Here is a 72,089-nt window from a genome sequence, read left to right on the forward strand (position 1 = left end):
GTCTGTAAACAGAAAGAACAAATTAACTGCAAAAACTCGATCTTTGAAGGAAAAATTGGATGTACTGTTATAAGTAAGTGTAAATCTGAGTTTGTTGAAAAATATAAAACAGTAAAAAGTGTATACGATTTATCGATTGTATCTGATAGAAAGTTGTTGAATTCTTCTCGTATAAAAAATTCCGAAAACAAGTCCAGAACAGCCTGGAATATAGTCAGGGAGGCTACCAACAAAAATAAAAGATCAGAAATATCTTTTAATAAAAGTCTAAGTGGAGCTGAACTGGCGTATAAGTTTAATAATTTTTTCAGAAACATGTCAAATATTTTACTCGATAATAAGTTAAATACCGACCAAACTATTGATGTCCGCGAAAAACCTCGTATCACAAACTATTAATTCTAAATTTAAAATAAAGTTCACCCTAGAACATTCAATATCGAATACCATAAACTTCCTCGACCTGACGATTTCTCTTGACATAGGCAATAAGTTATCTTTTGAAATTTATAGAAAACCTACACAATCTGACAATATTATCCCATATCATTCTTATCATGCACCATCGATGAAAAGAGCCGCCTTCAATTTTTTGTTTCATAGAATTCTTAATGTTCCCTTATCCCCCGAAAATTACAAAAAAGAAATAAGTATAATATATCAACTAGGCACAAATAACCTATACACTAAAGAATACATCGACCAAGTATACAACACAATAAAAAGAAAAATAACAATGAAGAAAATCTACCCCCATATCACAAAAAGAAGACTCTATTTAACAGTACCATATTATAAAGGCTTACACGAAAATATACAGCGAAATATTACGAAATACGACTACACACTGATAAACAAACGACATAAAACAATCGATAACCTATTTGTCAACAACAAAACCAAAACTAAACGAGAGGAAGAAAGTGGAGTATATCAGATAAATTGTTCAAGCTGTCCTGCCTTTTACATCGGCATGACTACACGTAATATGAAAAAACGTTTCGACGAACACAGTAAAAATCACCCCAAGTCAGCATTAGGATGCCATATAAACGAATGTAAACATAACATAGAATTTGATAACTTGAAAATATTACATAAAGGTCATAATTTTTATGAACTAACAATGCCAGAACAATTGGAGATTTTAAAGAACAGAGATAATCGACATTTACTAAACGAACTATCAGATTTCAACCTTAGAGAGGGCAGCCTAATAAAGATAATTAATTTCCCTAACATACCCCCTAACATTAGAAACGTGACAGATGACAACTTAAATTAACTTACACTTTCGTTTAGGCTACGTATCGAATAATTTCACCACATACCGACCAGAAGAAATTCAACAACAACATTCTTCCACATTGTTTGTTGTCGAGAGTCTAATGATTTTTATGAAAGAGACTACCTCATTGACGGTAAGATTGCACATTCTTACTACAATGCCTACATGAATTTAAGTGATGAAATTTTGAGAAAACACATATATACTTTCCAGCTGGCCTGATGATGGTTTGACAACCGAAATCGATCGCCAAAGAGTAAAACTTTAAAAGAAGTGTGTTTTTTGTTTTTGTTTTATTATCCCTGTTGATACTCTTAACGCGCTATGGAAGCTTTCATCACCAAAAGTGTATATACAACACAATTTTTCCCCTTGTTAGAAACCTCATATCAGATAGGCAGCATGGCTTTATAAACAAAAGATCTACCACTACTAACTTGGCTATATTTACCCAATTTGTTTGTGAGGCTGTGGACAATCAGTTGCAGATGGATGCTGTGTACACTGATTTCTCAAAGGCTTTCGACCGGGTTGATCACAAAATTCTACTGCAGAAGCTGGAAAGCTTTGGCTTCGATCGTCAGTTGCTCCTACTGTTCCTTTCTTACCTCAGTGACCGCATTTTATATGTGGAATTTAGAGGTCACAGATCATGTTCCTTCCCGGCACCACTACATTTTTTTTATCTTTATTAACGATATTGGTGACCATCTGCTCTGCTACTTCTTATTGTTTGCTGACGACTTCAAGCTGTTCAGAATCATCTCTACCATCCATGACTGTTTGCTGCTACAACAGGATCTGGATAGACTGAGCGAATGGTGTAATATAAATAAGCTGCCACTAAATATTAATAAATGTAAAGCCATAACCTACACCCTGAAGAACACATCCTTTGAGTACGACTACACTATAGGAGACAAAGCATTGGAGCGAGTGCAACAAATTAAAGATTAAGGAATTGAATTTGACCACAAATTAACATTTGTTCCTCATTATAATAACATTACAACTGCTGCGAAGCGGATGCTTGGCTTTGTTTTCAGGGTATGTCGTGATTTCGAGGATCCTTACTGTTTTACTGCCCTCTTCAATTCCTTTGTTCGGTCCAGATTTGAGTACGGCAGTCTTGTCTGGGGTCCAATTTACAGCATTTATATAAACCAACTAGAGTCTGTACAGAGGCAGTTTTTGAAATATCTGTCATTTAAACTGGATGGTATCTACCCAGCCTGGGGGACCGATCATCGCATGCTGCTGAATAGATTCTCATACTTGTCACTGGAGAACAGGAGAATCTACTTTTCATGTCTCTTCCTTTACAAGCTGCTCAATTTCCGTGTGGGTTGTCCTGATATGCTGTCCAAGCTAAATTTTCGTATTCCACGCAATGGTAGTCGTCTTGAACAAGTACTATACCTCCCTAAACCCAGGACTAACATGATGATTAGATCACCTCTGTATGCGATGTGCCAACAATTCAATAGGATGTGTGCTGATGTTGATATCTTCAACGATATTTTACGATCATTTAAGCATAAACTGAAGGAACTGCTGAGTCTCATGCAGATTGATCATTAGCCTACACTTCTTTAAAATGAATTAGCGTTCAATATTATTCCATCAACTTAGTACAATAATATAATATGTTGTCTTGTAATTGGGATTTCCTGTTTAGACAATGAACGTTTTTTTCTTTTTTTTTAAAGTTGACAGCGGTTCAGCAGTTACGTTAGTAGGTAAGAGACTGTTCACCAAGTTTTTCCCCACACTTGCTATTTATCGTACAAATATTAGGTTAGCCACATATTGTGATACGACGTTAGTAATTCATTCATTCATTGCTGTATCCCGTTACCGGGAATAAATCTACAAAAAGAAGAAGAAAAAAAAAATTCGAACAGACTTGTAACTTCTTAGTGCTAGTTGCGACTGTGTGCCCTCCTGTGACTAAAGAGACCCAACCGTGACCTGCAGATCCTTCCACACTCAGGGCATGGATAGTCTCCAACCAGATCTGGCCGCCGCTGTATCCTTCTCGATTCTCCACTATAACTGTGGACCAAAGACCTCCACTGTGACCTGTCTAACGCTAGTTGTTCCCAGTTATGATTAGCATTAACTGATTTTAGGGATTGATGTAGTGTATCCTTAAACCGCTTATACTGGCCTCCTGGTTTCCGGGCTCCCTCAGTGAGTTCGCCGTATAGAGCTATTTTGGGGAGTCTTGTGTCTTGCATCCTCAGAATGTGGCCGCTCCATCTGAGTCGGGCCCTCGTTACTTGAGTCTCAATTGTTGTACAACTCGCGCGCTGCAAGACTTCTGCATTCGAAACTTTGTGGAACCATCTGATGTGCATTATCTGTCTTAGATGACGTTGCTGCGTCTGTTCAAGCTGTTTAATATGTCGCCTGTAGGGAGTCCAGCTTTCGCTTCCGTAAAGAAGCGTTGGGAGGACCACTGCTCTGTAAACAGCTGTCTTGGTCTTCAGATTGAGGTCGTGATTTTGGAACACTCTGTCCTTCAGCTTCCAGAATGCCCGTGATGCCGAATTGATACGGTTGTGTATTTCCGTGTCAAGGTTAGCCCTAGTATTTATGAAGCTTCCCAAGTATTTGAACTGCTCAACCTGTTCTAGAGTTTCATTGTCCAGGCTGATATCTGTTTGAAGGCTTTCTGGCGGACTTACCAGGATTTTGGTCTTGTCAATATTGAGTCTAAGGCCTAAAGCTTCGTATATATGTTTATAGGTGTCCATCATTATCTGTAGATCCTCTGAGCTGCTAGCGATGAGTGAACAGTCGTCTGCATATTGAAGTTCCGTGATAAACTTGGTACGGGTTTTTGCTCTGAGGCGCTTCAGGTTAAACAGGCCTCCATCAAATCTGAATCTTATCCCAACACCTCTTACGGGCATGCTCATGTCAGCAATTATCGATACAGCTATGGCGAAAATATAGAACAGTAAAGGCGCTAATACGCAGCCTTGTTTTATTCCAGAGTTGGTTGAGAAATGGTCGGTTGTAGAGCCATTATGCTGTATTCTAGCGGTGTTGTTGGTATGAAGGCTTTTACACACTGCTAGGAATTTTTCGGGTACTCCATGACGTGCCATGATTTTCCAGAGCGCTCTCCGATTCACCGAGTCGAATGCCTTGCTTAAATCGATGAAGGCTGTATAAATCCTTGATTGTTGTTCACGGGCCTTTTCTTGTAGCTGTCGCAGTGTAAAAATTAGGTCCACCGTACCTCGATTTGGTCGAAAGCCGCACTGGGATTCAGGTAAAAGCCTCTCTAAGAGTGGAACCAGACGATTAGCCATAATCTTCGAGAGAATTTTACCGGCCACATTAAGCAACGATATGCCCCTGTAATTGTTGCAATTCGACGTATCGCCTTTGTTCTTATAGAGGTTGATAACTAAAGCGTCTCTGAAGTCTTGTGGCACATCTCCCTGTTCCAAGATCTTGCGGAATAGTATTAGGAGACTATTGACAATGTCCTCATCCAAGGCTTTGAATATCTCCGCCGGAATGCCGTCTAGACCAGGGGACTTATCATTTTTCATATTTTTAATCGCGCTTATGATTTCCGACATTGAAATTTCGCCATCAAGCGATGTCATCGGACTATACGCGGGAAGCAGGTCTAAAATGGATAAATCCGAGTCGTTATTTTGATTCAAGACCTGTGAGTAATGCTCCTTCCATCTTTCGAGAATTTTTTTATCATCAGTTAGTATAGCTCCATGAGCATCTCTTATAGGAAAGCTAGCTTTTCTGCTTGGACCGTAAACAGTTTTAATAGCTTCGAAAAAACGCCTGTAGTCATGGTTATCGGCGTAAGCTTGTATTTCTCTAGCTTTTTCTTTCCACCAGCTGTCCTTGATTTTTCTTATTTCTTGACGGACCTCGCGTTTTATGTTTATGAAACCTATTTGGGCTGCAACATCGCCAGGCTTGTTAATTGCGGTTTTCATCGCTTTGTGTTTTTCCCCACACTTGCTATTTATCGTACAAATATTAGGTTAGCCACATATTGTGATACGACGTTAGTAATTCATTCATTCATTGCTGTATCCCGTTACCGGGAATAAATCTACAAAAAGAAGAAGAAAAAAAAAATTCGAACAGACTTGTAACTTCTTAGTGCTAGTTGCGACTGTGTGCCCTCCTGTGACTAAAGAGACCCAACCGTGACCTGCAGATCCTTCCACACTCAGGGCATGGATAGTCTCCAACCAGATCTGGCCGCCGCTGTATCCTTCTCGATTCTCCACTATAACTGTGGACCAAAGACCTCCACTGTGACCTGTCTAACGCTAGTTGTTCCCAGTTATGATTAGCATTAACTGATTTTAGGGATTGATGTAGTGTATCCTTAAACCGCTTATACTGGCCTCCTGGTTTCCGGGCTCCCTCAGTGAGTTCGCCGTATAGAGCTATTTTGGGGAGTCTTGTGTCTTGCATCCTCAGAATGTGGCCGCTCCATCTGAGTCGGGCCCTCGTTACTTGAGTCTCAATTGTTGTACAACTCGCGCGCTGCAAGACTTCTGCATTCGAAACTTTGTGGAACCATCTGATGTGCATTATCTGTCTTAGATGACGTTGCTGCGTCTGTTCAAGCTGTTTAATATGTCGCCTGTAGGGAGTCCAGCTTTCGCTTCCGTAAAGAAGCGTTGGGAGGACCACTGCTCTGTAAACAGCTGTCTTGGTCTTCAGATTGAGGTCGTGATTTTGGAACACTCTGTCCTTCAGCTTCCAGAATGCCCGTGATGCCGAATTGATACGGTTGTGTATTTCCGTGTCAAGGTTAGCCCTAGTATTTATGAAGCTTCCCAAGTATTTGAACTGCTCAACCTGTTCTAGAGTTTCATTGTCCAGGCTGATATCTGTTTGAAGGCTTTCTGGCGGACTTACCAGGATTTTGGTCTTGTCAATATTGAGTCTAAGGCCTAAAGCTTCGTATATATGTTTATAGGTGTCCATCATTATCTGTAGATCCTCTGAGCTGCTAGCGATGAGTGAACAGTCGTCTGCATATTGAAGTTCCGTGATAAACTTGGTACGGGTTTTTGCTCTGAGGCGCTTCAGGTTAAACAGGCCTCCATCAAATCTGAATCTTATCCCAACACCTCTTACGGGCATGCTCATGTCAGCAATTATCGATACAGCTATGGCGAAAATATAGAACAGTAAAGGCGCTAATACGCAGCCTTGTTTTATTCCAGAGTTGGTTGAGAAATGGTCGGTTGTAGAGCCATTATGCTGTATTCTAGCGGTGTTGTTGGTATGAAGGCTTTTACACACTGCTAGGAATTTTTCGGGTACTCCATGACGTGCCATGATTTTCCAGAGCGCTCTCCGATTCACCGAGTCGAATGCCTTGCTTAAATCGATGAAGGCTGTATAAATCCTTGATTGTTGTTCACGGGCCTTTTCTTGTAGCTGTCGCAGTGTAAAAATTAGGTCCACCGTACCTCGATTTGGTCGAAAGCCGCACTGGGATTCAGGTAAAAGCCTCTCTAAGAGTGGAACCAGACGATTAGCCATAATCTTCGAGAGAATTTTACCGGCCACATTAAGCAACGATATGCCCCTGTAATTGTTGCAATTCGACGTATCGCCTTTGTTCTTATAGAGGTTGATAACTAAAGCGTCTCTGAAGTCTTGTGGCACATCTCCCTGTTCCAAGATCTTGCGGAATAGTATTAGGAGACTATTGACAATGTCCTCATCCAAGGCTTTGAATATCTCCGCCGGAATGCCGTCTAGACCAGGGGACTTATCATTTTTCATATTTTTAATCGCGCTTATGATTTCCGACATTGAAATTTCGCCATCAAGCGATGTCATCGGACTATACGCGGGAAGCAGGTCTAAAATGGATAAATCCGAGTCGTTATTTTGATTCAAGACCTGTGAGTAATGCTCCTTCCATCTTTCGAGAATTTTTTTATCATCAGTTAGTATAGCTCCATGAGCATCTCTTATAGGAAAGCTAGCTTTTCTGCTTGGACCGTAAACAGTTTTAATAGCTTCGAAAAAACGCCTGTAGTCATGGTTATCGGCGTAAGCTTGTATTTCTCTAGCTTTTTCTTTCCACCAGCTGTCCTTGATTTTTCTTATTTCTTGACGGACCTCGCGTTTTATGTTTATGAAACCTATTTGGGCTGCAACATCGCCAGGCTTGTTAATTGCGGTTTTCATCGCTTTGTGTTTTGCGTCCAAAAGGGGTGCGATATGAGTTTCGCTGTCGGCAAACCAGTCTGGGGATTTTCGGGAGCGTTCCGTGCCCAGTATTTCCTTCGCTGTATTTGTAAGGGATGACTTGAAACGGAGCCAATGAGTCTCAATGTCGTCGTTATAATCCGGTGGTGTTAGGCTATCTTTGACGGCAGCTGTGAATCTGTCCTTTGTAGAAGGGTTTTGTAGTTTGGATATTTGGGCGCTCTCTTAGATACTTCGGCTTGCGTTGATATTTTGGGCGCATTGAGATTTTCATTTTCGAGATTACCAGCCTATGATCAGTCCAGCACTCCAGATCTGCTCTGGGTTTAGTGACCAACACCTCTTTCAGATCTTTCCTTCTCACGATCACATAGTCGAGGGTATGCCAATGCCCTGAGCGCGGGTGGCGCCAGGTCCCCCTTGAATTGGGTCTCGTAATAAAAAAGGTGTTCGTTATACACAGATTGTGTTCTGCACAAAGAGCCAGCAGACGTTCTCCATTCGAATTGATGCTGTCTGTGCCGTGTTTCCCTATTATTCCCGGCCATAGTTCTGAGTCTTGACCTCTGCCCACTCTAGCGTTGAAGTCTCCAAGGAGAATTATTCGTTCCCGTTTTGGGATTTTACTTAATGTTGCAACGAGTGTTTCGTAAAAAGTGTCCTTTAAGTTGTCAGAGGAGTTCAAAGTGGGTGCGTATACTGCAATGATGTTCACAAACGTGTTATTCGCTGCAGGGAAACGTAGGGTCATTAAACGTTCTGAGATACCAACTGGATTTTCGGTAAGTTTGGCAGCCAGGTCGTTTCTAATGGCAAAGCCTACGCCATGTTGTCTGATTTCGCCTTCCGGCAAGCCTTTCCAGAAAAATGTATACGCTTGTTCTACCAAGCTACCTTCGTCCGAAAAGCGTGTTTCGCTTAAAGCAACTATTGCAATGGATGTTCGTTGCAGTTCCTTATCGATTAGGGCAGTACGCCTCTCTGGTCGGTCGGCCTTGGGGTTGTCTAGCAAGGTTCTGACGTTCCATGCTGCAAAAGCTATGTGCTTTTCATTGGTGTTTGTTCGATGATTCACTTGCTCAGGCACCCTCCCCCGGAGATCCGAATGGGAGGGTATTTAACCTCCGGATACGAATTTTGTCCTGTTCGACTGATCCATCTTTTTGTAGGAGCTGCGTTAGAAGGTGTTCAAAAGCTGCACTGGTAACGCTGTCAGTGCAACTTTGGTTGCGGCTACGACTAGATTATCTTGTGGCACAGGTAACCTGAGACGACAAGGTCTGAGACGTAACTTGAGCAACGCAGAGAGCCATTTCCTGCTCAAGCCAATGTTTAGGCTACGTAATTGTGGGAAACAGAGTTATACCGCTCATGTTCGGTCGCCAGAGCCTCGTTCGTAAGAACAGGGTGCACCGCGAGTAGGTGAGGTTGGCATTTGAGAGGAGAGGCTATAAAACGCATCCTTCCCCCTTACACCCCGCGTTAGTAATTGTAGGGTACTCGACAGTCACAGTTCGATTCAAAGATAAATGTTTTAAGTTGAATTTGTATATTACAGAAATAGATAGACATCCACTGTTAGGTCGTGAATCGATTAGGCAATTGAATTCGATTCTGTCTTTAAAGTACAAGAAGGTACTCAGAATAAGTTGAAGATGCTTTTACAAAAATATAGTACAGATTTTGATAAAGAAATAACAAAGATTACAGGGGTACAAGCTTAACTTAAATTAAAACCAAATTCAAAGCAAGTTTTAGTAAGAGCACGTAGAGTTACTTTCAAGTTAGTTCCTCTTGTGGAAGATGAAATTGAAAATTTAGTCAATGCGGTTGTTTTAGAAAAAGTAGAAAGTTCGCAGTGAGCTACGCCAGTGGTACCGTTACTAAAGGGAAATAATAAAATAAGACTTTGCGGGGATTTTAAAGTTTCACTCAATCCTTTATCCAAGGAAATAAGCAAAACTAAGGACTCGCAAAAAGAAACTAACGAAGAATTATGGGAAAGACTGGAAAGGGAATCTATTGAAATAGGCAGCATTGTCAGGAGACAATCATTAGCCAGATCTCCAAATGAGAAAAAGCGGAAGACTTCTTGTGCAGGGGCAGTAGGAGTGTGCACGGAAGACGACCTGAATAGGTCGATTATAGAGCTGGCCGAGGAGGACCGCAAGGAACTCTTCAGAGTGAAAAAACGGAATGACAATATAAGAGTGCAAAACATAACCCTGAGAGAAAAAGCAAACACTGAGGAATCAAACAAGGAGCTAATACCGAAAATAATCGAAGCAAAAGATGCCATAGTAGAAGCAACTACTAGGTACTCCAGTGGCAAAATTCAGTTTAATAAAACTAAACAAGCAGCGGTTCAGAAACAGCTAGAAACGCTTACCAATATTATGATAAGTATGGCCTACGAGGTAGGCAAGAACGAGAGCATGAACACAAGGATAGGAAAGAAAACATTCAAAACATATGACTTCCAAAACACATGTTGGAACAAATTCAAAAAGGCTTTAATAAAACGAATACAAAGAGAAAATTGGAATATCACGGATAAACAAGACATTGAACAGAAAGCCAATATTATGCAACAGATATGCAGTGAAATCTGCATAAAATACATAAGAAGCAGAAAACTTAACGAACAAAACGACTGGTGGACAGATGAGCTGCAAATAGACCGACAGAATTTACGCCGACTAAGACGTACAGCCCAACAAGAACAAGAAACAAGTCAGAAAACACAATTATGGCATGAGTACAAGCAACAGAAAAACGAATATAAGAGGAAAATTAAACAAACAAAGTCAAGACATTTGCAAAATCAAATTAAAGAAATAAATGACCATAATCCTTGGGACAGATTATGGAAATTTGTCAACAAAAAACCCACCAAACCGAACACGAACATCAGGAAGAGGACTGTCTTCAAAAAGGAATTTTTCCCAAAGCATGGAAAAATGCAAAGGTGGTGTGGATACCAAAAAAGGGCGATCAATTACGACCAATTAGTCTACTACCTGCACTAGGCAGGATATTAGATAAAGTCTTGAACCAAAGACTACAGTACTGGCTCGAAACAAACAGAAGGCTTGACCCAAGACAGTTTGGCTTTAGAGAGGGATTATCGACAGTAGATGCTATAAACGAACTAATAGAAAAAATACAGGAAAATAAAAGCAAGAACCAACATCAACTACTTGTCGCGCTGGATCTTCAAAACGCCTTTAACACAGCATGGACTCCCTATATTAGATACGAGCTTGAAATGGCCAAAGTCCCCAGAACACTAGGGGAAATATGTGAAGAATTTATGAAGGAACGAATAATAACATGTGGCAAAATAATTAGACCCATGACAAAAGGATGCCCACAAGGATCAAGTCTGGGACCAACCCTATGGCTGCTGGTCATGCAGGGTTGGTTCCGAATAATGAACGAAACGAATGATAGGTGGAAAAAGGATCAATCTAGAAAAAAGAAAATAGAGCAACAATATATAACTGACCTTGCGACAATATTGGCTTTCGCGGACGATGAGTTCATCGTCATTGCGAGCAATTCGTCCAAAGAAATAGAACAAAAATGGGCCTACATATGGGAAGCGTGTAAGAGCTGGGAGGATCACACAGGAGTGAAATACAATGAAGAAAAAACGGAATCTATGTTCATACCCTTAAAATCTAAGATAAGACCACCAGCAATTAAGATTCGAGGTAAAAATATCGAGCACAAGGACACAATAAAATACCTAGGACTGACAATAGATAAACAACTGACATACATACAACATATGAAAAACATAAGACAGAAAATTAACAAACTGACGATGACACTAACAAACACAATAAGTAAAACATATGAACACGATAGGGAAATCATAAAACAAATTACGGACAGAGTGATGAAACCGGCTGCTCTGTACGCTTCTGAGATATGGGGCGGCAGAGCAGACCGAACCCATCAGAGAAGACAGATTGACGCCACACAAAGACCTCTACTATTATCGATTAACAGAGTATACGCCACAACAGGAACACTGACGTTACAGACCTTAGCAGGCTCACCACCATGGTGGCTAGAAGCAAAAACGATACATGACGACTGGCGAAATTTTTAGTGTGACACATCGGGACTTAAAATGTTTTTGGTGCGCCGGGACTTGAACTTAGACTTTTTTCTGATACGCCGGGACTTAGACTTTTTTTTTCTCTGATAAACCGGGACTTAGACTTTGTTTTTTTTTTGGGGTAACTTAAGTGAATAGGTTGGCAAACGATTAACTTACCGGGTTGGACTTAGAACTTGAAACGGATTGTGAAAGACATACCGAGTGTGAAATATTGGTGCGTTCTGAATTGGACTTAGTGTTGAATATAATATGTCGAACATGGATGTGAACCGGTTACTCAGTGATGAACTTACATACGAATTACAACTGAGAGGACAATCGATACCGGGTACTGTGATGACTAAACGGAGTCTGCTACGACAAGTGCTTCAGTCTAATGAACCTGTACTACCCCCAACATCATTGAATCCCGCCTCGGAGATTGAGAATGCGGCTAACGAATTTTCGCGAATTTACACCAGATTATTCCACATTCGAGGAAGGCTGGACTTTATTGTCACTGCAGACACAACACAGTTACAACTGATTGAACAAATGAAGGCAACTACAGATAAGGCGTTGGAAACACTGGAGTAGCTACGTAAGAAGAGTAATCGTGAACAGCCTCAGCCATCCAGGCGAGATCAGAGGTCTCTTTTAGATGTGGAGGTGCCCAGTTCACCTGGGGTGTCGCCGATGCAACCGGAGAGGATGTCAAGGGTTGAGACATCACTTATCGACTTGGGAGATGGTGTCGATCCTCCTGTAGTAGCCAATGTCTCACATACCGGTACACCTGTAAGGAATCCAACATTAGAAGAGGTCATGAATGAGACAAGACAGACATGTAGAGCATTACTGCGACAGTTACCAGCGATACCTCTCACACAGTCACAGGACTGTGGGACAACAACACCTGAGGGTCCGACACAGGGTAGATGGATTAATTCTACAGGGTGTCTTTCCCAAACTTACCTGCACCTTGGATGTGGTCGACTCCGTCTCCAATCTCCCCTTCAGTTTTCCGAACACGGGCAGTCTCGTGAGAGAATGTTCTCCCTTTGGCATCGAGAACAGAAAATTTTCGGTGGCCGGCGACATTCTCGACGCATGTGGCCATATCCACCACATAGGAAACACTGTGTCTGGAAGGACACTCTCCTCCTTGATGATGAGTCGGTCCGGTCAGCGTGGCTATTTTCGGCTCGACGGCGGGGTGGCGGCGTTGAAGTTCCGGATCGACCCTCGGACCTGTCTCCAGAAGTCGGACGGTGTGATTCTTGTTGCTGGACTATTGACTCCCTGGATCTGGGTGGCTTTGGACGGCTTTCCCCCGGCGGAGAAAGTCGTGTCTGGTTGGCTTTCGTCGGCGGGACTGATTCCCTGTGATCAGTTGTTTGGTGAACCTGTTCTCCGGTATCCATAGAAAAACTTGCTTTATATCGGTTCAATTGACGGGGAGTGTACGTCAGGTGAGGTTCCTCCACGAAACCTGGTTTTGAGGGTGGTCGGGTGTACTGGCTCATCTGCCACTGGACCAGTTCAAAAACTTTTCCCTTACGGAGAAGTTCATCATAAGTCTTGGTCTCCTGGAAGGCCAAGGCTTGTTGTAAGGGCGGGATCAACCTCTGTCGGATAAGTCGGATCTGCTCCACCTCGGATGGTTTTGTATAGGTGAGTTTCTGGAATAAGTTCTGCATCCGGGTAACATACAGAAGCAGCTTTTCTTCAGGTCCTTGTGTTCGTCTTTTTATTTCCTCCAACAGATTCTCCTCGTAGTTGACAGGCAGAAATGCTTCTTTCAGTTGGTTGCTGAAATCTTCCCAGTCGTTGAAAGTACCTCTCCTGGGAATAAACCAATCCTTTGCATCCTTTCGTAGTAATTCATAAACCGATTCAAAAACTTGTTCCAGGGATACTTTACGGGATTCAGCCAGCCTCTCCACTTCTTCAAGAAATCCGGTCACACTTCCAGTGCCATCAAAGGAAATGTTCCACTTGTGTACTGGGATAGTTGGTATTGTTGATCGGGACTCCGGTTCTGATCTGGCAGGTGTTGTGATAACTGGCCGGTCAGGATTTATCCAAGGTGTAGGTAAGTTTGGGAAAGACACCCTTCGTGTAGAATTAATCCATCTACCCTGTGTCGGACCCTCAGGTGTTGTGGTCCCACAGCAAACACTTCCGAGCACTGATAGATACAGAAGCGACCAGGAGTTTTTGCAGCCAGGCCGTATCCGATCAGTGTGAAAGTAAAGGAATCACAGGACAAATAATGCATAACAGTTTCGCAGTAATAGCAAACGGACAAACCACCGTCACCCCAAAACTGTACACCACCACCGTGCAAATTTCCGATTACACACTGTCTGATTTGAGATTCTTACTGGTACCAAGCTTACCGGTAGACATTATTCTGGGGATGGATGTTCTGTCGACTTTCAAGTTTTCCGTAAATCTCAGTACCGCCGAGTGCTTTCTGGAAGGCCGACTGATCTCGAAACCGATGACTCTCGTCGAAACCACCGCAGAAGTTCACACCGCCGAAGAACACCTATTGAAACTGACGGAATCTCAGAAACAAGAGCTGGAAGCATTTCTGACTGAGGAATTAAAGAAGTTCGAAGACCTATATGGTACAATCGCCCTGATTGAACACAAGATCAGACTGAAACCGGGCACCGAACCGATCAAACAACGATACCGACCCCTAAACCCGAAAATGCAGGAGATCTTCAATCAGGAAGTGGACCGTATGTTGGCTGAGGGAGTGATTGAACCCTCCAAGTCACAGTGGAGTTCACCGGTAGTATTGGTCAGGAAGAAAGACGGAAAATACCGTTTCTGCATCGACTTCCGTTCTGTTAACCAAGTGTCTGTGAAAGATGCATACCCGTTGCCGTACATTTCTGGGTTTCTGGATAAACTCCGAAAAGCGAAATACATCTCAACACTGGACCTGAAACAAGGATACTGGCAGATACCATTAGCAACGGAGAGCCGTCCGATTACTGCCTTCACAGTTCCAGGAAGGGGATTGTTCCAGTTCACCGTGATGCCATTCGGTTTGCATGCAAGCCCAGCCACCTTCCAGAGATTCCTAGACACCGTCTTTGGCCCAGAAATGGAACCGGAGGCGTTCGCTTACCTGGACGATATAGTTGTCCTGGGGAAAACTTTCGAGGAGCACCTCGAGAATTTAAGAGAAGTATTCCGACGGTTGAGAGAAGCCAACCTTCGTCTCAACTCCGACAAATGTGACTTTGTGCGAAAATCCCTGAAATACCTTGGACATGTCGTCACCTCCGATGGCATCTGTACCGATCCCGACAAAGTTTCTTCGATAGTGTCTTTGCCAACACCGAAAACCGTCCGAGAACTGCGTCGATTTCTTGGAGTTGCCAGCTGGTACCGTCGTTTCATAGAGAACTTCTCCGGTGTAGTCTCTCCGTTGACTCGGTTGCTGCAGAAGAAACACCGTTGGAAATGGGGAGAAGAACAGCAGAAGGCCTTCGAGCTTCTGAAACAAGAACTCACTGAATCTCCGATACTGGCTTGTCCAGACTTCACCCAACCGTTCGTTCTGCAAACCGACACCAGTGACATGGGCCTTGGAGGTGCCCTAACACAAGTGATCGATGGAGAGGAGAGAGTAATCGCCTATGTGAGCCGAACACTAAACCCCGCAGAGAAAAATTACTCCGTCTCAGAAAAGGAATGTCTCGCCATAGTATTTTCAATAGAGAAACTACGACCGTACCTAGAAAGATTCCATTTCACAGTAATTTCCGATCACATGAGTCTGAAATGGCTAAACTCCATCAAGTCACCGTCCGGAAGAATTGCCCGATGGGCCGTTTTCCTTCAGCAATTCGACTTTGAAGTCCAGTACCGTAAAGGATCGATGAACAAAGTAGCCGACAGCCTGTCCCGAAACCCGTTGCCGTCCCTGGATTCCGTATGTTTGTCCGAGATAGCAACAACCCAATGCAAATGGTACAACAAGAAGTTACAGGAGGTGGAAAAAGACCCAGCAAATTTTCCTGACTACGCCGTTCAAAATGGAAAACTGTTACAACATTTCTGGGACTCATCCGACTTCACAGAAGATGGAACCGGCCAACCCTGGAAACTCTGTGTACCGACCGAACAGCGAATAGAAGTACTGCAGGAAAACCACGACTCAGAACTAGCAGGTCACATGGGGATTGCCAAGACGATTGCACGGATAGCCAGAAACTACTACTGGCCAGGGATGTTTAGAGACATTGCGAAATACGTGAGGAACTGCACATCGTACCAAAAGTACAAAGTTTCGCAACAGAAAACCCCTGGTAAGATGCAACCACACCGAATGGCGGATGCGCCGTTCAAAGAAGTATCCACGGACATTGTAGGACCATTGCCACGGTCAAAAAAGGGAAACTCCTACAGCGTGATAATGCAAGACCGGTTCACAAAGTGGGTAGAGTGTCGTCCGTTGCGGAAAGCTACCGCCAAAACTGTTTATTCGGCCCTCTACGAACAAGTCATTTCGAAATACGGTTGCCCAAAACTAGTAATATCCGACAACGGAGTACAATTCGACAGCAGACTATTCAAGAACAGTCTCCGAGAGCTGAACATCGCTCACCGTTTCACGCCACCGTATACTCATGATCATAACCTTTCTGAGGTGCCACATATCCCTCATTTGTCTAGAGAGCATTTCGTACTTAGAGATCTTCTCAGCGTATGTGCTCTGTAAGTTGTAGTCCTGTGGTACTGCAAAATCCACAATGAGGGCCGTTTTTTCTTTCTTATACCACACTACCATATCTGGTCTGTTGTGGCCAACGCTTTGATCCGTCACGATGGTGAAGTCCCAGTAGATTTTTACATGATCGTTTTCTATTATTTCCTGTGGGACATATTGGTGATGTGGTGTGAAGTGGTGGAGCAGTTCTTCCTTTAGACACATCTGCTGGTGTACGACCTTCCCCATGTTGTTATGTCGACTAAGGTACTTGGTGCCCGCAATAGCCGAGCAACCGGATGCTAAGTGCTGAACTGATTCTTCTGCATTGTGACACAGTCTGCACTTTGTCGATTCTATCTCCTGCTTCATAATGTTCTTAATGTATGAGCGTGTTGGCACTACCTGATCTTGTATCGCAAACAGTGTTCCTTCTGTTTGCGGAAACAAGTAGCCCTGGGTGAGATACGAGTTCGAGCCTGTTAAATCGACTTCATCCTGCCTCAGGCTTGCGAAGAATCTTCCGTGGAGGGGTTTTTCTTGCCATCTTCGCTTTAGTTCATTGGATCGATTTCCTGTTGCAGGGTCTTCTTCCTCAGTGTCACCGGGTGTACGAGGCGAACCTTGGTATGCCGCAACCCACTGGTGCACAGGCAAGTTTTTGCTGAGAAAATAGCTGGTAATTTTCTTTTTTTCACTTTTGCAGGCATCCTCCAAGCTGCTCAGACCTCTTCCACCTTCTTTGCGAGGTAAGTATAGCCTTTCCACCGCCGAATTTGGATGCAGCATTCCGTACCTCGTCAAAGTGATCCTGATCGTCCTTTCGACTCGCTCTAAATCCGTTTTTGACCAGGATAGGATTCCAGCTGTATAGGTTAATGGGGGCATTGCCCAGATATTTAGGGCAACCATTTTGTTTTTAGCTGACAGCTGCGTTCCAAGTATCTTTCTTGTTCTTCTCATTAGTTCTTCCTCCGCTATTTTTTTGTTCTCTTGTTGCCTGAGTTCATTGGTTTGTTGGATTCCCAAATACCTATATCTATCCTCTATGTCCATAACCCGCATCTCCGTATCGTCCGCCAGTCTGATGGGATCTTGTTTGATCAGTTTTCCTCTTCTAACCTCGACTGCCGCGCACTTATCCAGTCCCAAAGTCATGCAGATATCGGCACTGAATTTTCGGACTAGTTCTAGTTCTCCTTCCAACTGTTTCCTCCCTCTCGCGTACAGTTTCAGATCATCCATGTAGAAAAGATGCGTGAGCTGGGTTTGGTCGTTCATAGAATATCCGTACGCGGATCTATTCAGCATGTTGCTTAGAAGGTTGAGGGCCAGACAAAACCACAAAGCGCTCAAACCATCTCCTTGGAATAAGCCCCTCTTGATCCTTATCTCTCCCGTTTCATAACAGGATATTTTGGTGTTAATTTTGAGTGTGGTGCGCCAAGTCGACATCAGAAAGGCTAATAATTCTATCACCTGTTTATTCACCTTATAGATCGAAAGAACCTCAATGAGCCACGAGTGAGGCACAGAGTCGAATGCTTTTTGGTAGTCGATCCAGGCCATTGATATATTTTTAAGCTTCTTTTTTGCCTGTTTTGTGATGTTATGATCGATTACCAGAAGTTCTTTACTACCGCGTCCTTTTCTTCTGCATCCGTTCTGTTCCCAGGCCATGATGTTGTTCTTGGTTAGGTGGTTGTTAATTTTGAAGCTTAGTGTTGAGGTGAGAATTTTGTAGGCAGAGGGGAGGCAGGTGATCGGCCTGTAATTCTGTGGCATGGCAAGGTTCCCTTTTTTTGGAAGCATGATCGTGATACCACGTGTTAGGTACTGTGGGATAGTCTGCGGGTTCCTGAGCACCTGCTGGAAAAGTCGTGCCAGTACTCCGTGGGTGGAAGTAAGTGATTTCCACCAAAAATTGTGGATACCATCGATTCCAGGAGTGGTCCAGTTTTTGAGCCTGTTGACCGTCGTCTTTATATCCCAGGTGCCCAGTTCACCTGGAGTGTCACCGATCCAACCGGAGAGGATGTCAAGGGTCGAAACATCACTTATCGACTTGGGAGATGGTGTCGATCCTCCTGTAGCAGTGGATGTCTCACGTACTGGTACACCTGTAAGGAATCCAACATTAGAACAGGTCATGAATGAGACAAGACAGACATGTACAGCATTACTGCGACAGTTACCAGCGATACCTCTCACGCAGTCACAGGACTGTAGAACAACAACACCTGAGGGTCTGACACAGGGTAGATGGATTAATTCTACCCGAAGGGTGTCTTTTCCACACTTACCTGCACCGTGGATAAGTCCTGACCGACCAATTGTCGCTACACCTGCCAGATCAGAACCGGAGTCCCGATCAACAATACCAACTATCCCGGTACGCAAATGGAACATTTCCTTTGATGGCACTGGAAGTGTGACCGGATTTCTTGAGGAAGTGGAGAGGCTGGCTTAATCCCGTAAAGTGTCCCTGGAACAAGTTTTCGAATCAGTTTACGAATTACTACGAAAAGATGCAAGGGATTGGTTTATTCCCAGGAGGGGTACTTTCGAGGACTGGGAGGATTTCAGCAACCAACTGAAAGAAGCGTTTCTGCCTGTTAACTATGAGGAGAATCTGTTGGAGGAAATAAAAAGACGAACACAAGGTCCTGAAGAAAAGCTGCTTCTGTATGTTACCCGGATGCAGAACTTATTCCAGAAACTCACCTACACAAAACCATCCGAGGTGGAGCAGATCCGACTCATCCGACAGAGGTTGATCCCGCCCTTACAGCAGGCCTTGACCTTCCAGGAGACCAAGACGTATGATGAACTTCTCCGTAAGGGAAAAGTTTTTGAACTCGTCCAATGGCAGATGAACCAGTACACCCGGCCACCCTCAAAACCAGGTTTCGTGGAAGAACCTCACCTGACGTACACTCCCCGCCAACTGAACCGATATCAGGCAAATTTTTCGGTAGATACCGGAGAACAGGTTCACCAAACAACTGATCACAGGGAATCAGTCCCGACGACACCAGCCAACCAGACACGACTTTCTCCGCCGAGGGGGGGCCGTCCAGAGCCGCCCAGGTCCAGAGAGTCAGCAGTCCGGCAACAGGAATCACACCGTCCGACTTCTGGAGATAGGTCCGAGGGTGGATCCGGAACTTCAACACCGCCACCCCGCCGTCGAGCCGAGGGTAGCCACGCTGACCGGATCCAAACATCATCAGGGAGGAGAGTGTCCTTCCAGACACAGTGTTTTCGATGTGGTGGATGTGGCCACATGCGTCGAGAATGTCGCAGGCCACCGAAAGTTTTCTGTTCTCGATGCCAGAGAGAGAACATTCTCTCACGAGATTGTCCCTGCCGTCCGGAAAACTAGACGGAGGTATGGAGAAGGAGTCGACCATATCTCCCGACACACTGACTCCCATGACATCGACTGCCTGGAATGATAACCGACCGCTTGTCGAAGTTAAGATAGCCGGAGAGCACTACAAAGCATTAATTGACACGGGAGCCACGAAGAGTTTCGTAAGTCGGAAAGTGGCAAAACAGTGTGAAAGCAAGGGAATCACCGGACAACATGTTGAGAATGGTTTCGTAGTGGTTGCAAATGGTCAACCCACGACAACACCCAAACTCTACACTACCGCTGTTCACCTGGCTGATTATTCCTTGACCGACGTAAAATTTTTGTTGGTGCCTGATTTACCAGTTGACCTCATTCTAGGAATGGACGTATTAGGAAGGTTCAATTTTTCCATTAACCTCAGTACCGCGGACTGTTACCTGGAAGGTCGACTGATTGCCAAACCAACACCGAAAATTCAAAAAGCTGTTGAGGTGCAGGACCGGAGAAAATACCTGAATACACCTGCGGAAAACCCATCACCTAAACCGTTACCGTCCGTAGATTCCGTATACCTGGCCGAAATAGAAACAACCCAGTGCAAATGGTACAACAAAAAGTTACAGGAGGTGGAAAAAGACCCAGCAAATTTTCCGGACTACGCAGTTAAAAATGGAAAACTGTTACGACATTTCTGGGACTCATCCGACTTCACAGAAGAGGGAACCGGCCAACCCTGGAAACTCTGTGTACCGACCGAACAGCGAACCGAAGTACTGAAGGAAAACCACGACTCAGAACTAGCAGGACACATGGGGATTGCTAAAACGATTGCACGGATAGCCAGAAACTATTACTGGCCGTGATGTTTAGAGACATTGCGAAATACGTGAGGAACTGCACATCGTGCCAAAAGTACAAAGTTTCGCAACAGAAAACCCCTGGTAAGATGCAACCACACCGAATGGCGGATGCGCCGTTCCAAGAAGTATCCACAGACATTGTAGGACCATTGCCACGGTCAAAGAAGGGAAACTCCTACATCGTGGTAATGCAAGACCGGTTCACAAAGTGGGTAGAGTGTCGTCCGTTGCGGAAAGCCACCGCCAAAACTGTTTATTCGGCCCTCTACGAACAAGTCATACTGAAATACGGTTGCCCAAAACTAGTAATATCCGACAATGGAGTACAATTTGACAGCAGACTATTCAAGAACAGTCTCCGAGAGCTGAACATCGCTCACCGTTTCACACCACCGTATACTCCTCAGTGCAACCCTGTAGAAAGAGCTAACCGTACCCTGAAGACCATGATATCACAGTTTTGTGAAGCCGATCAACGAACCTGGGATGAAAAGATAGGAGAGTTAACGTTTGCCATCAATACCGCTAAACAGGAGTCTACTGGGTTCACACCGGCATTTTTGAATTATGGAAGGGAACTAGAAGTCCCGAGGGCGATTTATTCGACAAACCCCCACAATAATAAAATGAACGGAGAATCCAACCGTACAGAAGAAGAAAACAGAGACATGACTTACCGTACTCAACAGATCAAACATCTCCAGGAGGCTTATGAGTTCGTCCGTACTAAACTGTACCGTGCCTTCCAGCAACAGGCTCACCACTACAATCTTCGACGAAGAGAAGTCCGATACAATGTGGGAGATAAAGTTCTACGCCGAGACCGTCCTTTATCCTCGGCCGTTGACAGTTTCGCCGCCAAGTTGGCTCCGAAGTTTTCCGTACCGTTTACCGTTGTTAAAGTTGTTTCACCTGTCGTCTACGACCTGAAAGATACAGAGGGTAGAAAAATCACTAATATACATATTAAAGATTTAAAACCATTTCATGCATAATATATATTATTGTCATGATCCGTTAACCGTTCTATAGAAATAACCTCTGAAAGGAGGAAATCCGTTAATTTTTTCTGTTACCGACTATATTATTATTTTCCGTTTACCTGTTTATCCGAATAACTGTAGGTACACTGACTAGAAATTGTCCTTGTCATTCTCATCACTGTCAAAGAGAGGCTGCCGTCCAGTGTGATATCCCTAGTGCCTCCACCCAATCTGAACCACCCGGAAGGAGGTTGGACAGGTTACGCATGTCAGCCAGTAGGGAGCACCTGCAAGGAGAAATCTCGTACAACTGAAGCCCGTTACTAAACATAGTTATAACCGATTACACCGTAACAATTCCGTTCAAATTCTGTACATGTACCACCGTTGACCGAAATATTGTATCTACAGATTTTCATCTGTTCAGCATGCAATTAAATATATATCAAACCGATCAAAACCGTCTGAAAAACCTGCTCCTTATGTAAGGAATACCAATAAAGGATACTGTTTCACATTACAACTGAGTATATCCGTCTATTAATCCAATAGATCTAACCAATTTCTGTCCTGAACCGAACCGAAATTATTGTACCGTCAATTTAACACTGTCTACCTGAAGAAAACACCGTTTACCTGAAAACAGAAAGCAGAGGAAAACCGCTCCAGGAAGAAAAGTGGACCACGAGGAACGATGAAGATCGGAGAATTTATTGTTAGAAATTACCCACCTGCAAGTCTAATACCGGCTCCGAGAGTCCCAACGTCCGTGTAACCAGGTCGAAAGGGGCAGACCAGTCCATTGCGCCCCACGTACCGGAGGTTTTCCACCTGTTGCAGCTCCCACGAATCCGGGGTAACCTACAAAACCACGATGGAATTCAAACACCCGCCAAACACAGTTAAATTAGGTACTCACCGGGAGGATGAAGCATGGCACGTTTCCGACCAGCGATAAAGATGGATTTCCACATGGAGAAAGAAGATTTTCCACCATAATAATTGAACATCCACGCACGGAACGCTGAACAAAATTCTTTGACAAGATGGCGGAGACCTGCGCCGAACGGACGCTGACGTTTCTGCGTGCCCATTGGAACTACCATTGCCAACCATAGAGAGGAATAGGTACTTCACTTCACTTGTAATAAGTTCTACTCTATAATCTGTACTTGTGATCTGGTCACGTGCATTTATAGGTGGCGCGCGCGAAAGTAAGGTCATTATTTCTAGGGGTAGATAGAGTCGTGAAATTGAACTCACTATTTCATCGTAAGTTAATTTCTTCCTAGCTGAAGAGGGTGTAATGAAGTCCAGTTTTCTGAGGAAAATTGGAGTTCATTTTGGTGCATTTCTTTCGTTTTAGGTTTCCGTCTTTGAAAATATTTTAATTCTCGAATATTCTGTACGTTCATTCCGACAGGCAGAGTAAATGTAAAAAACCGCTTATCTGTATTTCACGTTGTTTTTCTTACATGCCGCTGAAGATTTCGACGTTTTTCATTTGTTGATATGCGATAAACCGGAGCTGACGACGTTTTTCATTCTTGTCGCGTTCTGGAGTTTTCGGATTTTTGCCGTGAGAGGGGATATGCCTATAAAGGCAAATTTTCCCCCCGCGACGGTCACTTTTGACTTTTACTTCAGTTCTTTCACTTCGCTTCAGTATTTTCGATTTTTCGCTTTCTAACGTGGTGACTTCTGTTATAGATTCAGTTAATTTTCGGTATTTCTTTCGCCGTTGCAGAATAATCATTTTGTGTTTGCATCAGTGCTTAGAGTTAATTTTTTTTAGTTTTTCTTTTAAATCCTTTGAGTTTCGAGTGCTTGAAACAAAGGAGGTAGGTCCCCGTCTGTACCGTTCAATTTCTTTGTTAGACCTACGCCGTTACTTCCTTAACTTTGACACTGCTGTACTGTATCGTTTTCTGTTGTATTTTATCGTTCTTTACCCTGTTTCGCGAGTCTGACTTTTCCCTTCGCTATCAGTCATGGCGTGTTAACCCTTGGGGTACTGAAGGGAAAGTTCCGTCAACCCCCCTGTCCGCGTTCCGCGTCATAAGTGTTAAATCCGAAATCTCTTCTTTTCTGTCAGTCATGGCGTGCTATAACCCTTGGGGCAGAGAATAAGAGATACCGCACGTAGTCAGTGAAATCCCGTAGTTGCGTTAAAAATAGACATTTTCGTCGCTGTCAGTCATGGCGTGTTATAACCCTTGGGGCAGCGAATAAAAGTCTCGAACAGATCCGCCCTTATTGTGTTTCATTTCCGGAGAAATACAACTACATACCGATACCGTATAGCAAGTCCTTAGCATTCGTCAGTTCTGGTTGGCGCATTTTTATTGAACTGTTAATTTTTCACTACACCCGGTATAAATTTCATAAAGTGCTCGTGACCGGATAAGATTTCCCGAATGTATTTTCACTTATAGAATCACTCATATCTCCCTTGTACATATAACTAGTTTCCGAAGGTGTGAATAAACTTTTACATAATTCGATTTTGACTTCTTCGTTGTCGCTACTACCCTAGACAACACCGAGCTCTGTCTCCGGCTAGCAGCTACTCTGGTAGGTTTGCTATTCTTCCTATTGAAAAGAATAGCTGGCGCTCGAGATTAAGTTTCCTCCGAGTAAACCACGTTACAAGGTGTAGTTTTAAAATTATGAAAAACTTTACAAATTACCCAAATAATTGTTAAAATTATTATAAGAATCAAAATAATCATAAATGTTGATATTGATGAATTCCATTTCCAGTCTTCAATTTCTTCTAGCTGGATATCTGGAATCTCTTCATCCTTGACGTTGAAGTCTTCTTTCTCTTCTTCTTTGGAGTGATTAGTAAAAAATTTAGGTTTTGGTAAAACGATGTATTTTTCCTCGTTTTTAACTTGGATGGGGTAAATTTCCTTTTGATTGTTACTTATGATACACTTGGACTGGATTATAGCCATTGGCGGGGTAAAATGATACTTTGTCTGCTGTGGGCATTTTTCTTGAATTTCCAAATTATTAATGGATAAAATATTTCCATCTTCCAATGTTTTTAAATTTGGTGCTGAGGGTGATTCTCTTCTGGGACAGCTTTCCAAATGAGTTTTCAAAACATTTTTCATGCATTCTGGAGGCCTGTCGAGGGAATCTTGATCACAGAGGTAGTCTTCCTCTACTTGATGACATTGTTTCGTGGACCATCTTAGTTCTTCGTCTCGAGTGAGCATATAGGGGTTTGTGAAAGGAAGGGACAAATTCCGTTGAGGGATATAGTAAAACTTGTATAGATTATATTTTTCCTCATAAACCGTTGGAATTGAAATTAGAAATAACAATGTTTTTTCTTTAAAAATGACTTTGGTATGACATATCTGAAAATAATCTTTTAAATGATGCATTGTAATGATAGTATCGTTTTTGACAATTCCCGCAAATTTTGTGTAAGGGAGAATAGATTCATGCAGGATGTGCAATCTTGCAAAGCTCACTGCTGTCTGAATCTCATCCAAAATATTTTTGATGTCTTTAATTTCAAAAGTCATGAGATGCATTTGTTCAATACGTTCTAATTGAGGTACACCATGAAGCAATTTGAAATTTTCAGTTAATTTTTGGAAATTTATTAATGTACTTATTTTTGAAGTCATTTACAATAGTAGCAATTTGTTTTTGATTCCTCATAAGTGTCTCTTCGTTTTTCTTTATACTTTCAAAATAACTTTGGTAAAGCTCTTTGTCATCAGAATCTAATGTTCCAAATAATATCTTTGATATTTTGCCTCCAACATTAATCAATCCTCTTTTTTCTCTAATTCTCTGAGTTAAAAGTTCTTCTAATGTTTTTACATTTATTAAATTTGAATGCTGTAAATACTGTTAATGTGCTGTCTGAGAAAACCCTAGTTGTTTATTTTTAAAATGATCAATCTCTTTTTGATATTTGAGTATTAAATCTTCAATTTGACTCAAATCAATATGATAAATCAATTGTATATGCCTTTTTGTAATATAGGCTTTTCCTAATAGAATTGGAAGAATATTATTTTCTAAGGGAATAATTGTGAGGTTCGCTATTAATTCTACTGCCTCGAGTATTATGAAAATAAATGTGACGTATTTCATCTTGATCTGAAGCAAAATATTCAACTACTTTTTTCTTTGTTTAAAAATTTTCTTATATAAATGTGTTTATTTTTATTATCCTGAATTCTATGTGTATCGATTTCGCGAGTATCTACTTTTTTGTATACGGGATCGAGTTTACGCGTTATTGGATTTTTGATAAAAGTTGGGTTTTCATTTAATTCATGAGTACTTTTTGCTGAACGTTTTTCATTTAATTTATCTAACTTTTCGGTTGCCCTCTTTTGATTTTTCTCCAAGTGTTTCGTTATATCATTTAAATTCTCAATATAATTCTCAACGTAATTTTGAATTTTCTCGTTGTGAGTTTGTTCGATTGGTAAAGAATAATTTAGATCTGCTTTTATTATTTGCATGGGTGTTAATTCTAGGCTGGAATGATTTGAATTATTATAACTTAACAAGGCTTGTGCCAATTTACTTTGGAATGTGGAGTTTTTAGATTCAATAGTACTCATTTGTTCGATCATGGTTGAATAGAATCTTTCTACTAATGCGTTTGAATTAGGATTGTAATTAGTAATATAATGAATTTCAAATTGATGAACTCTGCAAAAGTCTTGTACTACGCTATTTTTAAATTCAAGTCCATTGTCACAAGTTATTTTTATAGGAATGCCATAATGACTGAAAAACATTAGTAATTTATCCACAATTTCTGTTCCCGTTTTCTGAAGTAAAGGGTAACACTGACCCAACCTTGAAAATGAGTTTACTATGCTCAAGCAATAATTTTGTCCAAATCTTATAGTATCACAATAAATATGTGTGAAAGGTTTTAATCCTATCGGGTTTGGTTTAAACTGTAATTCAATTGGTGTTCTTTCGTACTTATTCTTTTGACAGATTTCACATGCATTAATATAATTTTGAACATCTCTATTCATATTCGGCCAATAATACTTTTTTCTCAAACTTATTAAATTTTCTCTTAAGCCACGATGAATAGTCTTGGTTTCATGATATTGTTGAATTCTCAAAAGTTGTTCTTCTTTATCTTCTATATCTTCTAGCAAAATATTTGAAATTTTGAAATTGAGGGTTTTATAATCAAATTTATTCTGTAAAATGTTTATAAAAGGTTTTTCTAATTCCTGAGACGTATGACTTTTTAGGTTGTACGAATTCTTTAATAAACTGAAAAATATCTTTATCAATTGAATTAATAGACACTCTAAATTTGAGTTTATCTCCAAATAATTTAATTTTTGTAACATTAAAATTCGATGCTGTTTTGAAAATAATTTGTAACGGATAGGCATTTACGCTTCTTTCAGTGTAAGGAATTTCTAGAATTGCGTTTTCAATACCACTGTGAACTGTTATATCGCTATGTATAATAACGTTTCCTGTCTTTAATTCACTTAAATCTTCATTATCTAAAACTGGCAATTCCTCATTAGGGTTAATTAAAAGATCAACGCATTCGTCTAGTTCATCATCTGATATGTGATTAATCAAAGAAATTTCGTCATCTTCGATTCCATTAAACTCTTCAATATACTCATTTTTTGATCTTGATAAATAATAAATAACTACCAGTTTGGTTTTCGTCCATAATTGAAATTCAAAAATTAAAGTTATCAGGAATTTGGACAGTTTTTTATTTTCTCAAATGTTCAATGTGCCAACGTTTCGGAGGCGAATTCCTCCTTCTTCAGGGCTAAAAAACGAAAGGACATTCAACAAAACAATCACAAAGACAAAGTTACCGATATTACCTCAAGAATATTAAGTTGTACGAGAAAATATTGAATAGTTACAAAGTTTCATAATACTTGATTAGCTACTTTTGAAAATCTTTTTTATAATCATCTTAGCGTCGTCAGAAAATTAAATCAGAACATATATATAAAGTGGGAAATTTCAAATGTCAAATGTTACAAACACAAAAACACACAAACTGTCAGATCCTTTTCTTTCTTCTTCTCCTTCTCAAAACAAGTTTCTTCAACGTCACTTCCCCCTTCCCCATGTTATCCGTCACGTTATGTCCAATAAAACATCATAAAAATAACTTAGGTTATTAACATCTTCTCTAAAATTTACGGTGTTATTACTTCTGATGGAAACCATCTCACTGATATTCCTCTTATAACCATTGCTCTCCACATCTAGTATCTCCACCTCCTCGAAGTTAAAATTGTGACCTTCACCGAACACGTGATAGGTTAGGGCAGTCTTTTCCTTGTTGTTTATGTTCTTTGTATCATATTTGTGTTGTTTTATTCTATCTTTTAAATATTGTCGAGTCTGTCCTATATAACTCCTATCACAATCCAAACATGGTATCTTATAAACCACAGATGACATTAGTTCTTTCTTAGTGGTTTCCTTCAATTTTGAGAAGAATCTATTGGTAGTGAAGACGTTATAGAAGGCGCATGTGCAGTTCAACTCTCTGAGAATTTTTTGAATCTTGTAAGACAGGCCATCGATGAAGGGAAATCTGTGAAATGATCTTGTACTATCTTCTGAGTTGGGACTCGATGTATTCTCTTCTCTCTTATTTTGTATTTTTCTGATAGATCTATTTATGAGGTATATGGGGTAAATATTTTGTGTAAGGATTTTCTTTACACTCCTCAAATTTGTCCTATGGTATTCTTCATCACTCAATTTCAACGCTCTATTAATCAGTCCAAATTCCTGATAACTTTAATTTTTGAATGAATAACTACATTGATTTTTGATTCATTGAAAATATATTTGATCATATTGAAAATGCATGACCATTCCAATCTATCTAAACCACATGTTAAACGCGGTAATGCTAAATATTTGTCGTTATTATATTCACATAATTCTTTAAGCTTGATTAAACATTCAAAAACATTTTCATAATTAGGTTTATCAAAATAAAATTCTTTCGTTATTAAATAATACATATTCTTATTGTCTTTTCTGATAGACGCGACTTCGCCAATAACCTTATTTTGTAACTTTAATTCATATACATTTCCGTATTTATTTTTAAAAATTGACGCGATTCCTTTACTCATTTCTAGATCTCTAGATACACAGTGTGCAAATGAATACTTTTTTTGGAGCTTCAAATAAATCACCTTCTTTTTCTTTAACATTATTTGATTCAGGAATATTATTATTTTCATTAAGTTTTAAAAAGTTTTCATACGTTTTCTCATTTTCAGATTTCCATATAATTCTACTTAACGCATCGGCATTATCCTTTTCTATACTTGATTTCGTAATCGTATTCTTCTAACTTGATTCTCCAGCGCATTAATCTTGAATTCGGTTCTCTTAACGAAAATAGCCAAATTAATGGTTTATGATCTGTATAGATCGTGAATTTCCTTCCGTAGAGGTATGTTCGAAAATGTTTACATGACCCAACAATTGATAATAATTCTTTTTCTATCGTGCTATATCGAGTTTCAGCGGAATTTAGAGTACGACTTGCGTAGGCGATCGGAAGATCATCAGGTGGTTCTCCTTGAGATAAAACTGAACCTATCGCAAAACCTGACGCATCACTTGTCAAAACAAAGGGCGCATTAAAATCGGGATATAGGAGTATTGGATGATTCAATTAATTATTTTTGCATAATTCAAAAGATTCAATGTAATCAGAATTATCAATATTAATTTTTGCATTCTTCTTCAAACACATTGTCAATGGTTTAGTAATTTTTGCAAAATTGGGAATGCATTTTCTGTAGTATCCTATAAGACCAAGGAAAGATTTAATTTCCTTCTGTGTTTTAGGAATAGGATAATTTTGAATAGCTTCTAATTTATTTGGATTTGGTTTGATTCCTTCAGGAGTTATAACATGACCAAGAAATTCAATTTCTGTTTTAAAGAAATGACATTTATCTAACTGAATTTTAAGATTTTCTGATGCAAGTGTTTCTAGAATATTATGGATATCAGCTAAATGCTGTTCAATAGTTTCTGAAAATATTATTATATCATCCATATAAATATAGCATATCTTTCCAATAAAATTTTTCAAAACTTTGTTCATTAATCTCTGAAAAGTTGCTGGCGCATTCTTAAGACCGAAAGGCATTCTTAAAAACTCATAATGTCCGTTTTCGACAGTAAAAGCAGTTTTTTCAATCGAATTTTCATCCAACTCTATTTGATGAAATCCGGATGCTAAATCTAAGGTTGTGAAATATTTTTTGTTACCGAGTTTGTCTAAGATAGAGTCAATTTGAGGTAATGGATACTTATCGTCAATAGTTTTTTCATTTAACTTTCTATAATCTATGGCCATACGCCATTTAGTTTTTCCGGATAAGTCCTGTTTTTTAGGAACAATTACTACGGGAAATGACCAAGGAGATATACTCGGTCTGATTATTTTCTTTTCTAATAAATCTTCAATTTGGTTTTTCACCTCTTCACGATGAATCTCTGGATAACGATAAATTTTACAATGAACTGGATTTTCATCGATCGTTCTAATTCTGTGTTTAATTTTACTCGAAAAATTCAATGGTTGACCCGACAATTGAAGAACTTTATCATTGGTTTGAAAGATTTTAATAAGTTGACTTTTTATTTTGGGTTCTAAGTGACTCAAATCTATAGGAATTCTTGTTGGATTTTGACAAACTTGTTGATATTTAAAAGGGATTTGACAAAAATCATTTTCTTAAACCATATTTTTGAAATCAATTCTGAAATCGTATTTATTGAGAAAATCTGCTCCTATTAGACCATCATAATTTTTATGAAATTTGTAAAGAACAAAGGGATGACAATCATTCATTTTCAATTCGGAAAATAAAGGCAATAAAACTTTTTCATTTGACGTTTGAGATCTGAAACATGCAGTACCTATTTACCGCAGGATAAATATATATATATATATATATATATATACATATATATATATATATAGTTATAAAGTGTTAATACCACCTCCAAAATAGTAACTCGTTTAACGCTCTCACCTCATATATATCGATGTCACCTCCGATTTCGGACAACGTTTTGCCTTGTTTTTTAGCTTGTTAGATTCAGGAGGCTTCAGGGATCAACATATCAAAAAATCGTTTTGAGGTCACAACGCACCCCGTTTATGTACTGAACAATCTTTTAGTTCGAGTGTATATCACTGGCGCTAGTGTGCCGAGCTGTATATAGAAGAATTGCTCTGCGGGACTCTTTGCTGGTTAGCACCTCCGAAAATGGCAACGTTGTACCGTACAAGCAGATGTAGACAGGCGGAATATCAGTATACGGAGGAATTAAGTAAAGAGAGGCGCAGCGCGCTATCTCCTCCATAATTGCAATCCAGGCGGCATATCTCAACAATTTTTATCGCATTCTTTTGTAGGGGAAAGAATCACGAGAAAGAAAACCAATCTTAGCTCTCTCGAATGGGATTATGACTGTATACATTTCATCGTGTGTATCTATGCATCCGTTGAACTTCTTTCATCTCAAGCTGACACCATAATTCTGAATTTGGCGATTTAATTACTTACTTGAAAACAAATCGATTTGAATCTTGTACATAATAGTGATTCTTTCTATGAAAATGATTTATATAGATAATACCACTCATTAGAATAACGAATAAATCAGTAATGTTCTTAGAACATAGAATAACAGGAAGGAGCTTTTCTAGGTACACCTAGAGGTAAAATATATCTCATTCATTCATTCATTCATTGCTGTATCCCGTTACCGGGAATAATTCTACAAAAAGAAGAAAAAAAAAAAAAAAAAAAAAAAAAATTCGAACAGACTTGTAATTTCTTAGTGCTAGTTGCGACTGTGTGCCCTCCTGTGACTAAAGAGACCCAACCGTGACCTGCAGATCCTTCCACACTCAGGGCATGGATAGTCACCAACCAGATCTGGCCGCCGCTGTATCCTTCTCGATTCTCCATTATAACTGTGTACCAAAGACCTCCACTGTGACCTGTCTAACGCTAGTTGTTCCCAGTTATGATTGGCATTAACTGATTTTAGGGATTGATGTAGTGTATCCTTAAACCGCTTATACTGGCCTCCTGGTTTCCGGGCTCCCTCAGTGAGTTCGCCGTATAGAGCTATTTTGGGGAGTCTTGTGTCTTGCATCCTCAGAATGTGGCCGCTCCATCTGAGTCGGGCCCTCGTTACTTGAGTCTCAATTGTTGTACAACTCGCGCGCTGCAAGACTTCTGCATTCGAAACTTTGTGGAACCATCTGATGTGCATTATCTGTCTTAGATGACGTTGCTGCGTCTGTTCAAGCTGTTTAATATGTCGCCTGTAGGGAGTCCAGCTTTCGCTTCCGTAAAGAAGCGTTGGGAGGACCACTGCCCTGTAAACAGCTGTTTTGGTCTTCAGATTGAGGTCGTGATTTTGAAACACTCTGTCCTTCAGCTTCCAGAATGCCCGTGATGCCGAATTGATACGGTTGTGTATTTCTGTGTCAAGGTTAGCCCTAGTATTTATGAAGCTTCCCAAGTATTTGAACTGCTCGACCTGTTCTAGAGTTTCATTGTCCAGGCTGATATCTGTTTGAAGGCTTTCTGGCGGACTCACCAGGATTTTGGTCTTGTCAATATTGATTCTAAGGCCTAAAACTTCGTATATATGTTTATAGGTGTCCATCATTATCTGTAGATCCTCTGAGCTGCTAGCGATGAGTGAACAGTCGTCTGCATATTGAAGTTCCGTGATAAACTTGGTACGGGTTTTTGCTCTGAGGCGCTTCAGGTTAAACAGGCCTCCATCAAATCTGAATCTTATGCCAACACCTCTTACGGGCATGCTCATGTCAGCAATTATCGATACAGCTATGGCGAAAATATTGAACAGTAAAGGCGCTAATACGCAGCCTTGTTTTATTCCAGAGTTGGTTGAGAAATGTTCGGTTGTAGAGCCATTATGCTGTATTCTAGCGGTGTTGTTGGTATGAAGGCTTTTGCACACTGCTAGGAATTTTTCGGGTACTCCTAGACGTGCCATGATTTTCCATAGCGCTCTCCGATTCACCGAGTCGAATGCCTTGCTTAAATCGATGAAGGCTGTATAAATCCTTGATTGTTGTTCACGGGCCTTTTCTTGTAGCTGTCGCAGTGTAAAAATTAGGTCCACCGTACCTCGATTTGGTCGAAAGCCGCACTGGGATTCAGGTAAAAGCTTCTCTAAGAGTGGAACCAGACGATTAGCCATAATCTTCGAGAGAATTTTCCCGGCCACATTAAGCAACGATATGCCCCTGTAATTGTTGCAATTCGACGTATCGCCTTTGTTCTTATAGAGGTTGATAACTAAAGCGTCTCTGAAGTCTTGTGGCACATCTCCCTGTTTCCAGATCTTGCGGAATAGTATTAGGAGACTATTGACAATGTCCTCATCCAAGGCTTTGAATATCTCCGCCGGAATGCCGTCTAGACCAGGTGACTTATCATTTTTCATATTTTCAATCGCGCTTATGATTTCCGACATTGAAATTTCGTCATCAAGCGATGTCATCGGACTATACGCGGGGAGCAGGTCTAAAATGGTTAAATCCGAGTCGTTATTTTGATTCAAGACCTGTGAGTAGTGCTCCTTCCATCTTTCGAGAATTTTTCTATCATCAGTTAGAATAGCTCCATGAGCATCTCTTATAGGAAAGCTAGCTTTCCTGCTTGGACCGTTAACAGTTTTAATAGCTTCGAAAAAACGCCTGTAGTCATGGTTATCGGCGTAAGCTTGTATTTCCCTAGCTTTTTCTTTCCACCAGCTGTCCTTGACTTTTCTTATTTCTTGACGGACCTCGCGTTTTATGTTTATGAAACTTTTTTGGGCTGCAACATCGCCAGGCTTGTTAATTGCGGTTTTCATCGCTTTGTGTTTTGCGTCCAAAAGGGGTGCGATATGAGTTTCACTGTCGGCAAACCAGTCTGGGGATTTTCGGGAGCGTTCTGTGCCCAGTATTTCTTTCGCTGTATTTGTAAGGGATGACTTGAAACGGAGCCAATGAGTCTCAATGTCGTCGTTATAATCCGGTGGTGTTAGGCTATCTTTGACGGCAGCTGTGAATCTGTCCTTTGTAGAAGGGTTTTGTAGTTTGGATATTTGAAGGCGCTCTCTTAGATACTTCGGCTTGCGTTGGTATTTTGGGCGCATTGAGATTTTCATTCTCGAGATTACCAGCCTATGATCAGTCCAGCACTCCAGATCTGCTCTGGGTTTAGTGACCAACACCTCTTTCAGATCTTTCCTTCTCACGATCACATAGTCGAGGGTATGCCAATGCCCTGAGCGCGGGTGGCGCCAGGTCCCCCTTGAATTGGGTCTCGTAATAAAATAGGTGTTCGTTATGCACAGATTGTGTTCTGCACAAAGAGCCAGCAGACGTTCTCCATTCGAATTAATACTGTCTGTGCCGTGTTTCCCTATTATTCCCGGCCATAGTTCTGAGTCTTGACCTCTGCCCACTCTAGCGTTGAAGTCTCCAAGGAGAATAATTCGTTCCCGTTTTGGGATTTTTCTTAATGTAGCAACGAGTGTTTCGTAAAAAGTGTCCTTCAAGTTGTCAGAGGAGTTCAAAGTTGGTGCGTATACTGCAATGATGTTCACAAACGTGTTGTTCGCTGCAGGAAAACGTAGGGTCATTAAACGTTCTGAGATACCAACTGGATTTTCGGTAAGTTTGGCGGCCAAGTCGTTTCTAATGGCAAAGCCTACGCCATGTTGTCTGATTTCGCCTTCCGGCAAGCCTCTCCAGAAAAAAGTATACGCTTGTTCTACCAAGCTACCTTCGTCCGAAAAGCGTGTTTCGCTTAAAGCAACTACTGCAATGGATGTTCGTTGCAGTTCCTTATCGATTAGGGCAGTACGCCTCTCTGGTCGGTCGGCCTTGGGGTTGTCTAGCAAGGTTCTGACGTTCCATGCTGCAAAAGCTATGTGCTTTTCATTGGTGTTTGTTCGATGATTCACTCGCTCAGGCACCCTCCCCCGGAGATCCGAATGGGAGGGTATTTTAATATATCTATATATACTATGAAGAACTTTCTTTCAGCTCGAACTTTCGATATTCATTTATATCAACATCGATAGCACTACAAAAAGTGTATCACTCACAAGAGCGTAATGCTCTATGTAGGGAAACGGCTTAAATGGATGATACCGGATAGTTTTTTGTTAAGAATGTACAACTACCTGCAAGATAACACAACAGGAGAAAAATTATTCATTGTTTCAAACACTTGTTAAAATACATATCGGGCTAAAAACCCTGAATCTACGCCAACACGAATCACGAATTTGTACAATTGGAGATACCTATTTCAAGTTATTCCGTCTCTGGTTTCTGCATGATTTTATCGGGCCAAATGTTGCTTTGTTTCGGCCGGTTTGATAACCACTGATAGGAAATATTGACGAATTTTCAATGAAGTGTGAGAAATTTTTGAATTTCTTTTTCCTATTTTTTAATGAATAACCACTGATATATCTATGGGAGATGATTCCCCAACATGAGGGTTCCTCAAACAACTGAAGAACAGAAGAATCTTCACTTGGAAGGCCGAACCTAGTCGAAAGACCTTCATGGTCATAAGCAAGATTTGGAATACTATTAATTCCACTACTGGGTAAACTGAGCTTACCTTCACCCACCTGAAGATGTTATTGTGTCGTGGTTCAAAACTAATTTTGTAAAATCGTATTATCTATTTTGAGTTCAATTATGGATCTTCATCCAGTATCAGTCACATCAATTCAATATATCTCTATAATTCTGAATTTGGCGAAATAATTCATTACCTACCTGAAATAAAACCATAATAATATTGATTCTTTCTATGAAAATTATTTATATAGATAATACTTCCTATTAGAATAACGAATAATCAGAAATGTTACATTGCATATAAAAAAATTAGCTGTTCAGAGAAAGGAGAATACTTTTTGGAAAAGAATATTCAGAAGTACAGGCCAATCCTAAGGCGTGCCGAATTCCTTATGTGCCGCTCCGCCCGCTCCAAAGACAAAAAATATACTTTTTTTTTACATATATACGGTGTCCCAGATAAGATGAAAAACATTTTAATGTGAGATAGAGAACACCTCGAGGATTACGAAGAACCCCCACATGTAGTATCTAAGAGTTCTAGATTCTGATTTACAGGGTGTTTTTCAAATTTAAATGGAAATTGAAACCACTCTATCTCCTGAACGGAGATATTCATCCGAAATTTGATATGAAGATAGCTTCTATGAGGTTCCAGAAACTGATTTTTCGTCTTGATAGCGACAATAATTTTTTCTATCGTGTCGATATTCAACATCCTATTGATCTCATAACGAAGTGAATTTTGAATTTTTATGGATTTAATCAATTGAATCACTATTGAATGTTAATTTTAGTTTTCATTTGATCGACTACTTAGATCAGTTTTCTGAAGAGTAACTCGAGGATGGTTCTTCAACAATTATTTATTTTTAAGTAATTTAATTGGTAAAAATAAAATATAAAGTGATCGTTTTCATCCCATGATGAAGTGAATTTTATATCTTAATGAATTGCATTAAAGAATTAATTGTTCCTACATCTTTGGTTGCAGAGATGATTTTATTTGATGTTATTTTATAGAACGCACCGCACCTTTGATTTTTTTTTGTATTGGATCAAATGAAAATTGGAATAAACATTCAATAATGTATATTTAATTGATTAAATTCGTAAAGATTCAAAATTCACTTCGGTATGAGAAGAATAGAATGTTAAATATCAACACGAGAAAAAACTTATTGTCACTATCAAGAAATTGAATAAATAAAATTTACAGATTACGCAGATATCGAGAAATCATGAAATTCATTGGGTGATTTCGCGAAATTTTAACGACAACGACTGTCCAAATTTACTGTCCTGCAAATAGAATGATATTGATTGCAGTTTTCTGGAACCTCATGGAAACTATCTCCATTCCAAATTTCGGATGAATAGGCGATTCCGTTCAGGAGATAGAGTTGTTTTAATTTCCACTCCACTCAAACTTTAAAAACACCCTGTAAATGAGGATCTATAATCTCCCATTTGGATGATGATGTCCCTGCCCTCCGACATCTTCTCTACAGATTTTTATGTTATCTAATCTACACAATAAAAATGCAATTTACATTTTTAAGTACACGCATGCAGTAACTGTAGGAAGCATCATAATTGAACCCTAGCCGTTTTTGTTTTTACGACCACGCGATTCTATTTCAAAATCTGGTAATTTTTACAAACCCTAGACATTCCTATCTCGAGTCCCTATCGATAACGATAATTGCTCTCAGATGGTGGTTTGTTCGATCTTTACATCACGTTCTTCTGAAGCAAGCATTCTTTTGTTTTTCTTTTTTTCGGTGAAAAGGAACAAGGAATATTCGATTTGACAAGATTGAAAAATTCAGTTTCATTTAATATTTTTCTTCGTCTCATTCAAAATTTGGATAATTGGAGTTAGAAAGTAATACTCAATAATTGACACTGACTGACAAATGAAGGTGGCTGTCTGAGGCCATCCCTTTTATTTGGGCGACCGCGTGCCGGACAAGCGCTGCATACCTGCTAGGATCGGCACTACCGTAATAGATAGTGATGAATATTCAATGAGAATAAGCGATTCCGAACATTTTCAGATTAATTCAAATTATTTCAGAATCGAGAGAAAAAATGCGATAAATTTTACAATATAAAAGAAATGAACGTCGGCTGAACCCAATGTTGGTCATTGATGTGTTATTCCAGATCGAACGCTCTGTATATTTTCTTCGAATCGGATTGCTCAATGATTTTGAGGAATCCTTTGCTCAGAAGCATCTATTTTATTATAGATTATGTTTAAATATTGGATTTTCCCGAAAATTTAAAGAACTTGTACCATCTCTCTGGTTTGAATTTTTTAGTGATGTATCATAAAGAAAATTACCAATTATATCGAAACAAGTAAGATTTTATGAAGAATTATTCAAAACAGATTTCATTTTTCGATAGATCATAAAGGATGTAAGGGAAAAATTAAACAAAATTGAAGTCTTTAGAAGGCCTCGAGTCAACATATTTTGAAATTGCAACCATGTTTTTGTCAAGACATGATGAATCTACAAAATGAAGTTAATAATATAAATACATACTCGGATACATATGATTGATATACAGATGATTGGTTGGTAAATTCCCAAAAGCTATGATGAACAGCGGACACTATGATGGAGGCATGATGAAAGGAGAAAGACAAAAGTTAATTTAAGTATTTTCGCATGCTGTTTTATTATTCAAAATAAATGATTCTTATAATCAACAAATCAGGTGCAATTGACATTTTTGTTTTGGTCTTCGAAACTAAACTTCTACTATCCAAAATAAGTAGGTACATAGATAAAATATATCTATATACAGGATATCTGTGAACAAATGCGAAGAAATAAGGGAGATGATTCCTTAATGAAAATAAGCGGGGGTAGTTCCTATAATTTTTTTTCCAAATCGACAGCCCTTCCAAAATACAGCCTTTGGAAGGCGATGACGAGTTTCCAGGTTTTAATTTTTTTTACAGAAGCACTGAGTAGATTGTTACCAGTTTCAACTTCGGCAAACTCGTAGTTTAGGCGGTAAATTGCTATCGATTTTTTCAATGTGTCTCTCCCTTAAATTCAAAAATTGAAGTCTTTAGAAGGCCTCGAGTCAACATATTTTGAAATTGCAACCATGTTTTTGTCAAGACATGATGAATCTACAAAATGAAGTTAATAATATAAATACATACTCGGATACATATGATTGATATACAGATGATTGGTTGGTAAATTCCCAAAAGCTATGATGAACAGCGGACACTATGATGGAGGCATGATGAAAGGAGAAAGACAAAAGTTAATTTAAGTATTTTCGCATGCTGTTTTATTATTCAAAATAAATGATTCTTATAATCAACAAATCAGGTGCAATTGACATTTTTGTTTTGGTCTTCGAAACTAAACTTCTACTATCCAAAATAAGTAGGTACATAGATAAAATATATCTATATACAGGATATCTGTGAACAAATGCGAAGAAATAAGGGAGATGATTCCTTAATGAAAATAAGCGGGGGTAGTTCCTATAATTTTTTTTCCAAATCGACAGCCCTTCCAAAATACAGCCTTTGGAAGGCGATGACGAGTTTCCAGGTTTTAATTTTTTTTACAGAAGCACTGAGTAGATTGTTACCAGTTTCAACTTCGGCAAACTCGTAGTTTAGGCGGTAAATTGCTATCGATTTTTTCAATGTGTCTCTCCCTTAAATTCAAAAATTGAAGTCTTTAGAAGGCCTCGAGTCAACATATTTTGAAATTGCAACCATGTTTTTGTCAAGACATGATGAATCTACAAAATGAAGTTAATAATATAAATACATACTCGGATACATATGATTGATATACAGATGATTGGTTGGTAAATTCCCAAAAGCTATGATGAACAGCGGACACTATGATGGAGGCATGATGAAAGGAGAAAGACAAAAGTTAATTTAAGTATTTTCGCATGCTGTTTTATTATTCAAAATAAATTATTCTTATAATCAACAAATCAGGTGCAATTGACATTTTTGTTTTGGTCTTCGAAACTAAACTTCTACTATCCACAATAAGTAGGTACATAGATAAAATATATCTATATACAGGATATCTGTGAACAAATGCGAAGAAATAAGGGAGATGATTCCTTAATGAAAATAAGCGGGGGTAGTTCCTATAATTTTTTTTCCAAATCGACAGCCCTTCCAAAATACAGCCTTTGGAAGGCGATGACGAGTTTCCAGGTTTTAATTTTTTTTACAGAAGCACTGAGTAGATTGTTACCAGTTTCAACTTCGGCAAACTCGTAGTTTAGGCGGTAAATTGCTATCGATTTTTTCAATGTGTCTCTCCCTTAATTTCAAAAATTTCTGTGAAAATGTTGAAATTTGAGTTTTTATGCTATTGTCATAGAAGTATACGAAACTAGCAGGTCGGGGGGATCCAAGATTTCGGGCCGATTCACCTTAAAAAACATAATAAAATGAATTTCGTGAATAACTACCGAGGAGAATCCACTATTCTCCACTATAAAAAATTAGTATTATTCCAATAATATACCGACTTAATGAATGCTACGTTGCTATTACTATAAGGCCCGGTTGATCACTTCAGGATTAGGCCGAGATTTAAGATGATCCTAGATTGATCTGACAGAACTGAACTGAAATGTCAAAATCAATCTAGGACAAACTTTAATCCCGAACTGAACAACTGCTATACATGTAGAGTTTCGGATTTTGCGAGAATCTACTACTTTTTCTTCAAAACAACAACTACGCTGAAGGAAATGTGATTGACTGTTAGCGACACGGAATATCAACCATCTGAATTCTGTAGTCCATACAAATTTTTTTGAACTCTCATCATACTAATATAGCAGTCTGATACTGAAATCCGTCATTTGACAAAATGAGTTGTCAGTCATAGACTGACCAACATTTTCGAAAGCTATTGATCTATTAATTAAATCGTTCTATAATTGGTCCTAAATTGACAGTCGTATTGTGAACAACGATATGCAGCGGATTATCTAAACACGAAATTAATTCTGAAATGTTTCGGATCATGAGGTTAATTGAATAAGTATCTTGTTCGTATCATTTGTTGAACTTCATTATTCTAAATATTCTTCAATGAATGAAAATATAATATCAACACACATAATTGATTTATTCGTCATCAAATAATTAAATAAATCGTTTCTCGAAAAGTTTCGAGTCTTGAGGCAAATATAATATTGAATTATTTACATCATTATTTGTCGAACTTCAAAGTTCTGAATGAATTAAAATCTAAACTTGACAATATACGAGACAGTTTTCGCAAGAGTTTCAATGAAATCTGAAAATTTTCATCATTCTGGAGCATTCTGGACATCAATAATTCTCGAATCATCCATGGCATAAATTCAATTTTATCCAATATAACACGCAAAACGAAATGTTACTCGAACTCATCTTGAGCAATTCGTTCCTAAAAAGCTCGAATCAGGTAGAAAAGTTTGAACCCTTCGTATCAGGATTAACACGTGTTTTGCAGTAAACAGATGCCGATTTCATTTTCAACGGGCAATGTAACCAGGGTCGGGGGGATGAACCAGAGTCTCTGGATGAACGTTTCTCACAACAAGAAGAATTTGAATTTTCATATGAGGGTGAGGCATTTGTTTCAAAATTTTCAGAGTACAAGGAGTATACAGGGTGTTTCACGAGTAAACAGACAAAAGAAAACCGTGAATTGAGGGCATTGCGCGGAGTTCAAAATCACCCCATATACAGGGTGTCCCAAAACTAGTGAATCAAACGTCACACCACGATAGAGTAAACCAAATATTATCGAATGACACCAACATTAGTTCAACGAAAACGTACCGTTTCCAAAATAATCAGAATTTTATTAAAACACCTAAAGTTCCCGATTTTCGAACTATTTTTCTTAATAACAGGGCCAGTTTGTGAAGAAGGATATCGATTCTAAATTATATTGAACTAAGATTATTGTTTTATCTCCCCTAATTGAAATTATTTTAAGTAGTTAATCGATAACCATAACCTAAGTCTCGACCTAAGTTGATGTTAATTGAAACAATTGTTTTTTCTACATGATTTTCAATACTCAGATTAAACAGGGGTGATAATATGGGAGAAAAACGCTATCCCTAATCACAAATTTGCCTTGTGATTGAAAAAATAGTTCGAAAATCGGCAACTTTAGGTTAGGTTTTCTCAGAAACCGTACATTTTCGCTCAACTTATGTTGGTGTCATTCGATAGTATTTGATCTACTCTATCGTGGTGTGACGTTTGTTTCAATAGTTTTGGGGCACCCTATATATAGGTTTCTTCAGTGTTTTTTGAAATTTCTCGAATTTCCGTTCGGCTATAAGTCCTGAAATTCTCTATCAAGTCGACTGAAAATTTATATTTAGCCTTGAGTTGTTAATTTCATTGAAACAGAGCATTTAAATTCGACAAAAATCAGGACCGGGCTCAGTGAGGCTTTACTTAACTTCTAACTCATAAAAACAACGTGTATGTAGTTTTTTAATCATAATTTAAACTTTTTTGTTATCTGCATTATTATTGTCTCAAAATGAATTGATTTTTGGGTTGCGCCACCTGTTGATCATGTTTTAGAAGTAATTGTTTTGGTCAGACGCCTTTAAGGAATAGAGCACTTCATGAAAAATAGAAATTCTTAACTGATTTTTTTTTCAAAGAAATGAAATGAATGTGTTCAACAATTATACCATATTCGGTCTTCAAAATAGTCATTCACAATGATAAAATGTTTCAAAATTGATAATGCACAAATATGGATGGAAAAACTACGCTATCTTCAAACTAAATATTAAAACTTGATCTTCAGAATTAATCTATTTTTCTTTGGACAACTAGTTGTGTGAATGAAAACAAAGAAAGAAATCGCGGGGTGTCAGATCTGGAAATCTAGCAGTCCAATGTTGGGGTCCTACCCTTCTAATGAAATGACCTGAAATACTGATAAATACTTTTGCTAGTGCATGAATATCATCAATGTTTCAATAACAAATTGTAATAAGACCAGACTAATCCATAGATTTCCATAGATCCAATAATGAATATAACGGAATAAGTGAAGAACTCGAAAGTGCATTTATCATACTTATTCGAAGTGCCAATCATTACCTTCACTAAAAGACCAAATGAGGTGAAAATCAATTCGGAAAATTACTTCAGGTCCACGTTGTCCATAAAAAGCGATTCATTCGGAAGATATCAAGTTATAACCCAGGTGACCATATCTCATAACAGTTATGAAGCAGAAATGTATCCCGCGCTCCTTGTTTTATAACAGATATATCACACTAAGAGTACAAATACAGAACGCTTATGTAGCAGCTATGCTCCTATGTCCGCCTCAAACAAGGAACACAGCTCCTTTCTGAAAGGAGCATAAATAGTTCAAACATGGATCATGCAAATATTTGTTTCATGGGAGATCTATATATATTACCCTCATGTGTTATGTTTATTATGTTTCATTTGTTATTGAAAACGCTTTCAACAAAAAGATGAGAAATTATGGAAATTAATATAAACTACTGCAATGATAAAGAACTCGAATTTTGATTTTTCAAATAGTGTGTGTTTATCAATCATTTTTGAAAATAAAATTCAAAAACATCTCACATCAGTTCGGTGAGGTATGTGAACGAATGAACTAATGTTCAAAAACAATATATTTTCATAAATTTCAGATTACAAAATTAGTGCACACGTTAATAGAACTAGAAAGAATAAATTATGCAAACTGCTGAGTTCAGGATTATTGTTCTCCAAGAAAGATTAGGACATGTCTTTCTGGTCTTTGCACTTTCCTGCATCCCATAAAAAGAAATTATAAACAGTTCGTTAATCTTTTGGCTTAGGTCAAAAAGTTTTTAGAAGAATTTTGTCCATGTTATGCGTTATGAAAATGATAAGAATACTATATGCATATTTCATATCTTTCTGAAGAAAAAATTTTCAATATAGGTATATGATTTATTCATTTATTTCTACATATGAGGTACATGCAACACGTGAGAAAATAACCTATATCGAAATTTACATCAAACAGGACATTATTTATTCAAATATAATTTTTATATGCTGGATATAATAAAATCATAGCCTATTATGTTTTATAGGACTGCTATGAAAATACGAGAAATGATTTATTGACCTACAGTTCGATATCCATAGCACTTTCTTTTCAGTAATTCACCATTTCACTGGAAAATCACTATGACACACAAATAACTTATCAAACGTTCAATATCTGCACTTCACTTTCAGTTATCCACTATTCAACTGACAAAACGTCTAAATGATAATAAATAAATATCGAAACGACAGCAGTATCAATAGCATTTCTCACAATCCTCCATATTTGTTTACGTTTCACAGCGCCCTCGACGGTAGTTAAAACGCTTATGGTGTCATGCTCTGTCGATGATCTCAAAATGATACATGGCAAATAAAGAACAATGTTACAAATATGTTACGTGGATATCTTGGAGCGGGTACATGAAATTTACAAAATATGGATATAATTTAAATACAGCACAGGTACATCCCAAATATCGTATCAGACACGTAATGGTTACAGAAAAATAACACATAACAAAGTTCCATATTCGATCTCCCGAGAAAACATAACAGATATGTTACTGGTCACCTGGGAATTATTATTTTCATGATAGCGTAGTTTTTTATTGCTATTTTTGTTCATTATCAATAATAAAGCTTATTATCACTGTGAATGATTTATCTGAATAACCAGATATGCTAAAATATCAAAAACGAAAAAATTCAGTTGAACATTTCCAATTCCATTTTTAGATTTCCACATCTGATTGGCGATCATATTCATACCATTAATTATTATGAAGTAAAAGTCAATATGCAGCGCTGTTTTTTCTAGAGGCATTTCACCACCAAATAATTATTCATTAAAAATTATCCACTGATAAAGCATACCAAAATTTGATTGATTTTGAGAAAATCTATGAAGATACCTGAAAAATTTAAAATTATGACGAAAATAACTACAGAGTGTTTTGCATGAGTTTAAGTTTGAATATGGCCTCAATGAGTCCGGTCCTGTGTTCGTCAACTTTTAATGTTCTGTTTTATTGAAACTTACAAGCTTAAGCGGATAATGAGTTTTTAGCCGAATACAACTAAATTATTTGGAGTTATAGCTGAACGAAAATTCGGGAAATTTGAATACACTCCTCTGTATATCGGAAACGGAATGCACAAGACACACATATGAGGTGTTTTTGAACTCAGCACAATGCCCTCTATTCACGGTTTTCGTTTGTCCGTTTACTTGTGAAACACCCTGTGTACTGAAAAATCGCAAAAGACTCCTCGAGCAATTAAGAAATGCCATTAAATCAAGGAGTTTCTTATGATGCGCTATGATGAAAAATGTCAATATCCAGTTATTATTATTATTTATATAATTATATCTCGAAAACCAAGGCACTTTTACCAAACGTAAAATATATTTATCTGAAGCGCCATAGAGTCCTCTACCCGCAGGATCCATATTATCCATTCATTACGCCACACCCTGTATAATTATTATCATTATATCAATGTATTGAAAATAAACAGACATGAATACGAGCCAGTTGTTTTGTGAGGTGAAGCTCCTCTTGCTTCAAACTTCTTCTAATTATTTTGACTACCATTCACGCAAGATGATTTTTGTTGAAGAATTCAACATTCTTGTAATTATCCGTTCATTTCTTCAAGAGATACCCATTCCCTACCACCTTTGATTATTCAACTCAATGCTATCACTGCATCAGATGCATTTCATCTTCGGGTTGATTTTTTTGAATTCTACAATTGATGTAACGTCTTCACCCTCCAGCCAAAGAAGATAAACAACAGTAACTCTCCTCAAGCTACTGATCACTGGTATTTTCCATATAAATAAATAGATTTGGTATGTCTTCAATCAGTTTGTATAAACGTCAATTATGTTCGTTACATATTTTCGACTTAATATTCACCCAAGTGATTTGACATTGTGATGAAATACGTAATTACTGAAAGTCTCACGTAGAACGGACTACGTAGCACTGATTTAAAACTCAAGAATGTTTTGATAAGCGTCTTAACCCAACATTTTCGTACCATACAGAGTGAAAGGTATCCAATTTCCATGGCCAATCCAGTGCTAAAATGAAAGTGAATGAAGTATAGAAGCTGAAAGTAAAACGTATATCTTTATTGATTCATTCGGGAAAAATATTTATATGGAGTTCCTAATGTCGTGAATATAATGCCCAAAAATTAGACTACTATTTCATACCAGAACAAATTCGGTAAAATTGTCTTTTGAATTAATCTTATATGTCACGAAAAATTTTATTTTCATGCACCATTCATTTTGGGACCTATATGTTATTAAACTCCCCTATCGAACGAAGTATCGTAGACATAAGCATATTTATTCAAAACTGTCCAACTTCATTTACACCGAGATCACGAACCTTATCAATCAATTATCAGCGTATGAAGTTTATTAATATAAGTATCGTTCTCGAACTATTTACAGGTTTCAATATGTGTGAAGGAATCGGAAGAGCAGCTGTATTCTATATATGAGTAGAATTCGAGCTGTCTTACTTTCTGTCCTCCTAAAATCTGGCAACGTTGCGGGAGGTGAGAGCGCACTACTAATAAGAAATATATGCGGAGGTAGTAAGGTCTGATTCGTTTGGAGAAAAATTTTTCGATAAAAATCTTTTCCCCTCTTTAGGTACCCCTGTTATTTACCTTCCCCTCTACATATATAAACAAAAATTATTCCAATTATATAACTCCTTCACCCGGAGGTCAGGTCGCCCAATGAACTTAACGGAGGTAACAACGCACTACGGGTTCATATATATATATATATATATATATATATATATATATGAACCCGTAGTTCGTTGTTACCTCCGTTAAGTTCATTGGGCGACCTGACCTCCGGGTGAAGGAGTTTTTTAATTGGAATAATTTCTGCTTATATATGTAGAGGGGAAGGTAAATTACAGGGGTACCTAAAGAGGGGAAAAGATTTTCATTGAAAAATTTTCCTTTAAACGAATCAGACCTTACTACCTCCGCATATATTTCTTATTAGTAGTACGCTCTCACCTCCCGCAACGTTGCCAGATTTCAGGAGGACAGAAAGTAGGGCAGCTTGAATTCTACTCATATACAGAATACAGCTGCTCTTCCGATTCATTCACACATACTGAAACCTGTAAATAGTTCGAGAACGATACTGATATTAATAAACTTTATACGCTAATAATTGATTGATAAGGATTCGGAGTAAATGAATTTGGACAGAAATTATTATCTTTTCTTCATGAATATCCACAGTTTTGAATAAATATGCTATGTCTACGATACTTCGTCCGATAGGGGAGTTTAATACCGTATAGGTCCTAAAATGAATGATACATGACAATGAAATTTTTCGTTACATATAAGATTAATTCCAAAGACAATTTTGCCGAATTTGTTCTGGTATGAAATAGTTATCTAAATTTTGGGCATTATATTCACGACATGAGGAACTCCATTGAAATGTTTTTTCCGAATGAATCAACAAAGATAAACGTTTTACTTTCAGCTTCTATACTTCATTCACTTTCATTTTAGCACAGGATTGGCCATGGAAACTGAATACCTTCCACTCTGTATGGTACGAAAATGTTGGGTTAAGACGCTTGTCAAAACATTTTTGAGTTTTAAATCAGTGCTACGTAGTCCGTTCTACGTGAGACTCTCAGTAATTACGTATTTCATCACAATGTCAAATCACTTCGGAAAATATTGCGTCGAAAATATGTAACGAACAGAATTGACATTTTATACAAACTGATTGGAGACATACCAAATCTATTTATTTACATGGAAAATAGAAGTAATCAGTAGCTTGAGGAGAGTTACTGTTGTTTATTTTCTTTGGCTGAAGGCTGAAGACGTTACATCAGTTGTAGAATTCAAAAAAATCAACCCGAAGATGAAATGCATTTGATGCAGTGTTAGCATTGAATTGAATACTCATAGGTGGTAGGGAATGGGTATCTCTCGAAGAAATGAACAGATAATTACGAGAATGTTGAATTCCTCAACAAAAATCATCTTGCGTGAATGGTAGTCAAAATAATTAAAAGAAGTTTGAAGCAACAGGAGCTTCACCTTCAAACAAAACAACTGCCTAGTATTCATGTCTGCTTATTTTCAATACATTGATATAATAATAATAATTATACAGGGTGTGGCGTAATGAATGGATAATATGGAGCCTGCGGGTAGAGTACTCTATGGCGGTTCAAATAAATATATTTTACGTTTGGCAAAAGTGCCTTGGTTTTCGAGATATTGGGGATTTTCGATGAATCACCCCAAATAATAATAATAACTGGATATTGACATTTTTCATCATAGCGGTTCAAAAGAAACTCCTTGATTTAATGGCATTTCTTAATTGCTCGAGGAGTCTTTTGAAATTTTTCAGTACACAGGGTGTTTCACAAGTAAACGGACAAACGAAAACCGTGAATAGAGGGCATTGAGCTTAGTTCAAAAACACCTCATATGTGTGTCTTAGGCATTCCGTTTCCGATTAGATAGAGAGGAGTTTATTCAAATTTCCCTAATTTTTGTTCGGCTATAACTCCAAATATTTTAGTTGGATTCGGCTTAAAATTCATTATCCGCTTAAACTTCTAAGTTTCAATAAAACAGAACATTAAAAGTTGACGACCACAGGACCGGACTCATTGAGGATATATTCAAATTTAAACTCATGCAAAACACTCTGTTTGTAGTTTTTCTCGTCATAATTTTGAATTTTTCAGGTATCTTCATTGATTTTCTCAAAATCAATGAAACTTTGGTATGCCTTTTCAGATTATTTCTAATGAATAATTGTTTGATCGTGAAATGTCTGGAAAAAACAGCGCTGCATATTGACTTTTACTTCACATCAATTAATGGGATGAATATGATCGCCAATCAACTGAGGAAATCTAAAAATGGAATTGAAAATGTTCAACTGAATTTTTTCGTTCTCAATATATGTCTTGCATTTGTTTTTGATATTTATAGCATATCTGGTCATTCAGATAAGTCATTAACAGTGATAATAAGCTTTATTATTGATAATGAACAAAAATAGAAATAAAAAACTACGCTATCATGATCATGAAAATAATAATTATAATTCGATATCTTCCGAATGAATCGCTTTTTATGGACAACGTGGAACTGAAGTAATTTTCCGAACTGATTTTCACCTCATTTGTTCTTTTAGTGAAGGTAATGATTGGCACTTCGAATAAGTATGATAAATGCACTTTCGAATTCTTCACTGATTCCGTTATAGTCATTATTGGATCTATGGAAATCTATGGATTGTTCTGGTCTTATTACAATTTGTTATTGAAACATTGATGATATTCATGCACCAGCAAAAGTATTTATCAGTATTTCAGGTCATTTTATTAGAAGGGTAGGACCCCAATATTGGACTGCTAGATCTCCAGATCTAACACCCCGCGATTTCTTTCTTTGTTTTTATTCACACAACTAGTTGTCCATAGAAAAATAGATTCATTCTGAATATCAAGTTTTAAATTTTAGTTTCAAGATAGCGTAGTTTTTCCATCCATATTTGGATATTATCAATTTTGAAACATTTTATCCTTGTGTAAGAGTATTTTGAAAACCGAATATGGTATAATTGTTGAACACATTCAACAAAATATTCTTTGAAAAAAAATCAATTAAGGATTTTTAAATACATTTTCATGAAGTGCTCTATTCCTTAGAGGCGTCTGACCAAAACAATTATTTCTAAAACATGATCAACAGGTGTCGCAACCCAAAAATCAATTCATTTTGAGACAATAATAATGCAGATAACAAAAAAGTTGAAATTATGATTAAACAATTACATACATGGTGTTTTTATGAGTTTGAAGTTGAGTAAAGCCTCACTGAGCCCGGTCCAGATTTTTGTCGAATTTTAATGCTCTGTTTCAATGAAATTAACAACTCAAGGCTAAATATAAATTTTCAGTCGACTTGATCAGAATTTCAGGAGTTATAGCCAAACGGAAATTCGAGAAATTTCAAAAAACCCCGAAGAAACCTATATATAGGGTGCCCCAAAACTATTGAATCAAACGTCACACCACGATAGAGTAGATCAAATACTATCGAATGACACCAACATTAGTTGAGCGAAAATGTACCGTTTCTAAAAAAACCTAACCTAAAGTTGCCGATTTTCGAACTATTTTTTCAGTCACAAGGCCAATTTGTTATTAAGGATAGCGTTTTTCTCCCATATTATCACCCCTGTTTATTCTGAGTATTAAAAATCATGTAGAAAAAACAATTGTTTTAATTTACCTTTACTTAGGTTATGGTTATCGATTAACTACTTAAAATAATTTCAATTAGGGGAGATGAAACAATAATATTACTTCAATATAATTTAAAATCTAAATCCCTTTTCACAAACTGGCCCTGTTATTAAGAAAAATAGTTCGAAAATCGGCAACTTTATGTATTTTAATGAAATTCTGATTATTTTGGAAACGGTACATTTTCGTCGAACTAATTTTGGTGTCATTCGATAATATTTGGTTTACTCTATCGTGGTGTGACGTTTGATTCACTAGTTTTGGAACACCCTGTATATGGTATGATTCTGAACTCAGCTCAATGCCCTCTATTCACGGTTTTCATTTGTCTATTTACTCGTGAAACACCCAGTATACTTCTTGTACTCTGAAAATTTTAAAACAAATGCCCTCACCGTCATATGAAAATTCAAATTCTTCTTGCTGTAAGAACCGTTCATCCTTTCACCCAACGCCGAGCCTAGTTACATGGCCCGTTGAAAACGAAATCGGCATCTGTTTACTGCAAAACACGTGTTAACGCTGATATGAAGGGTTCAAAATTTTCTACCTGATTCGGGCTTTTTAGGAACGAATTGCTCAAGATGCCCAGTTCGAATAACATTTCGTTTTGCGTGTTATATTGGATAAAATTAAATTTATTCCATGGATGATTCGAGAATTATTGATGTCCAGAATGCTCCAGAATGATGAAAATTTTCAGATTTCATTGAAATTCTTGCGAAAATTATCTCGTATATTTTCAAGTTTAGATTTTAATTCATTCAGAACTTTGAAGTTCGGCAAATAATGATGTAAATGATATAGCTAACAGTTAATCACATTTCCTTCAGCGCAGTTGTTGTTTTGAAGAAAAAGCAGTAGATTCTCGCAAAATCCGAAACTCTACATGAATAGGCCCAGTTGTTCAGTTCGGGATTAAAGTTTATCCTAACTAAATTGATTTTGACATTTCAGTTCAGTTGTCAGGTTAATCTAGGATCATCTTAAATCTCGGCCTTATCCTGAACTGAACAACCGGGCCTTATAGTAATAGCAACGTAGCATTAATTAACTCGGTATATTATTGGAATAATATTAAATTTTTATAGCGGAGAATAGTGGTTTTCAGCCTCGATATTCACGAAATTCATTTCATGTTTTTTTTTCATGTGAATCGGCCCGAAATCTTGGATCCCCCGACCTGATATTATAGTTTCGTATACTTCTATGACAATAGCATAATAACTCAAATTTCAACATTTTCACAGAAATTTTTGAATTTAAGGGAGAGACACATTAAAAAAACCGATAGCAAGTTACCGCCTAAACTGCGAGCTTGCCGTAGTTGAAAGTGGTACCAATCTACTCAGTGCTTCATAATATGTATAGTTTTATGACTCAGTGTTTTTCAGAACCTGTAAAAATAAAATTAAAAACTGTAGACTCGTCATCGCCTTCCAAGGCTGCATCTTGGAAGAGCTGTCTATTTGGAAAAAAATTTATAGGAACTAGCCCCGCTTATTTTCATTAAGGAATCATCTCCCTTAGTCCTTCGCATTTGTTTACAGATATCCTGTATATAGATACATTTTATCTATGTACCTATTCATTTTGGATAGTAGAAGTTTAATCAATATGTGTTATTTTCGAATACCAAAACAAAAATTTTAATTGCACCTGATTTGTTAATTATAAGAATCATCATTCATTTTGAATAATAAAACTTCATGCGAAAATACTTAAATTAACTTTAGTCTTTCTCCTTTCATCATGCGTCCATCATAGTGTCCGCTGTTCATCATAGCTTTTGAGAATTACCAATCAATCATATGTATCCGCGTATGTATCTATATTATTACCTTCATTTTGTAGATTCATCATGTCTTGACAAAAATATGGTTGCAATTTCAAAATAAGTTGACTCGAGGCCTTCAAAAGACTTCGATTTTGTTCATTTTTTCCCTTACATCCTGTATGATCTATCGAAAAATGCAAATCTGTTTTGGATAATTCTTCATGAAATCTTACTTGTTTCGATATAATTTGTAATTTTCTTTATGATACATCACTAAAAAATTTAAATAAATAAATAAATAATGTGCTTCATTTCAGGTAAAGTGTACACATGACATTGAACACTTGAAATGAAACAGGGTCATTTTCTGCTTTATAGTCTGTGTTCCATAAAGTCTTCCACACTGTAGGGTTCGATTTCAAGTAGGAGTTTGAAGATGAATTTCTTGAACTGTTGTAGAGTCCATTCTCCTCTTAGTTGTCTTACATCTTATTGTAATAACGAATATATCTATATTCAGGTCCCTTTTCAGTGAAGCTTAATATGTGTCTTGGATATTTTAGTGCAGTTGTCCTCGTTCGTATTGTAATTACTTACTGTTTTCTCTTCGAAGTAGTGCTAGTTCTTGAATGTAAATATCAGGCTTTCTTGGATGTGTACAGCAGGAGCAGTCAAAAGACCATTCCTTCTGAAGACTCCCCTGCATGATTCCGTCCTCCTCATCCTCCAGATCATTCTGAAGGCTCTGTTCTTCATTTTCAGCACTCTATGTAGGTTGTATGAACTAGCATAGAACATGATGCCATACCTGAACACTGCCTGGTATATTGTTCTTAGTGAGGTTATGTCCAGATATTTATTGAGGACTCCCAAAGTGTAGCAGATGGTAGTCAGTTGATTGCAAAGGTTGGAAATGTGCTCTCCCCAATCAAGGTTACCTCAATAGTGAGGCCTAGGAAGCGACAAGATTTAGTCAGTTCTAATGTGGAGTTAGACAGTGAAATGCTGGTAGGCACTTGGGGACCGGAATGAGCTGTCCTGAATAGGATGGCACTTGTTTTTTCAGAATTCATGCACAAACCGTTTGCTTCAAACCACTGGCTAGCACGATTTAGAGTTAGAGTTGAGTATGAAATGGTAAACTCAACTCTAAATCGTGCTTGGCCAATACAGTGAAGTTTGTGTCATCTGCATAATTCACTGTCCTAACCATGGTTTCATCGAATATGGTACTTAGGTCATTTAGAAAAATGATGAAAATGATAGGGCCCAATATGCTACCCTGCGGAACTCTGTGAGTTCTTCTTCCGAAACTGTTGTTTTTCCGTTCTGAGAGATCACCACTCTCTGCCTGCGGTTTGCTAAATATGATTGAAACCAGTCTAGCTTGTTTATGCCATATGCAGAAAGTTTATGGAGAATAAGGTCGTGGGACAGAGTATCGAATGCCTTTGATAGATCCAGCATTAGACCCACTGTTTATTAGAATCATCCAAGGCATTAAGGATTCCTGAAATGAACTCAACTCAACTGAATTTTTTCGTTTTTGATATTTTAGAATATCTGGTTATTCAGATAAATCATTCACAGTGATAATAAGCTTTATTATTGATAATGAACAAAAATAGCAATAAAAAACTACGCTATCATGAAAATAATAATTATAACTTGATATCTCCCGAATGAATCGCTTTTTATGGCTAACGTGGACCTGAAGTAATTTTTCGAATTGATTTTCACCTCATTTGGTCTTTTAGTGAAGATAATGATTGGCACTTCGAATAAGTATGATAAATGCACTTTCGAATTCTTCACTTATTCCGTTATATTCATTATTGGATCTATGGAAATCTATGGATTGGTCTGGTCTTATTACAATTTGTTATTGAAACATTGATGATATTCATGCACCAGCAAAAGTATTTATCAGTATTTCAGGTCATTTCATTTGAAGGGTAGGACCCCAACATTGGACTGCTAGATCTCCAGATCTGACACCCCGCGATTTCTTTCTTTGTTTTCATTCACACAACTAGTTGTCCATAGAAAAATAGATTAATTCTGAAGATAAAGTTTTAATATTTAGTTTCAAGTTAGCGTAGTTCTTCCATCCATATTTGTGCATTATCAATTTTGAAACATTTCATCATTGTGAATGACTATTTTGAAGACCGAATATGGTATAATTGTTGAACACATTCATTTCATTTCTTTGAAAAAAATCAATTAAGAATTACTATTTTTCATGAAGTCCTCTATTCCTTAGAGGCGTCTGACCAAAACAATTTTTTCTAGAACATGATCAACAGGTAGGGCAACCCAAAAATCAATTCATTTTGAGACAATAAAAATGCAGATAACAAAAAAGTTCAAATTATTATTAAAAAACTACATACACGGTGTTTTTATGAGTTTGAAGTTAAGTAAAGCCTCACTGAGCCCGGTCCTGACTTTGGCGAATTTAAATGCTCTGTTTCAATGAAATTAACAACTCAAGGCTAAATATAAATTTTCAGTCGACTTGATAGAGAATTTCAGGAGTTATAGCCGAACGGAAGTTCAAGAAATTTCAAAAAAACACTGAAAAAACCTATATATAGGGTGCCTCAAAACTATCGAAACAAACGTCACACCACGATAGAGTAGATCAAATACTATCGAATGACACCAACATTAGTTGAGCGAAAATGTACGGTTTCTGAGGAAACCTAACCTAAAGTTGCCGATTTTCGAACTATTTTTTCAATTACAAGGCAAATTTGTGATAAAGGATAGCGTTTTTCTCCCATATTATCACCCCTGTTTAATCTGAGTATTAAAAATCATGTAGAAAAAACAATTGTTTCAATTAACATCAACTTAGGTCGAGACTTAGGTTATGGTTATCGATTAACTACTTAAAATAATTTCAATTAGGGGAGATAAAACAATAATCTTAGTTCAATATAATTTAAAATCGATATCCTTCTTCACAAACTGGCCCTGTTATTAAGAAAAATAGTTCGAAAATCGGAAACTTTAGGTATTTTAATAAAATTCTGATTATTTTGGAAACGGTACGTTTTCGTTGAACTAATGTTGGTGTCATTCGATAATATTTGGTTTACTCTATCGTGGTGTGACGTTTGATTCACTAGTTTTGGGACACCCTGTATATGAGGTGATTTTGAACTCAGCGCAATGCCCTCTACTCACGGTTTTCATTTGTCTGTTTACTCGTGAAACACCCTGTATACTCCTTGTACTCTGAAAATTTCGAAACAAATGCCCTCATTCAAATTCTTCTTGTTGTGAGAAACGATCATCCAGAGACTCTGGTTCATCCCCCCGACCCTGGTTACATTGCCCGTTGAAAATGAAATCGGCATCTGTTTACTGCAAAACACGTGTTAATGCTGATACGAAGGGTTCAAACTTTTCTACCTGATTCGAGCTTTTCAGGAGAGAATTGCTCAAGATGAGTTCGAGTAACATTTCGTTTTGCGTGTTATATTGGATAAAATTGAATTTATGCCATGGATGATTCGAGAATTATTGATGTCCAGAATGCTCCAGAATGATGAAAATTTTCAGATTTCATTGAAACTCTTGCGAAAACTGTCTCTTATATTGTCAAGTTTAGATTTTAATTCATTCAGAACTTTGAAGTTCGACAAATAATGATGTAAATAATTCAATACCATATTTGCCCCAAGACTCGAAACTTTTCGAGAAACGATTTATTTAATGATTTAATGACGAATAAATCAAAAAATTATGTGTGCTGATATTATATTTTCATTCATTGAAGAATATTTAGAATAATGAAGTTCAACAAATTATACGAACAAGATACTTATTCAATTAACCTTATGATCCGAAACATTTCAGAATTTATTTCGTGTTTAGATAATCCGCTGCAGATCGTTTTTCACAATACGACTGTCAATTTAGGACCAATTATAGAACGATTTAATTAATAGATCAATAGCTTTCGAAAAAAAAATTTGTATGGACTACACAATTTAGATGGTTGATATTCCGCGTCGCTAACAGTTAATCACATTTTCTTCAGCGCAGTTGTTGTTTTGAAGAAAAAGTAGTAGATTCTCGCAAAATCCGAAACTCTACATGTATAGCAGTTGTTCAGTTCGGGATTAAAGTTTATCCTAGATTGATTTTGACAATTCAGTTCAGTTCTGTCAGATTATCTAGGATCATCTTAAATCTCTGCCTCATCCTGAACTGAACAACTGGGCCTTATAGTAATAGCAACGTAGCATTCATTAAGTCGGTATATTATTGGAATAATACTAAATTTTTTTAGCGGAGAATAGTGGTTTTCAGCCTCGGTAGGTATTCACGAAATTCATTTTATTATGTTTTTTTAAGGTGAATCGGCCCGAAATCTTGGATCCCCCTACCTGCTAGTTTCGTATACTTCTATGACAATAGCATAATAACTCAAATTTCAACCTTTTCACAGAAATTTTTGAATTTAAGGGAGAGACACATTGAAAAAATCGATAGCAATTTACCGCCTAAACTACGAGCTTGCCGAAGTTGAAACTGGTAACAATCTACTGAGTGCTTCATAATATGTATAGTTTTATGACTCAGTGTTTTTAAGAACCTGTAAAAAAAATTAAAAACTGTAAACTCGTCATCGCCTTCCAAAGGCTGTATCTTGGAAGGTCTGTCGATTTGAAAAATTTACAGGAAATACCCCCGCTTATTTTCATTAAGGAATCATATCCCTTATTCCTTCGCATTTGTTTACAGATATCCTGTATATAGCTATATTTTATCTATGTACCTTTTTATTTTAGATAGTAGAAGTTAATCAATCATCTGTATCTCAATCATATGTATCCGAGTATGTATCTATATTATTAACTTCATTTTGAAGATTCATTATATCTTGACAAAAATATGGTTGCAATTTCAAAATATGTTGACTCGAGGCCTTCCAAAGACTTCAATATTGTTTATTTTTTCCCTTACACCCTGTATGATCTATCGAAAAATGCAAATCTGTTTTGGCGAATTCTTCATAAAATCTTACTTGTTTCGATATAATTGGTAATTTTCTTTATGATACATCACTGAAATATTTAAACCAGAGAGATGCTACAAGCTCTTCAAATTTTTGGGAAAATCCAATATTTAAACATAATCGATAATAAAAGAGATGTTTCTGAGCAAAGGATTCCTCAAAATCTTTGAGAAATCTGATTCAAGAAAAATATAAAGAGCGTTCCATTTGAAATAACACAATGTCAAACATTCGATTTAGCCGACGTTGTTCATTTCTGTGATATTGTGAAATTTGTAGCATTTTTTTCTCCTGATTCTGAAATGAAAATTTTCGGATTGGCTCATTGTCCTTGAATATTCATCACCATTAACATCTGAATTTTCTTATCCAAAAAATGTTTTTCTCTGAACAGGTTATTTTATTATATGCAATGATACAATACTGATTATTCGTTATACTAATAGGTAGTATTATCTATATGGATCATTTCCATAGAGAGAAGAAATATCATTATGGACAAGACTCAAATCGATTCGTTTTCAGATAGGTAATGAAATAGTTCGCCAAATTCAGAATTATAGTGTAAGCTTGAGATGAAAGAAGTTCAACGGATGCATAGATATACGCACGATGAAATATAAACAGTCATAATCCCATTCGAGAGAGCCAAGATTGGTTCTCTTTCACGTGATTCTTTCCCCTACAAAGGAATGCGATAAAAAATCGTTGAGATATGCCGCCTGGCTTGCAATAATGGAGGAGAAAACGCGCTACGCCTCTCATTACTTAATTCCTCCGTATACTGATATTCCGCCTGTCTACATCTGCTTGCACAGTACAACGTTGCCATTTTCGGAGGTGCAAACGAGCAAAGAGTCTTTCAGAGTAATTCTCCGATATACAGCTCAGCACACTAGCGCCAGTGATATACACTCGAACTAAAAGATTGTTCAGTACATAAAGGGGGTGCGTTGTGACCTCAAAACGATTTTTTGATATGTTGGTCCCTGAAGCCTCCCGAATCTAACAAGCTAAAAAACAAGGCAAAACGTTGTCACCTCCGATTTCGGAGGTGACATCGATATATATGAGGTGAGAGCGTTAAACGAGTTACTATTTTGGAGGTGGTATTAACACTTTATAACTATATATATATATATATATATATATATATATATATACACAAATCGGTAACTCCAACTCTTATTATGAATCTATATCAATAACGGGTTATTGGATGAGAAGGGACTGCAATTATGTGAAACTCATTTATTCATCGTCGACGTTTCGGCTCATGTCTGAGCCTTCTTCAGGACTCTACAAGGTAATAATAATATGTTATAGTACAATGTATAACACATCAACATGAGACTTACTGAATAGTCGAGGTTAAAACTATTTCTAGCATCAAAACAAGTCAACAAGTAGTCAGCAGAAGGCAACATATATCACAACAGGTGAAAAGCCATATGAATAGAATTGTTAGGCACTAAAAGTCAATATATTCTAAAATCAAATTTCTTAAAATTCAGAAAGAAGTACGAAAATTTTTTATATGCAACGTTGGCGGAAACAATACAATTGAGGTTACATCACAGAACACATGATACAATACATGAATAATTCTTTTTCTTTGTATATCAACCAGAATCAACTGACACATCTCGGACAACATTATTATGTCTGTATGTAAATAAAAAGGAATATATATTACTGATATTTTCAATGTCCTTTCTAGAATTCATCACATTTTTGGTTCCTTTAATATGAAACATCTCTAAGAACGATCGCTTGTTTAAATTCCTTTCGAACTCCAATATCTTAGTCGAGTTATAATCCATTACATGTTTGGTTTTTCTACAGTGCTCAGCAAGAGCACAAATTTTTTTGGGATTTTTTATGTCGCTTTTGTGTTGAGTAAGTCTCTTCTTAACTTGTTGGGAGGTTTGGCCTATGTAGCCTAAATTACATGACAAGCATGGAACATGATACACAACTCCCCTCATCTTCATTTTATCAATCCTATCCTTAACAGTAGAATAAAGACCGGCTATACTAAATTGATTCTTTACTGCTATTTTTAAACTAGGCTCCTTTAACAGATTGATCAACTTATGAGTAACATCAGGTATAGCTGGTAAAGATGCATAAGTAATTGGTGTTGAGACTTCGAGTTGAGATCCGTTTCCACCACCTCTTGCATCACCCAAACTTTGTGACATATCACCCGATTGCAATCGTGCAGATGTATTAAAAATTAATTTGCTGCACATTGCTCTAGGATATCCGTTCTTTGCAATTAAATCATAAAAGATTTTCAAATTCTTCATTAGGAGAGTTGGATGAGAAATTCTACTGATTCTCTCTTTCATACCAATAATCAGATTAATCTTTTGTTTCAGAGGATGACTTGATAAGAAGTTGATATATCTACCAGAGCTACTGCTCTTTCTGAACCAATCAATCTTTAATTTATTATCACTTGTTCTTATCACTCTTGTGTCAAGAAAGGGAACAGAATTGTTTGTTTCCTCCTCTATTGTGAACTTAATATGCTGATTGAAACTGTTAAAACTATCAAGGACGAACTGGATCTGATCAGCAGGAACCGCACAAAATATGTCATCAACATATTTTTTTATGATAGGGATCAAAAATGGTATCAAAGCTATTACAGCATCAAGCAGGTAGTCCATCACCATTCTCGCAATAATGGGACTCAACTTCATCCCCATGGGTGATCCGAATATCTGGCAAAAAAAACTTTCCATCGAAGACGAAATAATTGGACTCAAAAAGAAACTTCAGGATATTTATGAACTCGCCCATTGGTATATCTGTATGTGCTGATATTGATTCCCAATTATGTTCTATGACAGTTATTACCAAGTCAAGAGGAATGTTGCTATATAAGGATACAACATCCAAACTGATTAACTTGTAGTTCGGTGGTAATTGGAAATCATCAAACATGGCAGAAAACTCAAAACTGTCTCTAACATAATATCTATTATTAGAATTATCTACTGAATTGGTCAACACTGATGTTACGAACTCTGAAAGATGAGAAGTAGGGGTATCTATACATGACACAATCGGACGCAAAGTAAGGACAGGTTTGTGGACCTTCGGTAGGCCATAAAACCTAGCTGGAACACCATTATACTCATGTAAAATCTTACCTTGTTCCTTTGAAATATACTTCTTATCCACTAAATTTTTTACTATCGCATTAGCCTTAGTTTGAAACGATGAAGTAGGATCTCTTTGAAGTAGTCTATAATACCGATTATCATCCAGCACATCATAGGCCAAACGTAAATATTGATCTCTCCCAATTGCAACTGTGACATTACCCTTGTCTGATTGTAGTATTAAAAGATCAGGGTGACTCCTCAGAAAGCTCCTGCAATGATAGTATTCTCTCTGGAAAACATTCCTTATGACAGGAGAACTCCTGAGATAATTGGTTATCACATTAGTTGTTAGAGATCTAGTAATATTTCTGTCGTCCTCATTAAAGTCTTTTTTTAAATGAATGACATATTCAACGTCAGCAAGGAGCTTTTGAAGGGACACTTCGCCCCTAGGAATGTCTATACAAAATTTATTGCCCAAAGAAAGAAATCTTTCAACTCTTTTAGGAATCTGAAAGGAACTCACATTTTTAAACCAACCAGATTGCTGGCATACCTTATCTAATTGTTCGTCTTTTAAAAAATCAATTTTCTTTAAATTTCCAGATCTTATCTTGTGAAATCTATCATTATATCTTATTGTTTGTCTTCTCCTGAACTCAGATAAAACATGACCCGGAAGGGAACTTTCAAGTTTACTCCACTGAACCGACACTTCTGACTCTAATTTAGTTATTATCTTAACAGTCATTCTAATTTCCAAACATAAGGTCTGATGAATCACTTTCACTCTCATATTTTCTGCAAAACGTGAAGTTACACCATCAGTTACTGATGCAAAAAGATAGTTCAAATTGTTCGCTATATGTTTAGGTCTTACGCCTTGCCTCTTACACTCCAACAAGAAAACTCTTCTATTCCTCAATGATGCCAGTTTGATGTTACAATTCGCCCATGTCTTCAGACCTCTGGATGTTTCAATTCCATAAAGGTGTTGTATGTCTGCATAAAACCCCATGCTGTATCATACACAAATCGGTAACTCCAACTCTTATTATGAATCTATATCAATAACGGGTTATTGGATGAGAAGGGACTGCAATTATGTGAAACTCATTTATTCATCGTCGACGTTTCGGCTCATGTCTGAGCCTTCTTCAGGACTCTACAAGGTAATAATAATATGTTATAGTACAATGTATAACACATCAACATGAGACTTACTGAATAGTCGAGGTTAAAACTATTTCTAGCATCAAAACAAGTCAACAAGTAGTCAGCAGAAGGCAACATATATCACAACAGGTGAAAAGCCATATGAATAGAATTGTTAGGCACTAAAAATCAATATATTCTAAAATCAAATTTCTTAAAATTCAGAAAGAAGTACGAAAATTTTTTATATGCAACGTTGGCGGAAACAATACAATTGAGGTTACATCACAGAACACATGATACAATACATGAATAATTCTTTTTCTTTGTATATCAACCAGAATCAACTGACACATCTCGGACAACATTATTATGTCTGTATGTAAATAAAAAGGAATATATATTACTGATATTTTCAATGTCCTTTCTAGAATTCATCACATTTTTGGTTCCTTTAATATGAAACATCTCTAAGAACGATCGCTTGTTTAAATTCCTTTCGAACTCCAATATCTTAGTCGAGTTATAATCCATTACATGTTTGGTTTTTCTACAGTGCTCAGCAAGAGCACAAATTTTTTTGGGATTTTTTATGTCGCTTTTGTGTTGAGTAAGTCTCTTCTTAACTTGTTGGGAGGTTTGGCCTATGTAGCCTAAATTACATGACAAGCATGGAACATGATACACAACTCCCCTCATCTTCATTTTATCAATCCTATCCTTAACAGTAGAATAAAGACCGGCTATACTAAATTGATTCTTTACTGCTATTTTTAAACTAGGCTCCTTTAACAGATTGATCAACTTATGAGTAACATCAGGTATAGCTGGTAAAGATGCATAAGTAATTGGTGTTGAGACTTCGAGTTGAGATCCGTTTCCACCACCTCTTGCATCACCCAAACTTTGTGACATATCACCCGATTGCAATCGTGCAGATGTATTAAAAATTAATTTGCTGCACATTGCTCTAGGATATCCGTTCTTTGCAATTAAATCATAAAAGATTTTCAAATTCTTCATTAGGAGTATTAGTATTATAGACTACTTCAAAGAGATCCTACTTCATCGTTTCAAACTAAGGCTAATGCGATAGTAAAAAATTTAGTGGATAAGAAGTATATTTCAAAGGAACAAGGTAAGATTTTACATGAGTATAATGGTGTTCCAGCTAGGTTTTATGGCCTACCGAAGGTCCACAAACCTGTCCTTACTTTGCGTCCGATTGTGTCATGTATAGATACCCCTACTTCTCATCTTTCAGAGTTCGTAACATCAGTGTTGACCAATTCAGTAGATAATTCTAATAATAGATATTATGTTAGAGACAGTTTTGAGTTTTCTGCCATGTTTGATGATTTCCAATTACCACCGAACTACAAGTTAATCAGTTTGGATGTTGTATCCTTATATAGCAACATTCCTCTTGACTTGGTAATAACTGTCATAGAACATAATTGGGAATCAATATCAGCACATACAGATATACCAATGGGCGAGTTCATAAATATCCTGAAGTTTCTTTTTGAGTCCAATTATTTCGTCTTCGATGGAAAGTTTTTTTGCCAGATATTCGGATCACCCATGGGGATGAAGTTGAGTCCCATTATTGCGAGAATGGTGATGGACTACCTGCTTGATGCTGTAATAGCTTTGATACCATTTTTGATCCCTATCATAAAAAAATATGTTGATGACATATTTTGTGCGGTTCCTGCTGATCAGATCCAGTTCGTCCTTGATAGTTTTAACAGTTTCAATCAGCATATTAAGTTCACAATAGAGGAGGAAACAAACAATTCTGTTCCCTTTCTTGACACAAGAGTGATAAGAACAAGTGATAATAAATTAAAGATTGATTGGTTCAGAAAGAGCAGTAGCTCTGGTAGATATATCAACTTCTTATCAAGTCATCCTCTGAAACAAAAGATTAATCTGATTATTGGTATGAAAGAGAGAATCAGTAGAATTTCTCATCCAACTCTCCTAATGAAGAATTTGAAAATCTTTTATGATTTAATTGCAAAGAACGGATATCCTAGAGCAATGTGCAGCAAATTAATTTTTAATACATCTGCACGATTGCAATCGGGTGATATGTCACAAAGTTTGGGTGATGCAAGAGGTGGTGGAAACGGATCTCAACTCGAAGTCTCAACACCAATTACTTATGCATCTTTACCAGCTATACCTGATGTTACTCATAAGTTGATCAATCTGTTAAAGGAGCCTAGTTTAAAAATAGCAGTAAAGAATCAATTTAGTATAGCCGGTCTTTATTCTACTGTTAAGGATAGGATTGATAAAATGAAGATGAGGGGAGTTGTGTATCATGTTCCATGCTTGTCATGTAATTTAGGCTACATAGGCCAAACCTCCCAACAAGTTAAGAAGAGACTTACTCAACACAAAAGCGACATAAAAAATCCCAAAAAAATTTGTGCTCTTGCTGAGCACTGTAGAAAAACCAAACATGTAATGGATTATAACTCGACTAAGATATTGGAGTTCGAAAGGAATTTAAACAAGCGATCGTTCTTAGAGATGTTTCATATTAAAGGAACTAAAAATGTGATGAATTCTAGAAAGGACATTGAAAATATCAGTAATATATATTCCTTTTTATTTACATACAGACATAATAATGTTGTCCGAGATGTGTCAGTTGATTCTGGTTGATATACAAAGAAAAAGAATTATTCATGTATTGTATCATGTGTTCTGTGATGTAACCTCAATTGTATTGTTTCCGCCAACGTTGCATATAAAAAATTTTCGTACTTCTTTCTGAATTTTAAGAAATTTGATTTTAGAATATATTGACTTTTAGTGCCTAACAATTCTATTCATATGGCTTTTCACCTGTTGTGATATATGTTGCCTTCTGCTGACTACTTGTTGACTTGTTTTGATGCTAGAAATAGTTTTAACCTCGACTATTCAGTAAGTCTCATGTTGATGTGTTATACATTGTACTATAACATATTATTATTACCTTGTAGAGTCCTGAAGAAGGCTCAGACATGAGCCGAAACGTCGACGATGAATAAATGAGTTTCACATAATTGCAGTCCCTTCTCATCCAATAACCCGTTATTGATATAGATTCATAATAAGAGTTGGAGTTACCGATTTGTGTATGATACAGCATGGGGTTTTATGCAGACATACAACACCTTTATGGAATTGAAACATCCAGAGGTCTGAAGACATGGGCGAATTGTAACATCAAACTGGCATCATTGAGGAATAGAAGAGTTTTCTTGTTGGAGTGTAAGAGGCAAGGCGTAAGACCTAAACATATAGCGAACAATTTGAACTATCTTTTTGCATCAGTAACTGATGGTGTAACTTCACGTTTTGCAGAAAATATGAGAGTGAAAGTGATTCATCAGACCTTATGTTTGGAAATTAGAATGACTGTTAAGATAATAACTAAATTAGAGTCAGAAGTGTCGGTTCAGTGGAGTAAACTTGAAAGTTCCCTTCCGGGTCATGTTTTATCTGAGTTCAGGAGAAGACAAACAATAAGATATAATGATAGATTTCACAAGATAAGATCTGGAAATTTAAAGAAAATTGATTTTTTAAAAGACGAACAATTAGATAAGGTATGCCAGCAATCTGGTTGGTTTAAAAATGTGAGTTCCTTTCAGATTCCTAAAAGAGTTGAAAGATTTCTTTCTTTGGGCAATAAATTTTGTATAGACATTCCTAGGGGCGAAGTGTCCCTTCAAAAGCTCCTTGCTGACGTTGAATATGTCATTCATTTAAAAAAAGACTTTAATGAGGACGACAGAAATATTACTAGATCTCTAACAACTAATGTGATAACCAATTATCTCAGGAGTTCTCCTGTCATAAGGAATGTTTTCCAGAGAGAATACTATCATTGCAGGAGCTTTCTGAGGAGTCACCCTGATCTTTTAATACTACAATCAGACAAGGGTAATGTCACAGTTGCAATTGGGAGAGATCAATATTTACGTTTGGCCTATGATGTGCTGGATGATAATCGGTATTATAGACTACTTCAAAGAGATCCTACTTCATCGTTTCAAACTAAGGCTAATGCGATAGTAAAAAATTTAGTGGATAAGAAGTATATTTCAAAGGAACAAGGTAAGATTTTACATGAGTATAATGGTGTTCCAGCTAGGTTTTATGGCCTACCGAAGGTCCACAAACCTGTCCTTACTTTGCGTCCGATTGTGTCATGTATAGATACCCCTACTTCTCATCTTTCAGAGTTCGTAACATCAGTGTTGACCAATTCAGTAGATAATTCTAATAATAGATATTATGTTAGAGACAGTTTTGAGTTTTCTGCCATGTTTGATGATTTCCAATTACCACCGAACTACAAGTTAATCAGTTTGGATGTTGTATCCTTATATAGCAACATTCCTCTTGACTTGGTAATAACTGTCATAGAACATAATTGGGAATCAATATCAGCACATACAGATATACCAATGGGCGAGTTCATAAATATCCTGAAGTTTCTTTTTGAGTCCAATTATTTCGTCTTCGATGGAAAGTTTTTTTGCCAGATATTCGGATCACCCATGGGGATGAAGTTGAGTCCCATTATTGCGAGAATGGTGATGGACTACCTGCTTGATGCTGTAATAGCTTTGATACCATTTTTGATCCCTATCATAAAAAAATATGTTGATGACATATTTTGTGCGGTTCCTGCTGATCAGATCCAGTTCGTCCTTGATAGTTTTAACAGTTTCAATCAGCATATTAAGTTCACAATAGAGGAGGAAACAAACAATTCTGTTCCCTTTCTTGACACAAGAGTGATAAGAACAAGTGATAATAAATTAAAGATTGATTGGTTCAGAAAGAGCAGTAGCTCTGGTAGATATATCAACTTCTTATCAAGTCATCCTCTGAAACAAAAGATTAATCTGATTATTGGTATGAAAGAGAGAATCAGTAGAATTTCTCATCCAACTCTCCTAATGAAGAATTTGAAAATCTTTTATGATTTAATTGCAAAGAACGGATATCCTAGAGCAATGTGCAGCAAATTAATTTTTAATACATCTGCACGATTGCAATCGGGTGATATGTCACAAAGTTTGGGTGATGCAAGAGGTGGTGGAAACGGATCTCAACTCGAAGTCTCAACACCAATTACTTATGCATCTTTACCAGCTATACCTGATGTTACTCATAAGTTGATCAATCTGTTAAAGGAGCCTAGTTTAAAAATAGCAGTAAAGAATCAATTTAGTATAGCCGGTCTTTATTCTACTGTTAAGGATAGGATTGATAAAATGAAGATGAGGGGAGTTGTGTATCATGTTCCATGCTTGTCATGTAATTTAGGCTACATAGGCCAAACCTCCCAACAAGTTAAGAAGAGACTTACTCAACACAAAAGCGACATAAAAAATCCCAAAAAAATTTGTGCTCTTGCTGAGCACTGTAGAAAAACCAAACATGTAATGGATTATAACTCGACTAAGATATTGGAGTTCGAAAGGAATTTAAACAAGCGATCGTTCTTAGAGATGTTTCATATTAAAGGAACCAAAAATGTGATGAATTCTAGAAAGGACATTGAAAATATCAGTAATATATATTCCTTTTTATTTACATACAGACATAATAATGTTGTCCGAGATGTGTCAGTTGATTCTGGTTGATATACAAAGAAAAAGAATTATTCATGTATTGTATCATGTGTTCTGTGATGTAACCTCAATTGTATTGTTTCCGCCAACGTTGCATATAAAAAATTTTCGTACTTCTTTCTGAATTTTAAGAAATTTGATTTTAGAATATATTGACTTTTAGTGCCTAACAATTCTATTCATATGGCTTTTCACCTGTTGTGATATATGTTGCCTTCTGCTGACTACTTGTTGACTTGTTTTGATGCTAGAAATAGTTTTAACCTCGACTATTCAGTAAGTCTCATGTTGATGTGTTATACATTGTACTATAACATATTATTATTACCTTGTAGAGTCCTGAAGAAGGCTCAGACATGAGCCGAAACGTCGACGATGAATAAATGAGTTTCACATAATTGCAGTCCCTTCTCATCCAATAACCCGTTATTGATATAGATTTATATATATATATATATATATATATATATATATATATATATATATATATATATATATATATATATATATATATATATATATATATATATATATATATATAGTTATAAAGTGTTAATACCACCTCCAGAATAGTAACTCGTTTAACGCTCTCACCTCATATATATCGATGTCACCTCCGAAATCGGAGGTGACAACGTTTTGCCTTGTTTTTTAGCTTGTTAGATTCAGGAGGCTTCAGGGACCAACATATCAAAAAATCGTTTTGAGGTCACAACGCACCCCCTTTATGTACTGAACAATCTTTTAGTTCGAGTGTATATCACTGGCGCTAGTGTGCTGAGCTGTATATCGGAGAATTACTCTGAAAGACTCTTTGCTCGTTTGCACCTCCGAAAATGGCAACGTTGTACTGTGCAAGCAGGCGGAATATCAGTATACGGAGGAATTAAGTAATGAGAGGCGCAGCGCGTTTTCTCCTCCATTATTGCAAGCCAGGCGGCATATCTCAACGATTTTTTATCGCATTCCTTTGTAGGGGAAAGAATCACGTGAAAGAGAACCAATCTTGGCTCTCTCGAATGGGATTATGACTGTTTATATTTCATCGTGCGTATATCTATGAATCCGTTGAACTTCTTTCATCTCAAGCTTACACTATAATTCTGAATTTGGCGAACTATTTCATTACCTATCTGAAAACGAATCGATTTGAGTCTTGTCCATAATGATATTTCTTCTCTCTATGGAAATGATCCATATAGATAATACTACCTATTAGTATAATGAATAATCAGTATTGTTACATTGCATATAATAAAATAACCTGTTCAGAGAAAAACATTTTTTGGATAAGAAAATTCAGATGTTAATGGTGATGAATATTCAAGGACAATGAGCCAATCCGAAAATTTTCATTTCAGAATCAGGAGAAAAAAATGCTACAAATTTCACAATATCACAGAAATGAACAACGTCGGCTAAACCGAATGTTGGACATTGTGTTATTTCAAATGGAACGCTCTTTACATTTTTCTTGAATCAGATTTCTCAATGATTTTGAGGAATCCTTTGCTCAGAAGCATCTATTTTATTATTGATTATGTTTAAATATAGGATTTTCCCGGAAATTTGAAGAGCTTGTACCATCTCTCTGGTTTAAATTTTTTAGTGATGTATCATAAAGAAAATTACCAATTATATCGAAACAAGTAAGATTTTATGAAGAATTCGCCAAAACAGATTTGCATTTTTCGATAGATCATACAGGGTGTAAGGGAAAAAATAAACAATATTGAAGTCTTTGGAAGGCCTCGAGTCAACATATTTTGAAATTGCAACCATATTTTTGTCAAGATATAATGAATCTTCATAATGAAGTTAATAATATAGATACATACTCGGATACATATGATTGAGATACAGATGATTGATTAACTTCTACTATCTAGAATAAAAAGGTACATAGATAAAATATAGCTATATACAGGATATCTGTAAACAAATGCGAAGGAATAAGGGAGATGATTCCTTAATGAAAATAAGCGGGGGTATTTCCTGTAAATTTTCCAAATCGACAGACCTTCCAAGATACAGCCTTTGGAAGGCGATGACGAGTTTACAGTTTTTAATTTTTTTCACAGGTTCTAAAAAACACTGAGTCATAAAACTATACATATTATGAAGCACTGAGTAGATTGTTACCAGTTTCAACTTCGGCAAGCTCGTAGTTTAGGCGGTAAATTGCTATCGATTTTTTCAATGTGTCTCTCCCTTAAATTCAAAAATTTCTGTGAAAATGTTGAAATTTGAGTTATTATGCTATTGTCATAGAAGTATATGAAACTAGCAGGTCGGGGGATCCAAGATTTCGGGCCGATTCACCTTAAAAAAACATAATAAAATGAATTTCGTGAATACCTACCGAGGCTGAAAACCACTATTCTCCGCTATAAAAAATTAGTATTATTCCAATAATATACCGACTTAATGAATGCTACGTTGCTATTACTATAAGGCCCGGTTGTTCAGTTCAGGATGAGGCAGAGATTTAAGATGATCCTAGATAATCTGACAGAACTGAACTGAAATGTCAAAATCAATCTAGGATAAACTTTAATCCCGAACTGAACAACTGCTATACATGTAGAGTTTCGGATTTTGCGAGAATCTACTGCTTTTTCTTCAAAACAACAACTGCGCTGAAGGAAATGTGATTGACTGTTATCTATATCATTTACATCATTATTTGCCGAACTTCAAAGTTCTGAATGAATTAAAATCTAAACTTGAAAATATACGAGATAATTTTCGCAAGAATTTCAATGAAATCTGAAAATTTTCATCATTCTGGAGCATTCTGGACATCAATAATTCTCGAATCATCCATGCAATAAATTCAATTTTATCCAATATAACACGCAAAACGAAATGTTATTCGAACTCGGCATCTTGAGCAATTCGTTCCTAAAAAGCCCGAATCAGGTAGAAAATTTTGAACCCTTCATATCAGCGAACACGTGTTTTGCAGTAAACAGATGCCGATTTCGTTTTCAACGGGCCATGTAACTAGGGTCGGCGTTGAGTGAAAGGATGAACGGTTCTTACAACAAGAAGAATTTGAATTTTCATATGACGGTGAGGGCATTCGTTTTAAAATTTTCAGAGTACAAGGAGTATACAGGGTGTTTCACGAGTAAACAGACAAATGAAAACCGCGAATAGAGGGCATTGAGCTGAGTTCAGAATCATACCATATACAAGGTGTTCCAAAACTAGTGAATCAAACGTCACACCACGATAGAGTAAACCAAATATTATCGAATGACACCAACATTAGTTCGACGAAAATGTACCGTTTCCAAAATAATCAGAATTTTATTAAAATACATAAAGTTGCCGATTTTCGAACTATTTTTCTTAATAACAGGGCCAGTTTGTGAAAAAGGATATCGATTTTAAATTATATTGAAGTAATATTATTGTTTCATCTCCCCTAATTGAAATTATTTTAAGTAGTTAATCGATAACCATAACCTAAGTAAATGTAAATTAAAACAATTGTTTTTTCTACATGATTTTTAATACTCAGAATAAACAGGGGTGATAATATGGGAGAAAAACGCTATCCTTAATAACAAATTGGCCTTGTGACTGAAAAAATAGTTCGAAAATCGGCAACTTTAGGTTAGGTTTTTTTAGAAACGGTACATTTTCGCTCAACTAATGTTGGTGTCATTCGATAGTATTTGATCTACTCTATCGTGGTGTGACGTTTGATTCAATAGTTTTGGGGCACCCTATATATAGGTTTCTTCGGGGTTTTTTGAAATTTCTCGAATTTCCGTTTGGCTATAACTCCTGAAATTCTGATCAAGTCGACTGAAAATTTATAATTAGCTTTGAGTTGTTAATTTCATTGAAACAGAGCATTAAAATTCGACAAAAATCTGGACCGGGCTCAGTGAGGCTTTACTTAACTTCAAACTCATAAAAACACCGTGTATGTAGTTTTTTAATCATAATTTCAACTTTTTTGTTATCTGCATTATTATTGTCTCAAAATGAATTGATTTTTATGTTGCCCCACCTGTTGATCATGTTCTAGAAATAATTGTTTTGGTCAGACGCCTCTAAGGAATAGAGCACTTCATGAAAATGTATTTAGAAATCCTTAATTGATTTTTTTTCGAAGAATATTCTGTTGAATGTGTTCAACAATTATACCATATTCGGTCTTCAAAATACTCTTTCACAAGGATAAAATTTTTCAAAATTGATGATACCCAAATATGGATCGAAAAACTACGCTATCTTGAAACTAAAAATTAAAACTTGATCTTCAGAATGAATCTATTTTTCTATGGACAACTAGTTGTGTGAATAAAAACAAAGAAAGAAATCGCGGTTCGTCAGATCTGGAGATCTAGCAGTCCAATATTGTGGTCCTACCCTTCTAATAAAATGACCTGAAATACTGATAAATACTTTTGCTGGTGCATGAATATCATCAATGTTTCAATAACAAATTGTAATAAGACCAGAACAATCCATAGATTTCCATAGATCCAATAATGACTATAACGGAATCAGTAAAGAATTCGAAAGTGCATTTATCACACTTATTCGAAGTGCCAATCATTGCCTTCACTAAAAGACCAAATGAGGTGAAAATCAGTTCGGAAAATTACTTCAGTTCCACGTTGTCCATAAAAAGCGATTCATTCGGAAGATATCGAATTATAATTATTATTTTCATGATCATGATAGGGTAGTTTTTTCTATTTTTGTTTATTATCAATAATAAAGCTTATTATCACTGTTAATCACTTATCTGAATAACCAGATATGCTATAAATATCAAAAACAAATGCAAGACATATATTGAGAACGAAAAAATTCAGTTGAACATTTCCAATTCCATTTTTAGATTTCCTCAGTTGATTGGCGATCATATTCATCCCATTAATTAATGTGAAGTAAAAGTCAATATGCAGCGCTGTTTTTTCCAGACATTTCACGATCAAACAATTATTCATTAGAAATAATCTGAAAAGGCATACCAAAGTTTCATTGATTTTGAGAAAATCAATGAAGATACCTGAAAAATTCAAAATTATGACGAGAAAAACTACAAACAGAGTGTTTTGCATGAGTTTAAATTTGAATATATCCTCAATGAGTCCGGTCCTGTGTTCGTCAACTTTTAATGTTCTGTTTTATTGAAACTTAGAAGTTTAAGCGGATAATGAATTTTTAGCCGAATCCAACTAAAATATTTGGAGTTATGGCCGAACAAAAATTAGGGAAATTTGAATAAACTCCTCTCTATATCGGAAACGGAATGCCTAAGACACACATATGAGGTGTTTTTGAACTGAGCTCAATGCCCTCTATTCACGGTTTTCGTTTGTCCGTTTACTTGTGAAACACCCTGTGTACTGAAAAATTTCAAAAGACTCCTCGAGCAATTAAGAAATGCCATTAAATCAAGGAGTTTCTTTTGAACCGCTATGATGAAAAATGTCGATATCCAGTTATTATTATTATTTGGGGTGATTCATCGAAAATCCCCAATATCTCGAAAACCAAGGCACTTTTGCCAAACGTAAAATATATTTATTTGAACCCCCATAGAGTACTCTACTTGCAGGCTCCATATTATCCATTCATTACGCCACACCCTGTATAATTATTATTATTATATCAATGTA

General features: G+C 37.1%; 1 protein-coding gene across 1 annotated transcript; it reads right to left on the reverse strand.

The window, feature by feature from the left end:
• Positions 1-14,577: 14,577 nt before the first annotated feature.
• On the reverse strand, positions 14,578-28,022 carry LOC123320972. Its single transcript, XM_044908472.1, has 4 exons — positions 27,791-28,022; positions 16,264-18,371; positions 14,917-15,150; positions 14,578-14,589 (listed from the first exon to the last, which is right to left on the reverse strand). Exons 1-4 carry the CDS (start codon positions 28,020-28,022, stop codon positions 14,578-14,580), a joined length of 2,586 nt encoding a protein of 861 aa, XP_044764407.1.
• Positions 28,023-72,089: the final 44,067 nt, after the last annotated feature.

This window comes from Coccinella septempunctata, chromosome 9, assembly GCF_907165205.1.
Source record: "Coccinella septempunctata chromosome 9, icCocSept1.1, whole genome shotgun sequence".
NCBI classification, from domain to species: domain Eukaryota; kingdom Metazoa; phylum Arthropoda; class Insecta; order Coleoptera; family Coccinellidae; genus Coccinella; species Coccinella septempunctata.

Coding starts and splice junctions, on each gene's coding strand:
- LOC123320972 (XM_044908472.1), bottom strand. CDS start 28,022: ATGTCATCTGTGGTTTATAAGATACCATGTTTGGATTGTGATAGGAGT. Junction 18,372..27,790: donor TGGTTATAAGAGGAATATCA/GTGAGATGGTTT, acceptor GTGACACTCCAG/GTGAACTGGGCACCTGGGAT. Junction 15,151..16,263: donor GTATACGGTGGCGTGAAACG/GTGAGCGATGTT, acceptor TTCTTGTTTCAG/AAGCTCGAAGGCCTTCTGCT.